We start from the raw sequence: 69463 nt of genomic DNA, 5'->3' as shown, positions 1-69463 counted from the left end.
CGGCAATGCCGTGAGCTGTGGTGTAGGTCACAGACTCAGCTTGGATCCCAAGTTGCTATGGCTATGGCTGTGGCATAGGCCAGCAGCTATAGCTCCAATTCAACCCCTAGCCTGGGAATTTCCACATGCTGTGGATGCGGCCCTAAAAAGACAAAACACACACACACAAAGATATAAAGATCCCTAAAGGAATGAGAGAGAAGAAGAGGAGGCAATTTTTTTTTTTTTTTTTAAGTTTGTAGTTCCCTGGTGGCTCAGCAGGTTAAATATCCTGTATGGTCATTGCTATTTGGTGCAGGTTTGATCTCTAGCCCAGGAACTTCCGCATGCCATGGGCATGGCCAAAAAAGAAGTTTAAAATGTCGTCTTTCCAGCAAAGAATTTCCTAGGCACACTATTGTACTAAACCTTCATCAGTTCTCCCAATAATTCCTACAAAGAAGCCATTGTTTCCCCAATTTTACAGATGTGAAAGTGGAGGCATAACAAGATTGTGTGCCCATCCCCAGATCACAGAATCAGCAAGCACACATTCCACTGGCAGCCCTCAGAAGATGCAGACATGGTAACAAGGGGTCAGCGTAGTGCTGGGGTGTTTCTCAACATTATGCCTTGAGACTTGAGGAAACAGCTGGGCCATAGCTGTTGAACCCCAGGATGTTGGTTCTTGGGGTATTACCTTCCTCTTTGCTTTGATATGTTCTGGAAAATGGGCTGGAGGCTGGGGATTGAGCAGAGTAGCTTCTGGAAGGAGGTTCCCAACATCTATGAGATGCTAAGAAGAAAGAAATGCCAAGCAGGACCAGGACGAGTAGGAAAAATAATAGAATTCAAGCCAATTTCCCATCTTCTTCCCTTGGGGTGGAACAGCAGGGTGGATTCCAGCTGTTTCTGGAATCTCTCATTCCCCAGGTTCTTAAGACCTCCTCTCCACCCCTCTTTCCAGAGCTTATTGGAAGTCTATCCCTGGCGTGCACCCTCCTTCACTGGAACAAGAAGCGTGAGATGAGACAGGATAGGTTGGGATACACAAGGTCCAGTTGAGAATGTGTCCTAGCCCAGTCCCCTCATTGAGCCCAAATCCTCATGTCCCCCTGGTAGTGGGGCTCAGCGCAGACAGGGGAAGGACTGCAGGGCTGCTCGGACCCATCAGATTGGAACCCACCCTGGTGATGATCTCCCAGGCAGATACCCTCTTCCGAACCCGGGATGTAGGGCTTTGAAACTAGAAAATGCCAGGTCTGAGAGAGAGGAGAGAACAAGCCCAGCAACACACAGAGCTCTGTGTATTCAGAGGGAACTTGGCAGGGTTGTGTTCGGGCAGAGAAACTCCGAGTGGTACAAAGGGACGTGCCCAGAGTGGAGAAATCATGCTAATTGTCTGCACCAGAGCTGGAGAACGCCACCCAAAATGAAGAGAGAAAGGGAAGCCCTGTCCAGAGCCTTCAGTGCCCTGCGCCTCGCTCCCTTTGTCTACCTGCTTCTGATCCGGACAGGTAGGAGACCAGAGGGTAAGACAGGGTCTGCAGAAGCGACCCGGGACTTTCAAAGGAGAGGGAGGGGAGAGCTGAGGGCCAGAATGCCTTTGGGGCGGGAGGAGGGGAGAATGCTCAGCCACCGTGGGAAGCATCTCAGTGAATTCAGGCATTAGTGTTGAATGTATTTCTTCATTCTGTGTGCCTCCTGCCTGGCCCCTGCCCCCCTCCCCCAAAAGGCTGCATGACTTTGGAGCTCCCACGGCATTCAGTACATTAGATGGGAGGCAATGAGCCATTTCTTATGGGATGTCTTGTTGGCGTGGGCCAGTCCAGCATTCTTTCCAAGGGATTATGGTGGGGCTTGGAGGGGTGGGGAAATCATGGTGTTGTACCTCCCCAACATCCCCCCCTGCCCCCGGCTTCTCTGATGATAAAACAGCAAGCGGGGTGAAAGAAGCTTTGGAGATAATGAGCCTCATGGTTTGGGATATTAACACCAACTTATCCATAACTCACCCCGCGCGACAAACACACCTACCTCCTACACCGCTCCCATCAGTTCCTTAGAAAAATGATCTTTTTTTTTTTTTTTTTTTTGGTCTTTTTTTGCTATTTCTTGGGCCGCTCCCACGGCATATGGAGGTTCCCAGGCTAGGGGTCCAATCGGAGCTGTAGCTGCTGGCCTACACCAGAGCCACAGCAACGCGGGATTCGAGCCACGTCTGCGACCTACACCACAGCTCACGGCCATGCTGGGTCCTTAATCCACTGAGCAAGGGCAGGGACTGAACCCGCAACCTCATGGTTCCTAGTCGGATTCATTAACCACTGCGCCACAACGGGAACTCCAGAAAAATGATCCTATATTAAATATATGTGCTTACACAAACTCACGCGCACACATGCACTATTCCAAAAAGCCTAGGAATTCACAATTTAATTGGGCAAATAGAGGCAGTGATCATTTTAATGAAATGCAGAAATGACTAGAGTCAGATATACAGAGGGTGACCAGGCTCAGAGAGAGGTCTCCTATCCATCAGGAAGCTGGTGCTGATTGTGAAGGGTGGGGTGAGGGGTGGGGAGAAATATCAGGGGATATTCTGGGCAATGTCTGCACTAAATTTTAAAGGATGAGAAAAATAGGTAGGTGCGGAAGTGAGCATTATAGTTGGGAAAATGGGCCAACAGCTTGAAATGGTGTCATGTGTTTAGGAGCAGCCCATTCAGTCACCTGCTGCCAGAGAGGAAAGTGTAAATTGAGTTAGATGAGACTTGTAAACCATGCTAAGGAAACTGGAATATAATTTGCAAGTGGTGGGGTTGGAAAAGGCATTGTGTTTTTGTGTTTGTTTGTTTGTTTGTTTTTGTCTTTTTAGGGTCACACCCATGGCATATGGAAGTTCCCAGGCTAGGGTTCTAATAGGAGCTGTAGCTGCTGGCCTACGCCATAGTCACAGCAACTTGGGATCCGAGCCGAATCTGCGACCTACACCACGACTCACGGAAACACGCCGGATCCCTAACCCACTGAGTGAAGCCAGGGATTGAACCCATGTCCTCATGGATACCTGTCGGGTTCATTAACCACTGAGCCAGGACAGGAATTCCCATTGAATGGTTTTTAACCTGGAAACAGGCAGGGCTAGATCGCGCATTCTGAAGTGAGACATTGGAGGCAGGTGACACTGGGGGCAAACAAGATAGGAAAGGAAGCCTGTATCCATTTGCCAGGGCTGCTGGAACAGAGAGCCACAAACAGGGTGGTTTCACCCAGAGAAATACATTGTCTCACAGCTCTGGAGGCCAAAAATCACAGATCAAGGTGTCAGCAAGTCTGCACTTCCTCTGAAGGCTCTGGAGAAGGATCTGTTCCAGGCCACTCTGTGAGCTTCTGGTAGTTCCTGGGCTGGGACAGCATCAACTTTAAACTTCCCCTGATGTTCTCCTTGTGCTTGTGTCTAAATACAAATTTCTCCTTTGGATAAGGACACCAGTCATCTTGGATTAGGGGCCCACCCCCCTCTAGTATGACCTCATCTTAACTTATTACCCCTGCAATGACCCCACTGCTGGGACTGGGGGTTAGGATTTCAAGATATGAATTTTAGGGGACACAGTTCAACCCATCACAGGGCTATTGCAAGAGTTAAGGAGAGAAATGACATGTGCTGGAATTAGAATGAAGAGAGAGGTAATGAAGGATGTTGAGATACTATTTGGAAGGATAATCAGGATGTAGTAATTGATAGGAAGTGAGAGGATCTAGAGAAGGAGGAAGGGTTTCTGTGCAAAACCTTAAAAAAAAAAATGGGGGAGTTCCCGTCGTGGCGCAGTGGTTAACGAATCCGACTAGGAACCATGAGGTTGCGGGTTCGGTCCCTGCCCTTGCTCAGTGGGTTAACGATCCGGCGTTGCCGTGAGCTGTGGTGTAGGTTGCAGACGCGGCTCGGATCCCGAGTTGCTGTGGCTCTGGCGTAGGCCGGTGGCTACAGCTCCGATTGGACCCCTAGCCTGGGAACCTCCATATGCCGCGGGAGTGGCCCAAGAAATAGCAACAACAACAACAACAACAACAATGCCGCGGGAGCGGCCCAAGAAATAGCAACAACAACAAAAGACAAAAAAAAAAAAAAAAAAAGAAAACACAGACTGAACGACATAAATTTGAAAAAAAAAAAAAATGGGGCTGGGTTGGGGAATAGGATCATTAGTGTTGAAATGCCCATGAGAGATCTGTGAAGAGATGCTGAATATCCTGAAGCTGGGCGACAGAGAGGTCAGGGTTGGAGAGAGGTATTTGGAAGTTGTCAGCTCATAGAAGAGATTTGAAACAATGAAAATAAATAAATTTTCACCTTGGAGGAGAAGATGACCTGAAAATGGAACATGAAGGAACTCTAAGACAGGAAGAAGACAGAGAGCAAAAGCCCACTGAGGAGACCTACACCACAGCTCTTGGCAATGCCAGATCCTCAACCCACTGAGCAAGGCCAGGGATTGAACCCACGTCCTCATGGTTATTAGTCAGGTTTGCTACCACTGAGCCACAATGGGAACTCCCCTAAACTCTTTCAAGTCATCAAATGGTATGGAAAAAATTATGGAAAGATCTTGTCCATCAGTGTGACTAGGCAAAAGCAAAAGGTGACGACAGATCTTCTGTGTGGGAAAATGGGCTTAATTAGTATAAAAAAATTCTAAATATAAACTGTGCTAATAAAATATTAGTTATGACCTGTGACAGGTAAGAAGTGAGTACAGGGTCAGGCCATTGTACTGCTGTGGACTCCAGAGCAATAAAGAGCTGAGATACTGTAAGGAATTCCTGCCTTCCTCAATCTACTAGGAAAACGTCAGCTTCTATGACAAATAAATTCCAAAATACAAGTTCCTGGTGTTAACCACGGAGTAGTCAGTGCCATTTTAGACTAGGTCTGGGATGAGGACGGACTCTATTCAGTGAGATTTTTCAGGGGCCAAGCTGATGGAGCTCTGTCAACTTCTACCTGAGTTTTCCAGTGGTCACTCTGAGATTTATCTCCATTTCTTTTAGGTAGAGGACTAAAAAAAGAGAGAGTGAAGTTTTATTAAATCAGCCTATAAGTGGTACCCACCATGTTTAACAGTTTAATGGGCTAGAACTTAGTGACATGGCCATGCCTAACTGCAAGGGAAGCTGGGAAATGTAGTTTTAAGACTGGCACTATGGGAGTTCCCATCGTGGCTCAGTGGTTAATGAATCTGACTAACATCCATGAGGATACAGGTTCCATCCCTGGTCTTGCTCAGTGGTTAAGGATCCAGCGTTGCGGTGAGCTGTGGTGTAGGTCTAAGACTCAGCTCAGATTCTGCATTGCTGTGGCTGTGGTGTAAGCCAGCAGCTATAGCTCCAGTTTGACCCCTTAGCCGGGGAACCTCCATGTGCCGCAGTGCAGCCTGAAAAAAAATAAATAAATAAAAGCAAAGACTGGTACTAAAGGCCAGCTGGATCATGTGGCCCTGGCTCCTAGAGATTTACCTGAAATCTGTGTCTGCCCTCAAGTCATGGAGATATTTGCCTATGTTTTCTTTTTAAAACACTATTGTTTTACCTTTCACATTTAAGAGCTACAATCCACCTAGAATTGCTATTTGTGTGAGATATGTGGTAAGGGTCAAGATTCTTTTTTTTTTTTTTTTCCCCTACGTGGCCTAGGACTATTTATTGGAAAAAAAATTCTTTCTCCACTTCACTGCAATGTCTCCTTTGTCATAAGTCAAGCGAGCATATGTCTGTTTTTGGACTCTGTTCTGTTCTGTTGATCATCTACTTGTCTCTATTTGTGCCAATACCACAGTGTAAAACTCCTGGCATTTTGATTGGTATTGTATTAAATTTATAAGTCATTTTGGGAGAATTGACAGCCTAACAATAATGATTGTTCCAATCCAAAACACAATAAATCTCTGTGTGTCTTTTTTTTTTTTTTTTTTTTGTCTTTTTGCCATTTTCTTGGGCTGCTCCTGAGGCATATGGACGTTCCCAGGCTAGGGGTCGAATCAGAGCTGTAGCCACCGGCCTACGCCAGAGCCACAGCAACGTGGGATCCTAGCCGCATCTGAGACTTACACCACAGCTCATGGCAATGCCAGATCCTTAACCCACTAAGCAACACCAGGGATTGAACCTGCAACCTCATGGTTCCTAGTAGGATTCGTTAACCACTGAGCCACGACAGGAACTCCTCTGTGTGTCATCTTAATACCTAATAATTTAGTACATATTACTGAACATCTGTACTCTTTAGAGTGTAAACAAAAAGCTACTCCTCTCTTCCTGGATCCCAAGAGCCTTCTTCATAATTTCTGCTTCCTGGTCTTCTTTTATATTCCTGAGTGATTGACAATTAAAGTGATTTCACCTGTTGTAGGCCTCAAGATAACAGCAATATAAGAATACAATAACCCCAACAGTGAAGCCCCTATGCAATAGGGACAGAAGAGGGGGATTGTTTTCTCAGAACATTTAATATATTTTATTATTATCTCATTAAGAAGAATATTAAAAACCAAAAAGCAGAAAGCAATATTTTTTCCTTTTCAAAAACCATGCTGTGTGCTGCCCTTGGGGTATGCAGTTCTGGTCTCCACGACCTCCAAAAAGAAAGAATAGACTTGGAGAAAGCCCAGATAAGGGTATCTGTGGCAGCCAAAGGGAAGGAGAGACTTCCTTGTGGAGACACAGCCAAACAAAACAAAAAGCCCTCCAGACAGGAGTTCCCATCATGGCTCAGTGGGTAATGGACCCAGCTAGTATCCATGAGGATGTGGGTTCCATCCCTCGCCCCACTCAGTGGGTTAAGGATCTGGCATTGCTGTGAGCATAGTGTAGGTTGCAGACATGGCTCAGATCTGGCGTTGCTGTGGCTGTGGCGTAGGCCAAAACTGCAGCACTGATTCAACACCTAAAAAGACAAAAGGATAAAAACAAAAACAAAACCCTCCATGATTTATAGCATATGGATTGAGTGTATACATGTTTGGCAGATCTCGTTAATAATTTTTTTTTTTTTTTTTGCTTTTTTTTAGGGCCGCACCTGCAGCATATGGAGGTTTCCAGGCTAGGGGTCCAATTGGAGCTACAGCTGCCAGCCTACACCAGAGCCACAGCAACGCTAGATCCAAGCTGTGTTTGTGACCTACACCACAGCTTACGGCAATGCTGGATCCTTAACCCACTGAGCTAGGCCAGGGATGGAACCCGAAACCTCATGGTTCTTAGATTCGTAAACTGCTGCGCCACAACGGGAACTCCTCATTGATACTTTTTAAAGGTAAATTTAAGGCAAATACTGGTAAAAGAAAAGCTTTACCAAGCAAAAGCAACACATAAAATGTGCAGTTGGTTTCTTTAAAGGAAGAGGCTATTAAGAGACCCCAAGGCTATTGGCAGGTAACATTCTTATACTTTAAAGTTTGACATTGCTTAGTGTCACAGCAGGTCAAAATCCTACTTCACAACCGCCACCTACCTGATCCAGTAGGCAGTTTAAGTTGACAGGTACATCCTGCTGCGAGGTCAATTTCCTTTGTTCAGCCTCCAGGGGGAACAGAGCCTTTCGATATAATGATGCCTCAGAGACGTGAGGACATGATTAAGTTAATCGTTTCTCAAGGTTGAATAGTCCTAGTCCCTTTTATTTCCACTGTGGATGGAGTCGTCAGCCATTTCCTTACTTCTGCGTCCTGCTTTGGCACCTGTCCCAGATCTCTGTGTCCCTTGAAAGTTGTGGAACCCTGAACTTAAAACCAGCTCCAATTTTGGCTAGAGTTTTGGGAAACAGCTCAGCAAAATACTCTCTTTGTCAGCTTCTGAGAAAGACTGCTCCCTCTGCTTCTGAACACGCATCCATACATCCCTAGGACTCAGGCAGGGCAGACCCTGTTCACGGGCAAGAGGAAGGCATCTACCAAGAGGAAGGTGAGAGGAAGGTGAGGCCCAGGGCAGACCAGATGCTTCTCCCGGGTTTTTATCCAGAAGAATCAAATTTAAATTAGTAGAAAGAGGGAGTTCCCACTGTGGCTCAGAGGAAACGAATCTGACTAGTATCCATGAGGATGAGGGTTCGAATCCCTGGCTTCGCTCGGTGGGTCAGGAATCCAGGGTTGCCGTAGGCTATGGTGAAGGTCGCAGACGTGACTCAGAAACCGTGTTGCTCTGGCTGTGGTATAGGCCGGCAGCTGTATCTCTGATTCGACCCCTAGCCTGGGAACCTCCATATGCCTCGGGTGCAACCCTAAAAAGAAAAAAAGAAAAAGAAAAAAAGAAAGAAAGAAATTGGTAGAAAGAGCAGAGTGGAGGAGGAAGAGACATCCCAGGAGCACTACAAGGCTCTGTATGGGATGGGAGAGAGTAGATCCAAAGGAAACTCAAGGGAGGGCCAGAGAAAATGGTGGGCGTCCCCTTCCACTTTTCCTGGGGACTGGGACCATCACTATCCACCCTCCTGGAAGGAGGAAATGAGAACCTTGGTGTTTAAACTTGCTATACCTCAGAGTGGCTCTGCCCTCACGTAGCCCAAACCCCTATATGTCATCCTCATGTGCCGGCCCCAACGCTTCAGACAAAGTTGCAAAGAATGGGGGGGAGAGTAGATGTTCCCACTCTGGGCTTTAACAAACTCCATGATTTGTTTCAGAGCCACCTCAGGTCACACATGCCAAACCCTATTTGCCTATTCAGGGAAATTTGAAAGCTTATGTTTCTAAATCAAACCAAGCCTGGGACCTAACAGATGCAAGGCAGGAACTCCCATCTAAATAATGACAGAAAAATGCAGAAATCTTAAAGATCATGTAGTCAAACGAATTTCAGTCTGATACACAGAGAATTTCTAGTGGGACTCCAAGATATATGGAAGGACAGGACTCTGGTCCTCATTTCCTCTTCTACCAAATCAGGGGAGCCTTCTAGCTCTAAACTTCCCTTCTTTTTGATTTACATAAGGTTTCATGGGAACAAAAATACCTATAAAAAAAATTTGAAAATAGTTGATTTTGTCCCTTCTACCTCCCCCCAAATGAGACTCTTCTCAATAATGAATATGTAATATTCATACATATAAGTAGCTTTAATCATTAGAGGAATCTCTTTCACACTTAAGGTTTTATGATTTTAACATATGTGGCAGGAAGTGGATCATAGACTGTCAGGGTTGGGAAGGTCCTCAGAGATCATCTGGTTCCCACCACCTCATTAAACAGAGGAGGAAATGGAAGCACAGAGAGGTGAAAAACAGTCAGTTGGCCTTTCCTTGAACACTTCCAAAGATGATGAGCTCACTTTTTCTTTTGCTTTTTTTTAGGGTTGCACCCACAACATATGGAAGTTCCCAGGCTAGGATAGAATTGGAGATACAGCTGCTGGCCATAGCCACAGCCACAGCAACACAGGATCTGAGCCGCATCTGCCACCTACGTCACAGCTCACGGCAATGAAGGATCCTTAACCTACTGAGTGAGGCCAAGGATCAAACCCGCATCCTCATGGATACTAGTTGGATTTGTTTCTGCTGCGCCACAATAGGAACTCCAATGAGCTCACTATTTAGCAAAGCACTTGTTCTAAAAATGGATTGAATATGTTTATTAAATTAAATTTGCTTCAATCCTTGTAGCTAACCTTTTAATTTTTTTATTTTTTGTCTTTTTGCCTTTTCTAGGGCTGCTCCCATGGCATATGGAAGTTCCCAGGCTAGAGGTCTAATCAGAGCTATAGCTGCTGGCCTATACCACAGCCACAGCAACGCAGGATCTGAGCTGCGTCTACAACCTACACCACTGCTCATGGCAACGCCAGATCCTTAACCCACTGAGCAAGGCCAGGGATTGAACCCGCAACCTCACAGTTCCAAGTCGGATTCGTTAACCTCTGAGCCACGACAGGAACTCCCATAGCTAACCTTTTAGATTCATTGCCTCCTGGTTTGGTCTGGGTCCTCTAGGCACAAGGAGAGGAATAGGGATTGGAAAGATACAGCTTAGCTTCCCCAAATCTACACTGCAGCAATAGCGGAGTGGGAAATAGAGATGAGAAAGGAAGAAGGAACTTCAGAGACAATGACAGTCAAAGGAAGCAGCTGAGGATGCAGAGAGACCTGATGTGTCTATGTCTACTCAGCTAAACTCAATCCTGTTCCCAGCTGACATCTTCTCCAAAAAACCCTTCCCTCTTGCTCTACGAGGCTAGGTAACGCCAGTGAATAGCATCTGTTCAGGTTGCAAAGCTCCTAAGAGATCTCTGAAGTGTGAGACATGTCTCTGGATGGACCTGCCATTGGATGAGATGGTAAAATCTCAGAACTATAGGGCTGAAACAAACCATAAGACCATCTAGTTTAACTCGTTGAACATGTGGGAAATCTGAGCCCCAAGCAGATAAGCAGCTTCTCCTTGGTCCTAGGTCAACCATGGGGCCCTCGGAGTTCCTGTTGTGGCACAGCAGAAACATATCCGACTAGGAACCATGAGGTCGTGGGTTCGATCCCTGGCCTTGCTCAGTGGGTTAAAGATCCAGCATTGCTGTGAGCTGTGGTGTAGTTTAAAGACACAGCTTGGATCTGGCTGTGTCTGGCAGCAGCTACAACTCCGATTAGACCCCTAGCCTGGGAACCTCCAGATGCCTCGGGTATAGCCCTAAAAAGACAAAACAAAAAACAAACAAACAAAAAACAATGGGGCCCAAATCTCTGATGCTCAATCCTGCGTTCTCTCCGCTACACCACAACAGCTGACAAACATATTGTGCTTTTGCATTGTGAGCTTGATAAGGGAGTTGCTCTTGTTATTGTTATCATCCTCATTTTCTAAAAGAGAAGAGGGAGGCCTTGAAAGATGACTTGCCCAAACCCACACAGCCAGTAAGTGGTGGAGCCCAGTCTTAGAAGACCTTCTGATTCCAACATCTTGGTTTGACCTGTTCCAAATGCCTCTTCTAGAGGAAATTCAAACTGGGCTGGAGTTTAGTGAATTTCCAGGACTATTCTGTGGTGGGGGCAGGCCTAGTAAGATGCTATGTGCAGCTGAGGCAAGGATAAGGGAGGCTCTTGGTATGGCTGGAAACTGATCCAGTTGTTTTTTGGCCCCCTAACTTCCCCTTTATTGGCCCTGCCTTGTGACACACTCCTTTCTTTGTGAATCTATGTTTCCATGCTTTCTCCATTCCCCACTCTCCCAAAGCCCAATCAAGGAGAAAATGTGACATTCACTCTGAGGTCTAATGACATATAGGCTTCAGGGATGGGGGTATTTGTCAGTTTTGCTCATTGATATATTCTAGGGACAGAGAACAGTGTCTGGCACATGGGAAGTCTCAATAAATATTTCCAGGGGTTCCCATCACAGCGCCGCGGAAATGAATCTGACTAGGAACCATGAGGTTGCAGGTTCAATCCCTGGGCTCAGTGGGTTAAGGATCTGACATTGCCCTGAGCTTTGGTGTAGGTCACAGACATGGCTTGGATCCTGCACTGCTGTGGCTGTGGTGTAGGCTGGCAGCTACAGCTCTGATTGGACACCTAGCCTGGGAACCTCTATATGCCTCGGGTGTGGCCCTAAAAAGCAAAAAAATAAATAAAAAATGAATAAATAAATATTTCCATAAATGGACCACAAAGGATGTAGTTTAGTGGAAACTTCTTCAAGAGGAAGGCAATGGGGGAAACTGCTAGAGGCAGAGGTCCAGATAGAGGGAGGATGGAGGACAAGGGGATGGATGTGAGGGATGATGGAGGAGCAGAGGGGCTAGAGCTACAGTGAGTGAGATGGCACCAACAGGTAAGAAGGAAGGCCTGATGGGGAGTGGAAGGCACAGAAGGGTGGGGGAGCCCTGGAGAAACCAGAGGTCTCAAAGATGGGAGGAGGGCAAGGATCCAGGGCCTGATGCTGCCTTCTCCCCGCGGGCCTCTGTTCACAGAGCCTCTGGAGGGGGTGAACATCACCAGCCCCGTGCGCTTGATCCACGGCACAGTGGGGAAGGCAGCGCTGCTTTCCGTGCAGTACAGCAGCACCAGCAGTGACAAGCCCGTGGTAAAGTGGCAGCTGAAGCGGGACAAGCCAGTGACCGTGGTTCAGTCCATTGGCACAGAGGTCATTGGCACCCTGCGGCCTGACTATCGGGACCGCATCCGCCTCTTTGAAAATGGCTCCCTGCTGCTCAGCGACCTGCAGCTGGCTGATGAGGGCACCTATGAGGTTGAGATCTCCATCACCGATGACACCTTCACTGGGGAGAAGACCATCAACCTCACTGTGGATGGTAAAGTGCTCTGGCAGGGAAAGAGTTGGGACTGGTGACTGGGACTGGGGCCACGTCCCCCTAGTTCACTAGCTAGACCCCAGCAAAACCCACACAAAAGCCACATAATGGCTGAGAGCAAGCCAGCTGGATGTGAAAGGTTGGCAGGTGGGCCCAGCTAACACGTAGAGAGTGCTTACTATGTGTCAGAAATTATTGTCAGTGCTTTGCCTATATTGACTAATTTAAAGCTCATAAGACTCTAGGGATAGTTAATATCATGGACCCCATTTTGCAAATGAGGAAACTGAGGCACAAGGAGGGCGAATAACGTACCCAAGATCATGCAGTAGTAAGTGATAGAGCTAGTATTTGGATCCAGTTGGATCTAAGCTTAGCCCAACTGAAGTATCTTCCAGCCTGGGTCGGTTTAAGACACCTTGGAAAGGTACTTGGGAAGAAGGGAAGGGGAGGTCCATGAGGGCATGGACCATAGCTGTCTTGTTCAGCATGGTACCCCCGATGCTCAGTAGGTGCTCAATAACTAGTGGGTAAATGAGTGGATGGATGGATGGATGGATGGATGGATGGATGGATGGATGGTTGGGTAATGGTAAAGAACTAGACGGATGACCTCTGAAGACCACAGATTGACCTAGAAGGTAGGCACTTATGAGTTCCCTTGTGGGTTAAGCATCTAGCATTGTCACTGCTGTGGCAGCTGATTCAGTGTGGGGGTGGCTCAAAAAGGGGCAGGGAAATGCTTTTGGGCCCCTGGCTCACAGGCTCCCCTATCCCTGGGCTCAGTGCCCATTTCGAGGCCGCAGGTATTAGTGGCTTCGACCACAGTGCTGGAGCTCAGTGAGGCCTTCACCCTGAACTGTTCACACGAGAATGGCACCAAGCCCAGCTACACCTGGCTGAAGGATGGCAAGCCTCTCCTCAATGACTCGAGAATGCTCCTGTCCCCCGACCAAAAGGTGCTCACCATCACCCGTGTGCTCATGGAGGATGATGACCTGTACAGCTGTGTGGTGGAGAACCCCATCAGCCAGGGCCGCAGCCCGCCCATCAAGATCACAGTGTACAGTGAGTCTCCCTGCTGCCCTCCCTTGGGATGCAAAACCCTGGGAGGCAGGTACCTGTGAGGGGCTAAGGACATCCCATACAGAGATGGGGGTGGGGGGGAAGTGGGGGAATGAGGCAGAGATGGGGCAGCTCTCCATGGAAGACAGCAGCAGGTGGGACTCTGGGCAAGGTCCACCACACCTGCCATGCTGCCTGGGGCTCCTTTTCTCTTCCTTCAGCTGCAGGAAGCCCTCCTCACCCACTGCCCCTTTTGAAGTCTCTCCCTCCTCTGTCTCTCTCTCCCTAGGAAGAAGCTCCCTCTACATCATCTTGTCCACAGGAGGCATCTTCCTCCTCGTGACCTTGGTGACAGTTTGTGCCTGCTGGAAACCCTCCAAGAAGTCTGGGTAACCCTGCAAGTTCCACTCTCTGAGCACCCTAATCCTCTCTTCTATCCCAGCCCCAAGCTCTATTCTTCCCCCAGTCTCTTTAAATGCCTTTCCTCCCAGGAAATCCTTAGCCCACTGGGCCACAGGAGAACTCCGCTCCAGCACTATTAATAATGGTTTCACTTGCATGGCACCTTTTGTAAGCCAGGCACCATTTGTGATTAGCAGGCTACCTTTAAGTGTGATTATCTGTATTTTACAGGTAATGACCTGAGATTCAGATTAGTTAAATGACTTGCCCACTCTCACAATGCCAAGGTCAGACTTTGTTTGCAAACCCATACGTGAGGCGCATATCCCAAAGTTCTGGACTACTCCCACCACACCCAGCCCGTTCTTCCTGTTTCAAGGCCTCATTAACGGCCATCAGATCCCCCTGTGTCCCCACCCCCAGAATTTCTGCTCACACACAACAGCTCTGTTCACAGGGTGCCGGGTTGATTTGCAGGAAGAAGAGGAAGCTGGAGAAGCAAAACTCCCTGGAATATATGGATCAGAATGATGACCGCCCGAAAGCAGAAGGTGAGCTCCCAGCCACCCACTCACCCATCCCATCTTCACTCAGATCAGTGGGCTGCTGGGAAAAGGCAGAACTGGGCGACAAGGAAGCCAGCTCTGCAGGGCCCCTTCCTCCACCAACTGCACGAAGACTGCAGAGCAGGGAGAGGAGCGCCCAAGGTAGGACCCCAGGTATTCCCAATCCTTCGGTGGAGGTTGTGGCGGGACCTTAATTGGCCACTGGGGAGTAAAGAGTGTAGGTGCTGGCTGGTGGAAAGGGTCCTGTACCTAGGCCAGACACTCCCTTCTTTGCCCCCTGCAGCAGACACCCTCCCACGAAGTGCAGAGCAGGAGCGGAAGAACCCCATGGCACTCTACATTCTGAAGGACAAGGTGAGCTGCTGCAGGTTGGGTGCCCCACAAACGCTCCATCAGCCCCCACCTATCCTGGTGCTAGGCGGCCATGCCATATTGATATCCCTTTATAGTACACAGAATAACCCTGAGAAATATTTGAGTCATCCCCTCTTTAGAGATGAGAAAAATAAGGCTGACAGGGGTGAAATGACTTGCCCAGCATCAAACAGGTAAATCAGTGGCAGATTTAGGCTTAATCTCAGGAATTTGGTTTCCACCAACTCTGCCCCCACGCTGTCCAAGGCATGTGGAAAGCAGAGAATATGTGGATAAAGCATTCACGTTAATACATTTCAACATTTAATGAGCACCTATTATCTACCAGGCACCATGTGTCCTGTGTTGCAAGAAAAACCAGACCTATCTATGTGTGCAGACTTCCAGGAGAGGTCCCTCCACCTCGATACTCCCAGCGCCCTGGAATGCCAGGCACGCTCCCAGAGCAGGCGGGCTGTCAGCTGACCCAAGCGGCACTTGTGCTTGCAGGACTCCCCAGAGTCCGAGGAGAACCCCGCCCAGGAGCCTCGGAGCGCGACAGAGCCTGGCCCGCCCGGCTACTCCGTGTCGCCCGCCGTGCCGGGCCGCTCGCCTGGGCTGCCCATCCGCTCCGCCCGCCGCTACCCGCGCTCCCCAGCGTGCTCTCCCGCCACCAGCCGGACGCACACGTCGCCGCCTCGGGCTCCGGGCTCACCCGGCCGCTCGCGCAGCGCCTCGCGCACACTGCGGACTGCGGGCGTGCACCTGATCCGCGAGCAGGAGGAGGCCGGCCCTGTGGAGATCAGCGCCTGAGCCTCCGGGGCACCCCCATGAGGCGCCTGCACACGCCGCTCTCCCGGGGAGGGACAGGGATGAGGGGAGGTCCCCGCCCGGAGTGAGGGTCGGGCTAGTGGACCAATGTGAGCATGCGCAGTTGGGGGACTCGGCAGGGCAGTGGAGACTGGATCTGATTAGCTGAGTTGCATTTGCTCCCAGTTCTCTGACTGTGTTCTCAGTGGGTGTGGGTTGTGCCCTCCTAGGACCGTATAGATTATTAAATTTCTGGCCCAATCCCCCAAGGGTCTTATGGAAACTAACATCAGTAACCTAACCTCTTTGACTACCCTGTTCCGTTCCTAGGGCGCTCTCTTGATTCCCACCTGTCTCCCTTAGCTGGGAACTGACTCCTGGCTCCTGGGGCGCTTTTTTTGGGCAAGCCCAGATCAGTGAGGCCACTTGCCCCAGTTGCACAACTGTCCCAAATAGAAGTCAAATACCCTTTACTGGGTGTACAGGGGGCTGTTCTGAGCATCTGGGAATCACTGTGAAGACACTGCCTTGGAGCACCCTTTTCAGGCATCTGGTAACTGAGTATCTACCAGTTGGTGAGGGAGGAGCTCAAATACATTACTTTGCCGCTCACCGCCTCCCCATCCCGGTTCTAGCAAGGGCAAAGGATTCAGGCCTCCCACGCTTGACCTCTTCCCATAGCCTCTCTCAGTCGCCTGCCCAGCATTCTTTCCTTCTCTAGGGAATAGAGAAGGGGCTTCTCACTCATTCCCCAGGCTCAGAAAGCTACAGCAAAAGAACTGTCTTTTAACCCCTCATACCTATGTCTTCTCCCTGGCTTTGTAGAAAGCCTTTCAAACAATCATACTGGGAAAGGTGGCTGGGCTTCCTTCAGCTGTAAGAAAATAAAGTTCAACTCTCCCCAGAAATGGTAGTGGGAGGAGAAGACTTATCCAGACCCAGGGTGTCTTAGAGACATGATCCAACCCTTGGTCTCTGGCCTCTCACCTGCCCTGCTCTCAGATGCTCAGAGCCAGGGAGACTGGACAAGTGCAGACTCCCTATTCACACAAACATCAAAATGCCAAATGGTTGGTCCACTGTGTGGCTAGGCCATGCCCATGCCACCGCCTCTTGAACAGTTTGTAGGAAAGACAATAATCTACTGTGTGAGGAGAGAGGGCAGTTAAAAAACTGAAAGTAAAGGAGTCCCTCTGTGTGTTCTGACTTCTCTTCCCTGATGCCTCTAGGGCATCCTTGGCCCCTCCCCAGCTTCCTAAGCTCCAGCTCTGACTCTGTACCATCCCACAGAGCACTGTGCTGTTCCCCACTATTCCACACTGGGTCAAGTTTTGTCCCAGCCCCAAAGGCAACAACGTTTCTGATTGGCCCCCCTCCACCCTTAATTGGATGTCGTGCCCTTCCCAGCTCCCCATCCCTGTGCACATCTCCAGGCTCATCCGAGCAAGTGTGCTTTTGCAGCTCCCCTTCCTTAGCCAGAACTGCTCCCCTCACTTTCCCCGGTCCCTTCTCCAGGTGATAATGCACTCAGGGGAAAGTTGCTCTGGCAGGTGGGAGATGCAGGACTTAAGAGTACATGCTGTCAGCCTTGAGAGGCAAGGGTAAAGATTGAAGTGAAATGAGGGCAAGTTGTACTCCCAGCCCTGGTGCTGCATCCCTGAGGGGCCAGCTTCCCGGTCTCAAGCCAAATCTGCCTTAAATCAGAGGTAGGGGGGTTGGGGGGTATAAGCAATGAAGTGGTTTTGTTTTTGTTTTGTTTGATCTTCATCTTTGTATTACAGGCATCTAGCAGAGTGCCTAGCACATACAGGATGCTCAATAAAATTTTGATGAAATCAAATGACAATCTTATTCCCCTTAATCAAGCAGAACAAACTAATAGCCTAAAAATACTGGTAATTTCCCTTTTCTCTTTTCTTCTCATTTTCCTCCATCATCCTTCATCATCTTTTGGAAATCCTAAATAGTCTATTCCAAAATCATCATTCCTTCATTCATTCAGGTGTTCTTATATTCAACAAATTTGTGTTAACCTACCATGGACCATGCCCTGTGCTAGACACTGGGGAGCCAATGTGACCATGACGTGACCCATACCAAGGAGATGGCCTCAAGGAGGAAAACAAAGAAGTAAGCGGGTTATTACAACACGGTGTGGAAAATGCAATGACAGAGTTAATACAGGGTGCTCTAGGAGCATGTAAGAGGGGCATCTAACCCAGATTAGGAATGGTCAGCAAAGTATCTTGGAGGAGCACGGGCCTGAACTTAGTCTTAGATTAGTTAATAGGATACAAGGACACATGTTCCAGGCAAAGGAGTAGCATGTACAAAAGCTTGGAAGTGTAAAGTGAGTTCTGACTTCATAGCATTCATAAAATATGGATCACCCAGGGGCAAATGTTGCATTAGCACTGAAATGGAAGACCAGACTTGTGTCAGTGGCAGGGTAGAAGAGCTGAACCTGAGACTTCTAAACTAAACTGGTATCCTAAAGGGGGCTTCCACCCTAGCATCCTAGGTTCCTAAAATAAAAATATGAATCCTCTCTGGAGAAAAACATCTTCAAAAATTTTCAGAGATTAAGACAAACCAAAAATGAGTTGACAAGGAAAGTTCATTAAACACAGAAGGAAACAAATCACCATGAATGCAAGTCAACAAATATAAGAAGCAATAGATGTAGACACCCAAGGCTTTCGGATATTGAAATTATTAGATATAGAATGTAAAATAATTATGAAATTCTTGAAAGAAATAAAAAACAATATTACAAAAGTGAGCAGGCAACAAGAGACTATCAAAAGTGATCATATTTAGGCGTTCCTGCTGTGGAGCAGTGGGTTAAGAATCTGACTGCAGTAGCTCAGGTCACTGTGGCGCTATAGGTTTGATCCTCTGCCTGGCCTAGTGGGTTAAAGGGTCTAGTGTTGCCAGAGCTTTAGTGTAGTTGCAACTGCAGCTCAAATTCAATCCCTGGCCCAGGAACCTCCACATGCCACACCTGTGACAATTAAAAAAAAAAAAAGTACCAAATTTGAAAAGGAACAAATGAAACTCGTATAAATAAAAACATAATCTATTGAAATAAAAATTTAAATGATACCTGGTTGATCCTGCCAGTAGCAAATGCTTGTCTCAAAGATTAAGCCATGCATGTCTAAGTACGCACAGCCGGTACAGTGAAACTGCGAATGGCTCATTAAATCAGTTATGGTTCCTTTGGTCACTCGCTCCTCTCCAGTAGGAGACTTTAATACCCCACTCACATCAATGGACAGATCCTCTAGACAGAAAACCAATAAAGCAACAGAGATCCTAAAGGAAACAATAGAAAAGTTAGACTTAATTGATATCTTCAGGACACTACATCCAAAAAAATCAGAATACACATTCTTCTCAAATGCACATGGAACATTCTCAAGAATCGACCACATATTGGGACACAAAGCTAACCTCAACAAATTTAGGAGCATAGAAATTATCTCAAGTATCTTCTCTGACCACAACGCCATGAAATTAGAAACCAACCGTGGGAAAAGAAATGAGAAAAAACCTACTACATGGAGACTAAACAACATGCTACTAAAAAACCAATGGGAAATCAAGAAGGAAATTAAAAAATACCTTGAAACAAATGATAATGAAGACACAACCTCTCAAAATCCATGGGATGCTGCAAAAGCAGTGCTCAGAGGGAAATTTATAATGATACAGGCCTTTCTCAAAAAAGAAGAAAGATCCCAAATTGACAACTTAACCCTCCACCTAAACGAATTAGAAAAAGAAGAACAAAAAAGACCTAAAGTCAGCAGAATGAAGTAAATTATAAAGATCAAAGAATAAATCAATAAAATAGAGATTCAAAAAACAATAGAGAAAATTAATAAAACTAAGAGCTGGTTCTTTGGAAAGGTAAATAAAATTGACAAACCCCTGGCCAGGGGGAAAGAACTCAAATAAACAAAAAGAGGAGGGAAAGAACTCAAATAAACAAAAATATAAACTAAAAAGGACAAATCACAACAGATACTACAGAAATACAAAAAACCATAAGGGAATACTATGAACAACTATATGCCAACAAATTTGACAGTCTGAAAGAAATGGACAATTTTCTAGAATCTTACAGCCTGCCAAAACTGAATCAAGAAGAAACAGATCAACTGAGCAGACCAATCACTAGAAATGAAATTGAAAAAGTGATAAAAACACTCCCTACAAATAAAAGTCCAGGACCAGATGGCTTCACAGGCGAATTCTATCAAACATATAAAGAGGATCTGGTGCCCATCCTCCTTAAACTCTTTCAAAAGGTTGAAGAAGAAGAAATACTCCCAAAGACATTCTATGATGCCACCATCACCCTAATTCCAAAACCAGACAAAGATAATACCAAAAAAGAAAACTATCGGCCAATATCTTTCATAAATATAGATGCAAAAATTCTCAGCAAAATCTTAGTCAACCAAATCCAACAACATATCAAAAAAATTATACACCATGACCAGGTAGGGTTCATCCCAGGTTCACAAGGATGGTTCAACATACACAAATCAATCAACGTCATACACCACATTAACAAAAGAAAAGTCAAAAATCATATGATCATCTCAATAGACGCAGAAAAAGCATTTGACAAAGTCCAACATCCATTCATGATCAAGACCCTCGCCAAAGTGGGTATAGAGGGAACATTCCTGAACATAATCAAAGCCATTTATGATAAACCCACAGCAAATATAATACTCAATGGAGAAAAACTGAAAGCCTTCTCACTCAAATCTGGAACAAGACAGGGATTCCCACTCTCACCACTGCTATTCAACATAGTTTTGGAAGTCCTAGCCACAGCAATTAGACAAACAAAAGAAATCAAAGGCATCCATATAGGAAGAGAAGAGATAAAACTGTCACTGTACGCAGACAACATGATACTATACATAGAAAACCCTAAGGACTCAACCCAAAAACTACTTGAACTGATTAATAAATTCAGCAAAGTAGCAGGATATAAGATTAACATTCAGAAGTCAGTCGCATTTCTGTATGCCAGCAATGAAATATTAGAAAAGGAATACAAAAATACGATACCTTTTAAAACTGCACCTCACAAAATCAAATGCCTCAGAATACACCTGACCAAGGAGGTAAAGGACTTATATGCCGAGAACTATAAAACTTTAATCAAAGAAATCAAAGAAGATGTAAAGAAATGGAAAGATATTCCATGTTCATGGATTGGAAAAATCAATATTGTGAAAATGGCCATACCACCCAAAGCAATCTACAGATTCAATGCAATCCCTATCAAATGACCCATGACATTTTTCACAGAACTAGAACAAACAATCCAAAAATTTATATGGAACAACAAAAAACCTAGAATCGCCAAAGCAATCCTGAGAAACAAAAACGAAGCAGGAGGCATAACTTTCCCAGACTTCAAGAAATATTACAAAGCCACAGTCATTAAAACAGTGTGGTACTGGTATCAAAACAGACAGACAGACCAATGGAACAGAATAGAGAACCCAGAAATAAACCCTGACACCTATGGTCAATTAAACTTTGACAAGGGAGGCAAGAACATAAAAGGGGAAAAAGAAAGTCTCTTCAGCAAGCATTGCTGGGAAACCTGGACAGCTGCATGCAAAGCAATGAAATTAGAACACACCCTCACACCATGCACAAAAATAAACTCAAAATGGCTGAAAGACTTCAATAGGGAGTTCCCGTCGTGGCGCAGTGGTTAACAAATCCGACTAGGAACCATGACGTTGCGGGTTCGGTCCCTGCCCTTGCTCAGTGGGTTAACGATCCGGCGTTGCCGTGAACTGTGGTGTAGGTTGCAGACGTGGCTCAGATCCCGCGTTGCTGTGGCTCTGGTGTGGGCCGGTGGCTACAGCTCCGATTCGACCCCTAGCCTGGGAACCTCCATATGCCGCAGGAGCGCCCCAAAGAAATAGCAAAAAGACAAAAAAAAAAAAAAAAAAAAAAGACTTAAATATAAGACAGGACACCATCAAACTCCTAGAAGAGAACATAGGCAAAACACTCTGACATCAACCTCATGAATATTTTCTCGGGTTAGTCTCCCAAAGCAATAGAAATAAGAGCAAAATTAAACCAATGGGACCTCATCAAACTGAAAAGCTTTTGCACAGCAAAGGAAACCAAACAGAAAACAAAAAGACAACTTTCAGAATGGGAGAAAATAGTTTCAAATGATGCAATGGACAAAGGCTTAATCTTTAGAATATATAAGCAACTTATACAACTCAACAGCAAAAAAGCCAATCAATCAATCAATGGAAAAATGGGCAAAAGACCTGAATAGGCATTTCTCCAAAGAAGATATACAGATGGCCAGCAAACACATGAAAAAATGCTCAACATCGCTGATTATAAGAGAAATGCAGGAGTTCCCATCGTAGCGCAGTGGTTAAGAAATCTGACTCGGAACCATGAGGTTGCGGGTTCAGTCCCTGCCCTTGCTCAGTGGGTTAAGGATCCGGCATTGCTGTGAGCTGTGGTGTAGGTTGCAGACGCGGCTCGGATCCCGAGTTGCTGTGGCTCTGACGTAGGCCGGTGGCTACAACTCCGATTGGACCCCTAGCCTGGGAACCTCCATATGCCGTGGGAGCGGCCCAAGAAATAGCAAAAAAGACAAAATAATAATAATAATAAAAAAAGAGAAATGCAAATCAAAACCACCATGGGATACCACCTCACACCAGTCAGAATGGCCATCATTAATAAGTCCACAAATAACAAGTGCTGGAGGGGCTATGGAGAAAAGGGAACCCTCCTGCACTGTTGGTGGGAATGTAAACTGGTACAGCCACTATGGAGAATAGTTTGGAGATACCTTAGAAATCTATACATAGAACTTCCATATGATGCCACAATCCCACTCTTGGGCATATATCCGGACAAAACTCTACTTAAAAGAGACACATGCACCCTCATGTTCATTGCAGCACTATTCACAATAGCCAAGACATGGAAACAACCCAAATGTCCATCGACAGAAGACTGGATTAGGAAGATGTGGTATGTATACACAATGGAATACTACTCAGCCATAAAAAAGAATGACATAATGCCATTTGCAGCAACATGGATGGAACTAGAGACTCTCATCCTGAGTGAAATGAGTCAGAAAGACAAAGACAAATACCATATGGTATCACTTATAACTGGAATCTAATATCCAGCACAAGTGAACATCTCCTCAGAAAAAAAAATCATGGAGTTCCCGCCGTGGCGCAGTGGTTAACGAATCCGACTAGGAACCATGAGGTCACGGGTTCGATCCCTGCCCTTGCTCAGTGGGTTAACGATCCGGCGTTGCAGACGCGGCTCGGATCTCACGTTGCTGTGGCTCTGGCGTAGGCCGGTGGCTAAGCTCCGATTCGACCCCTAGCCTGGGAACCTCTATATGCCGCCGGAGCGGCCCAAAGAAATAGCAAAAAAGACCAAAAAAAAAAAAAAAAAAAGAAAAGAAAATCATGGACTTGGAAAATAGACTTGTGGCTGCCTGATGGGAGAGGGAGGGAGTGGGAGGGATCGGGAGCTTGGGGTTATCAGACACAACTTAGAATAGATTTACAAGGAGATCCTGCTGAGTAGCATTGAGAACTATGTCTAGATACTCATATTGCAACCGAACAAAAGGTGGGGGGAAAATGTATACATGTAAGGATAACTTGATTCCCATGCTGTACAGTGGGAAAAAATAAATAATAAAAAAATTTAAAACAAACAAACAAACAAAATTTAAATGAAAGAGTTTTAACAGAACATTAAAAACAGCTGAAGAGGATTTCCTATTGTGGCTCAGCAGCAATGAACCCAACTAGTATCCATGAGGATGTGGGTTCAATCCCTGGCCTTGTTGAGTAGGTTAAGGATCAGCATTGCTGTGAGCTGTGGTGTAGGTCATAGACATGGCTCGGATCTGGTGTTGCAGTGGCTGTGGCGTAGGCCTGCAGCTGCAGCTCAGATCTGACCCCTACCCTGGGAACCTCCTCTTTATGCCACAGGTGTAGCCCGAAAAAAAAGTAAATAAAAAATAAATCAATCTATACTAAACAAATAAAAATCTGAAAAGAGTTAATTGAAAAATGTATCTAAAGAAATTATCCATAATAAAGCACTAAGAGATGAAATATATGAAAAAGAGATTAATGGAATATGCATGTAGAATGAAAAGTTCTAACATATTTCATCAAAAGCTCAAAGGGGAGATTAGAGAGATGGAGGAGAAGTGATATTTTAGAGAAATGGCTGAAATTTTTGTAGAACTCATGGCAAACATGAATATACAGATTCAGGAAACCTAACACACAAGATATTTTAAAAGATTTCCACACTTACATATAATGTAGGAAGACTAGAGTATACCAAAAACAAAGAAGTTCTTAAAGGCAGTCAGAGGGAAAAAGACAGATCTTATACATTTAGACAACAATAATAAAAATCATTAGAAACTGAATAATACCTTCAAAGTGATGACCAAAATAAGTATTAACACAGAATATTATGCCTAGCAACACAATTTTCCAAATATCAGATAAACAAAAACGACAATTTACCATCAACACTAAAAGAACTCCTAAAAGACATGTTTTAGGAAAAAGGAACATTATTCCAAAAGAAAGGTTTGAGACATAGGAAGAATAATGAGCAAAGAAGTAAGTAAAAAGGTAGGCGAATCTAAACAGTGCCTTATAAAATGAAAAAAATATCTAATTGTAGTTTGCAAAACCCAACAAATAAGATACAGGAAAATAATAGCTTGTAAATCAGGAGGCGGGTTATCAGAATTAAGGTATGTCAAAGTCCTTGAATTCTTTCAGGAGAGGAAGATGGTTAAGATGTTAATTTTAGATTTTACTGAGTATTCAGGAGAACACTACCAGGGTGACTGCTGAAAGAAGAAAATGAGAGAATTGGTATAAGGTCCAAACCAATAAAGGGGAAAATAGAATAAGGAAACAAATACAAACTCAGTCAAAAATTTTTAAAGCTAAGAGAATAGAAAAAAATAAAGCATAGAAAAAGCAGGATAATAAAGAGTAAAAAAAACAGTAAGATGGTAAAAACAAGGCTAAATTATGGATTATAAATAAATTATAACTGATTTAATTCATTAGTTAAACTACAACTTGATGGATAGTAATTTTTTTTTAATCTGGCTGTACACTGTTTAAGTGAAATACACCCAAAACAAAGATTTGAAAAAGCCAAACGTAAAGGAATGCAAAAAGATATTCCAGACAGGTAGTAAGCAAAAGGAAGCTGCAGTAGCTATTAATATAAGACAAATGGACTTTAGGACAAAAAGCCTCATTATAGGACATCCTAACATCCTGTTTGCCCGAGATAGTTCTGTTATCCTAGCATTATTGTTACTAGCATGCCCTTTGACTCCTCAAAAGTATCTCTATTAAATAGATGGCCTCTTTTGTTAGGAATAAATGAGTTACCCCGAGTCTGAGTGCAAATACTTTATTTCAGGAAACACCAGTAGAATAGTAAGGAAGTAGATCAGGAAAAAGATCAAAACCAATAAGAGATACGTTATCAAACCAGTAAATACTGTGGGAAACTGAAGCTCAATCCTGGGGGAATCCCTTGGAGCAGCGTTAAACAGTTTTGAGGATAATCCCCACTGCCAAGCAAGGAAACTGGAGTATTGATCCATCAAATTCCCATCCATTACTAGTTTATGGCTTCTTCTCTGACCTTAAAGCCCAGTACTTCCAGCCTGCCCTGCATGTATCCAAATCTCTTCCCCAGAGTTGCAGGTATTCGTAGAAAATAGCCTTCAGTGTAGAGGGAAATTCTGGAGAGTTTTAAATGGAGCCTCAAAAGTGTCTGCTGCAGAAGGTAGCTACATAATACTAAATATTTATTTCACCAAAAAAAATACTAAAATCAGAGTTCCAATGTGGTGCAGTGGAAACGAATCCAACTAGCATCCATGAGGTTGTTGGTTCAATCCCTGGGCTTGCTCAGTGGGTTGGGATCCAGTGCTGCCATGAGCTGTAGTATTGTAAAAAGATAGACTCAGAGAAAGAGTGAGCAGAGTGGTACTACTCACTCTACTGGTTGAGAGGTAGGGGAATGAGAGATATTGGTCAAAGGGTGTAAACTTCCAGTTGTAAGGTCAACAAGTTTGTGGGGGGGCATCCAATGTACAACACAGGGATTATAGCTAATGATACTGTATCATATATCTGAATGTTGCCAAAAGGGTAGGTCTGAAATGTCCTCATCACAATAAAGAACTAGAGGTAGTCACAATTACTATGGTGATAATCATTCCGCAATTTATAAAAGTATCAAATCAACACATTGCACACCTTAAACGTAACTTGCACTATGTTATGTGTCAATTATATCTCGATAGGGCTGGAAAAAATAATAAAATTAAATGGTGGTACATCCAGATAATGGAATATTAGTGCTAAAAAGAAATGAACCATCAAGCCATGACAAGACAGAGGGGAAACTTACATGCATATACTAAGTGAAAGTCCCCAATCTGGAAAGGTTATATACTGTGTGATTCCAATATCTCACATTTTGGAAAATGCAGAACTATGGAGTTTATTTTAAAAATAATCAGTGGTTGCAAGAGGATAGGGGAAGAGGAAAGATGAATAAGCAGAGCTCAGAGGATTTGAGGGGCAGAGTAAATACTCTGTATAATGCTGTAGAAGTGGACATATGTCATTACACATTTTTCTAAACTCATAGACTGTGCAACACTAAGATCAAATCCTAGTGTAAACTATGGACTTCAGTGATTACGATGTGTCAATGTAGGTTCATGAATTGTAAGAAATATTCCACTCTGCTGGGGGATGTTGATAATGGAGGAGGGAGGCTGTGCATGTCGAAGTGTCTGTACCTTCCTTTAAATTTGACTGTGAAAATAAAATTGCTCTAAAAATTATTTAAATGTAAACCATAGTAAAATGCTGTTCAAAACCTATAAGACACAGCAAAACTGTCACTAAAAGGGAAGTTTATGGCTTTAAATGTGTTTATTAAAAAAGAATGAAGGAGGAGTTCCCGTCATTGCTCAGTGGTTAATGAATCCGACTAGGAACCATGAGGTTCTGGGTTCGATCCCAGGCCTTGCTCATTGGGTTAAGGATCTGGCGTTGCCGTGAGCTGTGGTGTAGGTTGCAGACACAACTCGGATCCTGCGTTGCTGTGGCTCTGGTGTAGGCCAGCAGCTGTAGATCCATTTGGACCCCTCGCCTGGGAACCTCCATATGCCATGGATGTGGCCCTAAAAAGACAAAAGCCCCCCCCCCCGCAAAAAAAAGAAAAAGAAGCTTTCAGATTAAAGAAGAAAGTATCCAACTTAAAGTGTTAGAAAAGGAACAACCATGCAAAGCCAAAGAAAGTAGAATTTATGAAATAACAGAGATATCAGTAAAAAATAGTGAAATGGAGAAAGAAAAATATAGTACAGAGGATCAACTAAACAAAAAGTTACTTCTCTGAAAAGACTACTTAAAAACTAAATCTCAGGAGTTCTCTTATGACTCAGCAGGATAAGGATCCAGCTGTTGTCACTGCAGCAACTCAGGTCACTGCTGTGATGCCAGTTCAATCCCTGGCCAGGTAACTTTCATATGCCGCAGGCACAGTCAAAAAAAAAAAAAGAGAGAGGGAGAGAGAGAGTAAATCTTTAGTAAAATTGATCAAGGAAAAAGAGAAAAGACATAAATGACATTATGAATTAAAAAAGAGAAGATAACTACTGATTCAGTACAGATGGAAAAGATAATAAAGGGACAATATGAGCAAAATTAACTTGAAAACTTAGGCAAAATGGGAAATTTTATCTTATCAAAATTTATTAGAAAAGAATTTGAAAGCCTAAAAATACATTTAAAGAAAATGAATCAGAAAAAGAAATTAAAATTACAAAGAAATCTTCAATTCAAATGCTCTTATAAGCGAGTCCTACCAAAGGTTCAAGGAAAAGATAATTTTTATGTTATACATCTCTTTCAGAAAATAAATACAGAGTGAATACTCTTGAACTCTCATATAAGACCAGTGAAGCCCTGATAACAAAATAAGACAAGGAGAGTATGAGGGAAAAAATTATGAGCCAATCTCATGAACACAGATGCAATGTGTCCTAAACAAAATATAAGCAAATGATTCCAGGAATGTGTAGAAGGGATATATATCATGACCAAATGGTATTTATGCCAGGAAGGAAAGAAATACTTAAAATTAGAAAATTCACAAATGTTATTCACCACATTAACAGATTAAAAGAGGCAAAGTGGAGTTCCCATCGTGGCTCAGTTGTTAACGAATCCATCTAGGAACCATGAGGTTGCAGGTTTGATCCCTGGCCTTGCTCAGTGGGTTAAGGATCCGGCGTTGCTGTGAGCTGTGGTATAGGTCGCAGACTCGGCTCAGATCCTGCGTTGCTGGCTCTCAAGTAGGCTGGCAGCTACAGCTCCAATTCGACCTCTAGCCTGAGAACTTCCATATGCCATGGGAGCGGCCCAAGAAATGGCAAAAAGACAAAAAATAAATAAATAAATAAATAAAAATAAAAGAGGCAAAGCATCTCAATAGATGCTGAAAAAAAACTGTAAAATTTAATAGTTATGACAAAATCTTAAACTAGAAATAGAAGTTTAAAAGCTGATAAATATCCATAAAAACCAACAGCTAACCTCATTCTTAATTGTGAAATATCAGAAGTATTCCTCTTAGGAGTTCCTGTGGTGGCTCAGCAGAAAGGAATCCGACTAGTATCCATGAGGATGCAGGTTGGATCCCTGGCCTTGCTCAGTGGGTTAAGGATCCCGAGTTGCCCGTGAGCTGTGGTGTAGGTTGAAGACATGGCTCGGATCTGGCATTGCTATGGCTGTGGCCTAGGATGACGGCTACAGCTCCAACTGGACTCCTAGCCTGGGAACCTCCATATGCCATGGATTCAGCCCTAAAAAAAGACCAAAAAAAAAAAAAAAAAAAGAAATATTCATTTTAAAATGAAGTAAACAAAGACAACCACAATCATTCCTTGTATCCAAGATTGTACTGATAATGCAAGAAAAGGAACAAAATGAATAAAAATGGGAAATTCAAAAAGACAAAAATTCATTTATATTTAGGTTATATAATATTCTATCTAGAAAACTCAAAAGAATCTACAAACAATGAGACATAACATCAGGATGTTTCACTTCTTTATTGCTCTGTAGCAAGCCACCCCCAAATTGAACGACTTCAAAGAATTACCATTTTATTCTATCACAATTCTTTGTGTCTGCAGTTTGGGCTGGACTCAGCCAGACAATTCATTTGCTGGTGCTGCATGAGGTCATTTATGTGACTATATCATCTGGCATCTTGAATGACAGCTGAATGCCTAAGATGACCTCACTCACATGTCAGGTGATTGATACTTACTGTTAACTAGTAGGTTTAGGAATCAGCTAGAATAGCTTATTTCCACTCTGTGTGGGAAAACCGAGCTTCTTCACATGGTAATCTGAGAGCAATTTTCAGAAGTCAAGAGCAAAACTGCAAGACCTCTTGAGGCTTAGACTTGAAAGTTCCCCATGTCCCTTCCACTGTATTCTGTGGCTCAAAGCAATTCTTAAGGTCAGCCTAGGTCCAAAGTGTTGGGAAAAAGATTCCACTTCCTTATGGGAGGGGCAACTAGCACTGCATAGGGAATGATAGGGATTATTGCAACTATCTATGCTAATAATCTCAACAATTTACCTAAGAATCCTTTGAACAAAATATGTGTAATTATAAAACTTTATTGAAAGACATTCAAGAGGAGCTAAACAAAAGAAGAGGTAGGTAAGTTCGTGAATAGGAAGACAATGTTATAGAATGTCAGGTTTGTTTGTTTTTTGCTTTTTGCTTTTTAGGGCTGCACCCATGGCATACGGAAGTTCCCAGGCTAGGGGTAGAACTGGAGCAACAGCTGCCAGCCTACACCACAGCCACAGCAACATGGGATCCGAGCTCCATCTGATGGCTCATGGCAATGCCGGATCTTTAACCCACTGAGCCAGGCCAGGAATCGAACCTGCATCGTCATGGATACTAGTTGGATTCATTTCCACTGTGCCACAATGGAAACTCCATGTCAGTTCTATATATATATATTCAATCAATGCCACAAAATTTTCAAGGAACTTGACAAGCTGAAGGTACAAGGACAGCCAAGACACTTCTGTGAAGTAAGGGTGAAAGAATCAGCGTGCTAGATATCAAAACATTATACAGCTCCAATAACTGAGATAGTGTGGTGTTCATGAAGGATCAGACAAACAGGCCAATGAAACAAGCTATGTGAATATTTAACAAGCTATATGAACAAATATATGAATATTTAATGAGTTATCAATGCAGGCCACTAAGACCAAGCAATAAGTAGTGCTGGGATAACTGGGGGGAAAAAATGTATCCCTTACCTCTAGCCATATAAAATAATGAATTAGTGATAGATAAAAGACTGAAATGTGAAATTGGTATACTTTTACTTATATATTTATTTTGGCTGCACCCACAGAATGTAGAAGTTCCCAGGCCAGAGATCAAACCCACGGCATGGCAGCAACCCGAGCCACATCAGTGACAGCACCAGAAAGGAAAACGAGCCACAAGGAAACTCCATGAAACTTTTATACTTTTAGAAGAAAATATGGGAAAATATTTTCTTTCTTTAGCATAGAGGAGATTTTCTTCAAAAATAGGAAAAATGGAGTTCCCATCATGGCACAGCAGAAACAAATCTGACTAGGAACCCAGAGGTTGAGGGTTCGATCCCTGGCCTTGCTCAGTGGGTTAAAGATCCGGTGTTGCAGTGAGCTGTGGTGTAGGTCTCAGATGTGGCTCAGATCTGGCATTGCTGTGGCTGTGGTGTAGGCCAGCAGCTGTAGCTCTGATTGGACCCCTAGCTTGGGAACCTCCATATGCTGCAGGTGTGGCCCTTAAAAAAAAAAAATAGGATAAATGCACTAAAAATAAAAATAAATATTAACAAATATATATATAGCAAAATTAAGAACTTCTACTACATCATAAAGAAAGAGAAAATATCAGGCCATACTTGTTCTTGCAATATCTCTATTTCAGAGAATTATTATCCAAAATATATAAAACTCCTGAAAGTTTTTGAGAAAAAATACAAAAAAGCAATAGAAAAATGAGCAATATATAGAAATAAATACTTCCCACAGGAGAACATGTAAATGGTGAATAAGTACTTGAAAAGATGCTCAGCTTCATTATTTAATCAGGCAAATGTAAATTAAGACAACAATAAAATATTTTGCATACTAGATTGTCAAAAATTAAGAAATCCACCAACTGTTCTGATTTGTGTCTTAAGGACACTGGGCAACAAACTGATTTGTAAAACAATTTGTCTTTAGCATCTGCAGTTGAATATTTGTATGCCCTAAGACACAGAAATTCTACTCCTAGGTTTATTTTCCCTAGAGAAACTCTTAGTTATACTGGGAGACATATAAAATAAAGGTTCTGGGTAGTACTGTTCATAACAGAAGAAGAAAATGAACCACTTGATATACTACGTAGCAAGGACATTATCAAAAGCAATTGATAATTTCTTCTGCAAAGAATCATGGAATTGTCTCTGATTCCTCACAGCCCCCAATTTACAACAAAGCTCCACTTCCTAGGCCCTCCCCAGTATCACCCAATCAAAGCCCAAATCTTACAATAGGTTCTTTCTAAAACCTTCTTATTGAGACACCCCACATTTCCCCATGATGTGCCCTCCCCTTAGCTACAAAGACTAGTAAACCCAACATATTCAACAACCCCTGTGTTCTTGGTAGTCTTTGGCTGGAGGGCATAGATAGGCTGAATGCAAAGTACAGTATCTGATCTCTTTTTCTCATTGGACATTTGAGCAGACAGTTAAATATTGATGCCAACAGCCTTTGGAATCTCCAATGTTTGGTCTATATGTGATCCATAGACATTGGTTTTGAGGAAGTCAAGAAACTCTGGGACCCTGAAATGGACCAGAAATGAGGGAACAGAAGCAGAGCCAGTGACGCGGCCTCAGGGCAAATTTTGCCGTCAACTAAAAGGGGATCATTGAGTCTCTTGACTCAATTTCCCTTCAGCTATTAGCATCTTGGAACAAAGAGGAGAATTTGGAGGTTGGACCAAAGAGACTCAAGCAAAGAGGGAAATACAACAAAACAAAAACAAGAAGACATATAAGGCAGGATCTCAAGGCCAAAAACAGTGCCCTGGGTGATGGGGGCTGTGACTGTGTTAGTCAGGGAGGGGGTGTGTCCTTCCCAGAACACTCAAGGGCTAATTCATGCATACCTAGTGTTTTCAGAGCACTTCCATATCCACTATCCACAAACCTCATACAGACTTTTATTTATCTATCTATCTATTTATTTATTTATTTATTTTAGGGCTGCACCAGTGGCATATGGAAGTTCCCAGGCTAGGGGTCAAATCAGAGCCATAGCTGCTGGCCTACCACAGCCACAGCAAATGGGGATCCAAGCCATTCTGCAACCTACACCACAGCTCACAGCAACACCGGATCCCCAACCCACTGAGTAAGGCCAGGGATCGAAACCACATCCTCATGGATACTAGTTCAATTCCACTGAGCCATGACAAGAACTCCCAGACATTTTATAAATGAAGAAAGTGGGACTTAGAGAAGTTATGTGACTTATTCAAGGTCCCCTGCCAGTAAGAAGTAGAACCAGGACTATAACCTAAGAATAACTAACATCAAATTCCACTGGAATTAGTACTGTTTACCCTACCAGCTTGGCCAGCAGGAGTCCCCAGCTACATTTTTAGAGAACACAGAATAAAATTCCAGAGAAGCCAGGAGCCAGAGGTAGGAAAAAATGTCTGCTGGAGAGTCCTTAAGAAGGACACCTTATCTCTCTCCTCTCTCTTCCCTTTTACAAGCCATGGAACAGTCATTCACAAAAAACACAAAACTCTAAAACCAGGAGGTAAAGGAAGATACTCATCTAAAATGGTCACTGGCCCAGTACATCACCAGGGTCCCAGAGTAAAGCTTCCTTGAAATAACTGGAGGCAGCTCCCATCAACTCACGTCATCCCCATGACTCACGCAGTTGGCTCTTCCTTAACGTGTGGAAATGAGACAATCAGGATGCTGATGGGCCAGGTTTCTGGAAATGAGCCCTGTGGTCTCTGAGAGCCATCCAAACCTCCCTCACTGTTGGGAAGTCCCCTTGGCCATCCATCCATGGAGCCCTGAGTACCCTGGATGCTTGGACTGAGGGAGGAGAGAGGTCATGTCCTCAGAGTGATGGGTGCTTCCAATCTCCATCAGTTCCTTAGCGCCAGAGTGTGAGAATGTGGAGAGGCTATGCAGACATCGATATCCAGGGATGAGGCATGTGACAGTGTGGCCCCTCTGGGGCTCTGTTCCAACAGGACAGCACTGGCATCTCTCCTCACTGAGTCACCCATCCATTCCCACTCAGCTAAGGACAAGGCTAGTCATGGATCCTTTGAGACTTGTCCTCTTTTCCCTGAGGGAAATTGATACCCTCTTTCTGGATTGTAGAGATTTGAGTCAAATCAAGCTACCATTAAATCATTAGCAGAGAACTTGGTTAGTCTCCCCAAGTCCAATGTATAAGCAGATGAGAGTAAAGAAGGATTGCTAATAGCAACATTCTTGGAGAGCAGGCTGTCAGGGGGCCAAAGTCTTGCAGGCTCTGGACCTGGGAGATCTCAAATAGCTCCTGCATCGATCAGGTTCTACAGGTCCTTGACCCCCAGAATTCTACTCTGCTCAGCCTGGCACACATACCCCCAGGCACATGCCATGGAGTCTGTCACTGCCCTTAGCTCCTCATCTTTTGAAACCAAACTCTATTCTCTGACCCCAGTTTCGATTCTTTCAGCTCTGTCACTCTGGTACCTTCACCCTGTCTATTCTTTAACCCCTTGGAAATGCCCAGTTTTGGGGCACCACAGTGTACCCCTGCTCTAATTGTCTTAATCAGTCTTGGTCTGCATTTGAGAGGAAGGAGGACGAGAGCGAAGGCTGTGGCTGGCACCAAGGCCAGGCTGAGAAGGGGGAGGAAGGGAGGGAGTCAGCTGGATTCGGAGCCCCACAAAGGAGCTGACCAGGAACAATGAGGAACAAAGGCTGGACATTCTTCCGCTGAGCCCCCAGAGCCTGGCCTTGGCCTTCCGGGAACAGCTCCAGGAAATGTCTGAGATTCCAGATTTGGAAGGAAGAGACCTGTAAACAGGAGCTGGGCTCCAAGAGACGAGAGAAGCATCTCTCTAGTAAGGGGGCAAGGGGCAGCCGGGTGAGCACCAACATTACAGGCTCAGAAGCTACAGGCCTCTCTGCTGTAGACACAAGATTTCAGGGCTGGAAAGACTCCTTCTTTTTTTTTTTTTTTTTTTTTTTTTTTTTTGCAATTTAGGGTCATATCCGTGGCATATGGAGGTTCCCAGGCTAGGAGTCAAATCTGAGCTACAGCTGCCAGCCTATACCACAGCCACAGCAACTCAGGATCCAAGCCACATCTGCGACCTACACCACAGCTCACAGCAACACCAGATCCCTAACCCACTGAGCAAGGCCAGGGATCAAACCTACATCCTCATGGATCCTAGTTGTGCTCATTAACTGCTGAGCCACAAAGGGAACTCCAGGGCTGAAAGACTCTTAAAGGTCATTTAGTCCAGCCACCATTCCAGGGCCTGAAAAATCTCCCTGCCAACGATGCTTGAATGTGCATAAAAATAAATAAATCACAATACTGGCTAAGCTTTATAGATTGCTTACAATGCATTAGGCACTGAACAAGGTAATTTTATGCTTTATCTTCTCTCACTCTTACTCCAGCTCAAGGTAGTAACTATTATTATTATTATTATTATTATTGTTCCCACTTTAAAAATATTTTTGGGAATGAAGTCACTTGCCCAAGGACTCCCAGAAGTTTATCTTACCTGTCTCTGAGCTGACTTAGGAACACACTGTGGGCATCTCCCAGATGCCAGGGCTTCTGATCTATCTTCTGTCCTACCACTGCCACCTGTGCCTGGGAAATGGTTCAACCAGGACAAAAAGCTCCTGCTCCCTGCACCTGGCTTCCATGGCCGCTTTCCTCCACCCTCAGCGGTTCCAGCTCGGGGTCTCTGTTCCCCTCTAGCATGGGGTTGCCTAGAAGCACAGGGATTGGGACTAGCATTCAAGGGTTCAATGGAGGCTTAAGGTAAAGACCAAATTTGTGTTTGGAGTTCTGGTTCTAGTGTGAGGATTACCTCTACGAAACGGAGACCAGATCACAAGGTAAACCCCAGGGCTGGAGCTGGAGTCAGAGGTTACCTCTAAGGGTCAAGGTCAGAGAGTTTTTCTCCTCTGGTCTCCTCCCGGTTCTCCAAGGCACTGAGAGCCAGGCAGGAAGCATCGGTTTCCTCAAAGCCGCTTCCCTCCTGGGGCAGAGTCTCCGTCACAAACAACCACCGCCACCCGCCCCGCCCCTCCTTCCCTCCGCTGTGAGCTCAGAACAGTAGGACAAAGTGCTTCGGACAAGGACGGAGGCCTGAGAGCAGCCATGGGCTCTGGAGGAACCGGCCTGCTTGCGGCCCATTGGCCTCTGCCTCTCCTGCTTCTGCTCCTGACGGGTGAGTGCGGCCCTCCCCAGTCCTAGCCCAGGCTCCCTTCATCCAAGGTCTGGCCAAGGTGGGGAGGAGGCTCCTGGCTCCTTTGCTTCCCCGTTCCAGTAGGGGTACCAGAGATGATGATGAAGGCGGTGGTGAGACCAAGTGCAGACAGAGAGCCCCCTGGCCCTCCCCTGGATGCTGGCGCGTGTTGGCCCTCTCTCCTCCCAGCTAGCATGCTATCTGGGAGCAGGTCTTCAGACAAGAGAGGGCATACGAGGAGTGCAGAGATCTGGAGGCCTTATCGGGCTCTACCTCCTTTTCTCTCCCAGGAGGCCTGGCTCAGGACTCCCCACCCCAGATCCTAGTCCACCCTGAGGACCAGCTGCTCCAGGGCCCAGGCCCAGCCAGGATGAGCTGCCGGGCCTCAGGCCAGCCACCACCCACCATCCGCTGGCTGCTGAATGGGCAGCCCCTGAGCATGGTTCCCCCCGACATTCACTACCTCTTACCTGATGGAACCCTCCTGCTGCTGCGGCCCCCTCCCCGGGGACGTGCCCACGATGACCAGGCCCTATCCACAGACCTGGGCATCTACGCGTGTGAGGCCAGCAACCGGCTGGGCACAGCAGTCAGCCGGGGCGCTCGGCTGTCTGTGGCTGGTGAGGCCTGGGCTGGAAGACTTGGGAGGGGAAGCCTGGGTGGGGGTGGCCCTACATGGGAGACCTGGGAGGTGGGCCTCTGAAGAGTGAGCATAAGGCAGCGAAAAGGTAGGTAACGCAGAACAGTTGGAGACGCCGAGAAAAGACCTGGGTGGGAAGACGGGGTACAGTTCCCTGCCGACCCTCCGCCCTCCCTGCAGTCCTCCGGGAGGATTTCCTGATTCAGCCTCGGGATACGGTGGCCACGGCGGGTGAGCAGGTGATTCTGGAGTGTGGGCCTCCTTGGGGCCACCCAGAGCCCACAGTCTCATGGTGGAAAGATGGGAAACCCCTGGTCCTGCAGCCAGGGCGGCACTCAGTAAGTATAGCCCCATGTCGTCACATACTTCATCCTGTCCTGGCCACAGAAATGCACACCGGGGGGCTGCCCCTCCCTGCCACCCCATGTCCCCTACAGAACTGGAGGAAGGAGACCTCCCTCCCACATGGGAGACTTCACAATACACTTAGGCCTCCCTCCCACATGGGAGACTTCACAATACACTTAGGCCTCCCTCCCACATGGGAGGCTTCACAATACACTTGACCTTGACAGGTGTCCAGAGGGTCCCTGCTGATGGCAAGAGCAGAGAAGAGCGATGCAGGGACCTACATGTGTGTGGCCACCAACAGCGCAGGAAAACGGGAAAGCCGGGCAGCCAGGGTGTCTGTCCAGGGTAAGGGGAGGGTGGTCAGCTAAAGTCAGGGCCAAGGTGGGGGGGGCCTCAGTTAGGGTGGTGTGGTCCAGTTTGGGCTGTTAGGGTATGTGGGATCAGGGTATGTGGGGACCCCATGTAGGGAAGTTTCCCCCGTCCTAGAGTAGAAATTGGGCAATTGCCCTAGACCTGGGCAATCTGGAGTTTGGAGTCCCCCGTGGCTGAGGGATGTTCCATTCCTTGGATCTGGCCTGTGGGCCCCACCCCAGCCCTGTGCTCTCCACAGAGCCCCAGGACTACAAGGAGCCCCTGGAGCTTCTGGCCGTGCGCATTCAGCTGGAAAACGTGACCCTGCTGAACCCGGACCCTGCAAAGGACACCAAGCCTGGGCCTACTGTATGGCTCAGCTGGAAGGTGAGGCCCAGGACCCTGGGGTGGGGCCAGTCACTGCTCAAGAGAGGGCCAGTTGGGAGTTCCCGTTGTGGCTCAGCAAGTTATGAACCCAACTAGTATCCATGAGGGTTCAATCTCTGACCTCACTTAGTGGGTTAAGGATCTGGCATTGCTGCAAGCTGCAGTGTAGGTCAAAGATGTGGCTTGGATCTGGTGTTGTTATGGCTGGTGTAAGCTGGCAGCTGCAACTCCAATTCTACCCGTAGCCTGGGAACTTCCATATGAGGCAAGTGTGGCTGTAAAAAGCCAAGCAAAAACAAACAAACAAAAAATTGTGAGATCCCTGAGCCCTCCTCCCCTTTCCCAGGTGAGCGGCCCTGCTGCACCTGCTCAGTCCTACACAGCTCTGTTCAGGGCCCAGGCTGCTCCTGGAAGCCAGGGAGCTCCATGGACAGAGGCCCTGCTGGCTGGCTGGCAGAGTGCAGAGCTCGGGGGCCTCCACTGGGGCCAAGACTATGAGTTCAAAGTGAGACCATCCTCCGGCCGGGCTCAAGGTCCCGACAGCAACGTGCTGCTCCTGAGGCTACCTGAACAAGGTCAGGGAAGATGTCCCCCGAACCCCAACAAGATACCTCTGGCTCCTTCTTATCTGGAGGTCCCTGGTCTGTCCCACTCTAGTTAGGGAGGATGGTGGTGAAGTCCAACCCCTGGACCCCCTCCTGCCCTGAAAAGCTCTTATTCTCATCATGTTCCTATTCCAGCTCTTTTCCCTAGAGTCCTCTCCCTCAGCATCCCTTAAAGCCTCTCCCCACCCCTCCCCCCACAGTGCCCAGCGCCCCTCCCCAGGAGGTGACTCTAAGACCTGGCAATGGCAGTGTCCTTGTGAGCTGGGTGCCACCACCTGCCGAAAACCACAATGGCATCATCCGTGGCTACCAGGTAACTGCCCCCAAGATGGCACACCCTTCCCAGTGATGCCAGGACATCCCTATTCCCTGGCATCCTGTAGGCCCTTGTTCTGGGCACTAAGAAACAGTACCTGTGCAGAGAAGCAAGGGAAACTTGCTGTTATTGAGCAAGGACCACACTGTCTGCCAGACACTGCCAAGCACTTACCTACAGGATCTCATTTCATCTCCTAGTCCAATCTGGGTTATTATCCCCAATTTATAGACATGGAAAGTGAGGCTAAGGTCACGGGTGTAGGAAAGAACACAGGAATCAAACCAGACTGTGTCTGACCCTCAGCTTCTAAGGCTGTGGTGTCAGAGGGTGGTTTCAGGACCAGCAATATCAGCATCACCTGAGAATTTGTTAGAATGTGAATTCTGGGGTTCCTGCTGTGGCACAGTGAGTTAATGATCCGGTTTGTCTCTGTGGAGGTGCTGGTTCCATCTCCGGCCTGGCACAATGCGTTAAGCATCCAGCGCTGCTGCAGCTATAGTATAGGTCACAGCTGGGGCTCGGATTCGATCCCTGGCCTGAGAACCTCTATATGATGCCAAGGCTGTGGCCAAAAAAGCGGGAAAAGCAGGTCAATTTCCTAGGTCCTTTCCCGGGCTTCATGAATCAGAAAGTCAGTCATGGACCTGGCAATTTGGATTTTAACAAATTCACCAAATGATCTGGAAACACACTGGAGTGTTTGAGAACCACTGGTCTAATGTCTGTTCCATCTGACTACCTTTGTCCCTCATCTATCCATCTAGAAAGAAGTCTCTCCCACTTTGTAGGGGAGAAGGGGATAGGAAGTGTGGGTGCATGGGGGAGGGTGTCCCCAGATGAATGGCAGGGCACGGTGACCACATGCCTAGAGTCCAGTCTGCAGATGATGGGCTCAACTGCTGGGATGGTGGTCTGCAGATGATGGGCTCAACTGCTGGGATGGTGCTGGGCATGGGAACTCACCTCTGTTTGTGCCTCAGGTCTGGAGCCTGGGCAACACTTCACTGCCCCCAGCCAACTGGACCGTGGTGGGTGAGCAGACCCAGCTGGAGATCGCCACCCACATGCCAGGTTCCTACTGCGTACAAGTGGCTGCAGTCACTGGGGCTGGGGCTGGGCAGCCCAGCAGCCCTGTCTGCCTCCTGTTAGGTGAGGACAGTGGCCATTGGCCCCTCCCATATCCTCTCAGTCCCAGTTCCCACCTTTCTCCCCGCTCACACTTTAAGCTCCTCTCCCTTGTCTGCCCCGGTTACCTCACCCGCCCCCCTCTTCCTGAGCTCAAATTCCCATACAGAGCAGGCCATGGAGCAAGCTGCCCAAGAACCCAGTAGGCATGGTCCATGGACCCTGGAGCAGCTGAGGGCAGCTTTGAAGCAGCCAGAGGTCATTGCCAGTGGGGGTGTTGTGCTCTGGCTGCTGCTGATGGGCATCGCCGTGTGCATCCACCGCCGGCGCCGGGCTGGCGTGCACCTGGGCCCAGGTGAGAAGGTGAAATGGACTCACAGGTTGGTCAGGCCTTCCCTGGGTCCAGCCAGAACGTTACAAGGGCTTAGACCTCTAGCCTGGTGCTGAGACTCTGGATTAAGCTTTCCTCCTGTCCTCTTCCAGGTCTGTACAGATATACCAGTGAGGATGCCATCCTAAAACACAGGTGAGAGATGAAAGGGCCTGAACTGAGGGAGGGCAGAGTGGCCAAGGTACAGTGGAGCAGGGACAGAGAATTGCCAGGCTCCCCTACTACCAGGCAGTTTGGCATCCTAGTACCTGAATCTTCCCTGAACTTCAAGTAATAATTTATTCATTCATGTTCCTATTACACTTTTGACAGGCGAGTAAACTAAGATGCATAACTCGAGTGACTGCTCAAAGCTACATAGCTAGTAGCTGCCTTCTGAACTCCTAATCCAGGTGCTCTCATCACTGACCTGTCATCAATACTTACTGCACTCACCTGCTGACACATTCTACCAGGTGAAGAATAACTAGCACAAGAGGGCCAGTCTGGTTTTTAACTTTCTCTGTACAACCAGCATCTACCTACTGGTGACTTTGCAGCCAGGAAATCACCTACCCCATTAAGGCATCTTTCCTTCACACAAATTCACCCACATTTCCAGCAGAGGGCAGTCTGTCCCACATGATAGATTCCCACTCCTCAGTAACTAGAACCTCCTGCAGGTGTATCTGCTCCAATTGCGTTTTGGCTGCCTGAGCAAGTCTCCGGTTATGAGACAAGACACTCAGAAAGAAAGCATCTTTTTTCTCCTATTGGCTGAATACTAATGAAATACTAAATAACCATTTCATCTGCTCTTTATCTGTAGATTTCCTCTGGGAGATTTCACATTCCAGGTCTGCATCTTTCAACAGTTTATCAAGCACCTACTAGGTGCCAGAGGAGTCCAGCTCTTGAACTACCTCTTTTTTATTTTTTTTAAGGCCGCACACGTGACATATGGAGGTTCCCAGACTAGGAGTGAAACTGGAGTTGTAGCCACTGGCCTACACCACAGCCACAGCAACGCCAGATCCAAGCCTCGTCTGTGACCTATACCACAGCTCACAGTAGCACCAGATTCTTAGCCCACTGAGAGAAGCCAGGAATCGAACCTGCATTCTCGTGGATACTAGTTAGATTCGTTTCTGCTGAGCCACAATGGGAACTCCCTTGAGCTACCATTTTTACGTCAGTTTCTCAGCCCAGAGCAAGGTTCAAAGTCTGCTGGTGCTGTGTTTCTGCATTGTTCTGTGCTCACTGAACTTTCTCTTCCACTTACCTCCTGGGCTTAGTCTGCCCTGCTCTGAGCTTTCTCTGACTCCCCTGGAACTTCATTCCTTGTCCTTGAGGGAGATTCCATTCTGATCACTTTGTTCATTCACTCCTGTAAAACTGCCTCTGTCTGCCAGAAACTCTCGGTCTGGCAGAGACAACCACACTAGCATATATGTAATGAAGTGCTGGATGTGCAGAAATGTGTATGAGTACATGTGGGGGTTGGCTAGGGAACGACAGGAGGAAGAGTTCACATGCACCCTGACAGTAAGAAGGGGAAGGGCAGAGGGAGCAGCAAGAAATGCCTGCTGTATTCATAGAGAAAAACAAGCCTTTTGGTCTGGCTGGGTTTTAGGGTATGAGATGGGTCAGAGCAAAGGATAAGGCTGAAGAGCTGCAAGCCAGACCAGTGAGGGTCCTGCTAGCCATGCTAGGCAGCTGGACTCTGTCTTGGTAAGTGGGGAGCCATTGAAGGTTATAGGCAGACAAACATGCTTTGATCCCATCCCTGTTCTTGAAAAATCACTTAAGCAGCCAGCATGGTGCCCTGTTCAAAGGGAACCAGACTTCTATATAACGCAACATCCGTATAGCAAACTACAGCTCTGCCAGCTGAGTGAACTCCCATTTCCTCAACTCATAGCATCAGGTTTGTATGGAAGGGCTGACTGTTGCCATTTTACAGATGGAGAAACTGGAGCTTAAAGAGGCTAAATAGACTGAGTTACCCAGGGTTACTCCGCTAAGATATGGCTGATGGAGATCTTCAAACCAGATTTGTCCGGCTCACTCCTTTGTTCTTGTTGTCTCAGAACATAGTCTCTCATAAATACCTCCTAGCTCTGGGCAACTTGGACTTGCCCTGGCCCCCAAAATAAGAAAGGGGTGCTGAGTTTGGGACACCAGATCAGAGATCTTAAGAAGTCTGTGAAGGGCTGAAAAGTAGTGAGAATAAGGCTGATACCACCAACTAGCCCACCCCTCCTGCTACCCAGGTCTTGGCCAATCATGTTCTCCCTCTGCCCTCTCCTCTGCCCACCCCGCCCTCCACCACCCAGAACGGATCACAGTGACTCCCCATGGCTGGCAGACACTTGGCGCTCCACCTCCGGCTCCCGGGACATCAGTAGTAGCAGCAGCCTCAGCAGCCGGCTGGGAGTGGACCCCCGGGACCCACTAGACAGTCGTCGCTCCTGTAAGCATGTGGGGGGTGGGGGTGGCAGCAGTGGAACAGGGGTCTGGGGGCTGGAGAAGGGGGACATGGGCCTGGTGCATTCACCATAACTCCTCCTGGCATTTTTACCATCGCAGTGATCTCCTGGGATCCCCGAAGCCCCGGTGTGCCCCTGCTCCCCGACACCAGCACCTTTTATGGCTCCCTCATCGCTGAGCTGCCCTCCAGCCCCCCAGCCCGGCCAAGCCCCCAGGCCCCAGCTGTCAGGCGGCTCACCCCCCAGCTGACCCGGCTCTCCAGCCCCTGGCCCAGTTCAGACAGCCTCTGCGGCCGCAGGGGCCTCTCTTCTCCACGCTTGTCTCTGGCCCCTGCAGAGGCTTGGAAGGCCAAAAAGAAGCAGGGTAAGGCCAGGAGGATGGACACCCCCTGAAGTGGGTGGTGGGAGTGCCAGGAGTGGGCATGTGGTGACCTGGATGCTGGGCGTGGGCTGCATCCCACCCACTCTCCTGTCCTGATGGGGGCCTGGCACCAAGCACCCAGCCAGGAGTGTGCTGGCCTCTGCTTTCCTTTACATCATGCTAGCAGTGAGCCCTGTTGCTGCAGCCGGCTCAATTCAGCAAACATTTAATAAGCGCCACTGTATGCCAGACAGGGGAACACAGACACCAGACATGGTCCTTACTCTCTACAAGCTCAACATCTAAGGAAAGTGACCGGCACACAGTGATTCTAGAACCTGAAGGAATGTGACCAGTGCTGGCATGAGGCCTCAGGCACTCGTGAACTCTGTGTTGTATACATACACTGTGTACATGTCTGCCCGGATACTGACCCCCAACTCGCTTCCCAGAGGAGAATAAGTATTTCCTCTCTGACCAGATTTCTCTCCCGAGTTCCACCTGCCTGGTTTGACTTTCCAGAGGGAAATCATGACAGTCTGTCTCTGTTTCTTTGACAACTATTATATGTTAGGTGCTTTGCTTATATTTATTTCATTTAATCCTCAAAACATGTTGGCTCAGTGTTATTTCTCTAAGTTTCCAAATAGGTAAAGAGGGTCAGAATTAGGTAACTTGTTCAAAACCCCACGTCAGTAACAGCAGATGTCAGATCTGAAGCCAGATGGTCTGCTTCCAAGGGCTACTCTGTTCTCTCTGGAAGCACCCTTGGGAAATCGTTGACTCTTTTCTACTGTTTTTGAACGTTGCCTGTGCTCTCTCTGCCGTCTCCATGAGCTTTCTGTACTGAGTAGTAAGATTTACAAATGTTCAGCAGCCAATTTTTTTTAAGTGGATATAATCCAACTTTTCATAAGACCAAGATAGATTCAGAGTAATTAAGAGCTTGTCCAATATCCAGAATCTTATGGTTCTGGACATTATCAAAGCTCGCAGTCTTTCAGGTTTGCCTTGAAGCTATTGCGGTAGAAATCCTCCCTGGTAATGAAATACCAGCTAAAAAGAAGCTGCGTAAGTCTCATTTAAAAACTAGCTTTTTGGGAGTTCCCATTGTGGCGCAGTGGTTAACAAATCCGACTAGGAACCATGAGGTTGCGGGTTCAATCCCTGGCACCACTCAGTGGGTTAAGGATCAGGCATTGCCATGAGCTGTGATGCAGGTTGGAGACGCGGCTCGGATCCTGCGTTGCTGTGGCTGTGGCATAGGCTGGTGGCTACAGCTCCAATTAGACCCCTAGCCTGGGAACCTCCACATGCCACCAATGCAGCCCTAGAAAAAGGCAAAAAATAAATAAATAAAAACTAGCTTTTTGGAGTTCCCTGGTGGCCTAGCAGTTAATGTTCCAGAATCGTCACTGCTGCAGTTTGGGTCACTGCTGTGGCACAGGTTTGATTTCTGGTCCAGGAACTTCCACATGCTGTGGGTGTGGCCAAAAAAATAATAATAATAAATTTATCTTTTCTTATGGAGAACTATGGTGACTATATAAGGTATACTCTGTCTGAGAAAATTAATACTACTGGAAAAAAAGTAATTTTCTCTCTTTCTTTTTTTTTTTTTCTTTTTTTTTTTTTTTTTTTTTGGCTTTTTAGGGCCACACTCCTGGTATATGGAAGTTCCCAGGCTAGGGGTCAAATTGGAGCTGCAGCTGCTGGCCTACCACAGCTCATGGCAATGCCAGATCCTTAACTCACTGAGCAAGGGCAGGGATCAAACCTGCATCCTCATAGATATTAGCTGAGTTTGTTACGGTAGAGCCACAACGGGGTCTCCCAAGTGAACAATTTTCTAGTCAGTTAAGTTCTTTCAAATAATATTGAAACTAAATCCAAGAAATTCCAAGCAAGGTATAAGGAGGATTTTTGTTGTCCTTTAGAGAAAATGAAATGAGCTGGGAGAAATGTAGCTCCTTTTCCAGGACTGGTCTTTCCCCTTCCTGTTCCCCACAAGCCAACATAACCAGCCTCTGCTCCCATTTCTGAGCTTAATCAAGAAACCAGGCACAAGACAAAAAAAAGGAGATGACAGCAGGGTTGGAGCACCTAAAGTCGGCTTCCAGGACTCCCTGGGTCATACGACAATTAAAGGAAATGAGTAAAACCCAAAGTACAAAAGTAAACTTTGATGGAGGAAGTCTAGCCATTGTGTGAGTTTTCATCCCAGGGGTTCAGAAGGTCTGGCTACTGTACAGGGATTCCTAGGCCCAGATCAATTCTCTCCCCACCCTTTTTTCGTTGTGCCATGCCTGTGGCACGTGGAACTTCCCAGGCTAGGGATCGAACCTGCACCATAGCAGTGACCTGAGTCGCAGCAATGACTACACTGGATCCTTAATCCACTGAGCCACAAGGGAACGCCACAAGATCGATTCTTGATGAACACCTTGTCCCTGCCCTGAAACTGCCCATCGTGGCCCCTAGATCTTTGAGATCAGACTGACTAGACAGTTCATTTTCCAGGGTCCTGACTGGTCTCTGATCCTCTTTCCTAACTGGGCTTCTAATCATGTGATATTAATCTAAAGGTTGTTTCTTTTCTCCTTTGCTTTATGTTCTCCTGTTCCTGGTCTTGGGAAAGATCTCTTCCCTCTATCACTCTGTTCCTCTCTGGTTTAAACTTAGATCCATTTTGGTTTTGGCCTGACTGCCTCATAGCACACAGCTGGGTCTTCTGTATTGTCACAGTTCACTCAGAGTCCTGTCTCTTAAGCGGCCATGTGGACCAGATGACATCTGCCATCTTGTGCATGATCCTTCTGACCTTGTGTTTACACCAGCATCTCTGAAATCATCCATCCATTCGCTCATTCATTCAATACATATCGAATATCCACAGACAGGGCATTTCCTCCCCGGGTGAGACCAACACATCTTCCTATTCTGAAGTTCCTCTTCCTAAGTCCCACCAGATGGACTCTTCCACCACACCTGGCATGTTTTGGGGCTCCCTGGTTTTAACTCATCCATTCAGCTCAACATGACCGTCCTGCCCACCTCCCCAAGTGAGAGACCCTCAGGTTTATCAGGGCAGGACCAACCAATTTGAGACATTGGCAAATTAACAAATTCTCTCCAAGAAAAGAAGAAATGGAAATTAAGAGATTCTCGCCAAGAACAGAAGGAACATTTTCCTTCACAGAGAAGAGCCAAAATTCGAGAGAGTAGGTAGCAAGGTGAAGGTATAGAGATCAGGAATTGGAATGTATACACTAAAGAGAAAGAATGCTGTTTTTAAAAGTATCTATTAAGTGCCAGGAACTTTCCAATCTGTTTTTAATTAATTGGCAAAACCATCCTTTGACGTGGTTGTTTACAAATGAAACTGGCTCAGAAAGGTTAATGGATTTACCTGAGGTCACACAGCTCAAAGGTGGCTGAGCCGGGCTACGAGTGCAGGCCTTGTGACTCCAAGCCCAGTGCTCCATCCACTCTGTCACAGGTGCCTGGATGGAGGCTGGGAGTGGAGAGGTTGGAGGGAGGCTCTTCCCTCTTTTCTCTTGGTTCAGGAACTGCAAAGCTTAATTGGATGACAGTGCTCACAGGTCTGAAAGGCCCGCCCACGCTTGTCCCCCAACCACCTACCCTTTCCTTTGCAGAGCTGCACCAGGCCAACAGCTCCCCGCTGCTCCAGGCCAGCCACCCTTCGGAGCTCTGGGCCTGCGAATTGGGCAACAGAGGCTCCAAGAACCTTTCCCAAAGCTCAGGTAAGAGGAGGGCCCTGGGAGGCAAGTGGGGGTGGTTAGTCAGAGCGTGAGGCCCACCCACTCCTACCTCTGGCTTCGTGTTTCTGAGGAGGCTGCAGGTGGGTTGGGTGTGGGGCAGGAAGCTTCCAGGCAAGTGGCCTGGGGCTGATGGGAGTTCTACTATCTCCTGCTCAGGCTATGGCTCCCCAGGAGCTTCGCCTCGGGCTCTGGTTGCCTGGCGGGCCCTGGGACCACAGCTCCTCCGCTCCTCCAATGAGCTGGTGACTCGCCCTCTCCCCCCAGCACCCCTCTCCCCTCGTGGACCCCCCACTCAGAGACAACAGACCCAGTAAGAAAGCATGGGGTCAGGAAGCCAGGCTGGGCATGGGGTCTGGGGGCGGGGGAAATGCTTGCTGAGTGTGGATGGGGTCGGAGGAGGGGTGGCAGCTACCAGAAGAACAGCACTAACCATCCTGCCGCTGCTGTCTTACCCCAATCAGGCACTCGGTGGAACCCCCAGCTCCCTCCTGCCCTGTCCTGCCAGCAGCCCCGGTCCCAGTCCTTAGCCCCTCTGGTCCCCCCAGCCCCTCCAGCCCCCAGGCCTCCTCCCTCTCCGGTCCCAGCCCAGCCTCCAGTCGCCTGTCCAGCTCGTCACTGTCATCGCTGGGGGAGGATCAGGACAGTGTGCTGACCCCTGAGGAGGTGGCCCTGTGCCTGGAGCTCAGTGAGGGTGAGGAGACCCCCAGGTGAGTAGCCTGAGGGGGAACCAAAGGACGATGGATGCTTACCTCCACCCGCTGCCACCACCCACTGTTGCTGCCACTCCACGCCCTGCCCCGCCTCAACCTCGTCTTGTCTCCCCTCTGGCCTCTTCCCAGGAACAGTGTTTCTCCTATGCCAAGAGCGCCCTCACCCCCCATCACCTACGGCTACATCAGCGTCCCCACAGCCTCGGAACTGGCGGACATGGGCAGGGCTGGGGGAGGGGTGGGGTCCGAGGTGAGGGGCTTGTTGTGCCCACCTCGGCCCTGCCCCACGCCCACCCCCAGCGAGGGTTCCTTGGCCAATGGCTGGGGCTCAGCTTCTGAGGACAACGCCCCCAGCGCCAGAGCCAGCCTGGTCAGCTCCTCTGACGGCTCCTTCCTTGCCGACGCCCACTTCGCCCAGGCCCTGGCCATGGCTGTGGACAGCTTTGGCTTTGGTCTGGAGCCCAGGGAGGCCGACTGTGTCTTCACAGGTATGTGGGGTCGCTGTCTTGCTCCTCACCCCCAACCCTTGGAGTGGACACAGCTCCCCCTAACCAAGAGGGAAAGCATCCTAACTACCGTCTTTGTGGTCCTTGTCCTTAAAACAGCTAGTTTTTTATTGAGGGATTACGACCTCCCAGGCACTATGAGAAGTGCTTTACATACATCCAGCATTAACAGCAACTCTGTGAGGAATATTCCTTATCATTTTTTTTTCAAATGAAGAAACTGTGAGTCCAACAGATTTATTAACTTGTCCAAGGTCACCCACCAGAACAAGGACAAATTGTTCAAATCCAAAGCCCAGAGGCAGCCAATTATATGGTCCATTCCGCTACCTCCAGGACCCCCATCTTACCAGCCGTGGGTCCCCAGGAGGGGCTGCTCCTCCACCAAGCAATCCAGATCCGTCCTCACTGTGAGAGGTTCTGTTTTCTCTCTTACGTCCTCTGTGCCTTCAAGGCCTTCCTCTTGCCCAGTGTGTGGCCAGGTGAGGAGTGACAGGGCTCCCTGTGTTCCTTTGGGGTTCCTTCCTCAAACATTCTATCAGATCCCTTAGCCCCATCTTAGGAACCCTAACTCTACCTTTTGCCACCTCTAAAGTGATCAGGCTTGTGGCAAATTCAAGAACAAGGATTACCTGGGGCCGAAGGCCAGGGCTGGGCTGAGAGGAAAGAGTTGAAGCTGTTCTCTGTGAAGAGGCCCCCGGGATGTGGCTGCTGGGACTGCTGGATTGAGGGGGCTAGGTTATGTCTAGGGTTGTGTGTCTGCCTTAAGCAGGCCCAAGTTTGCTGCCATAAACTGGTCCCTGGGGGTGAAGGCCAACCCTCCACAAATACCTCTACCCTCCCGGACAGATGCTTCGTCACCTCCCTCCCCCCGGGATGACCTCTTCCTGACCTCCACCTTCTCCCTGCCCTCGTGGGAGTGGAGGTCAGACTGGTTGGAGGATGTGGAGAAAAACCATGCCCAGCTGTTTGGCAGGGGGCTGCCTTCCCGGCCCTCCGACTCTCGGATCTCTTCCCAGAGAAGTCAGCTCAGCTGTCCTGCACCCAAGGCTGGAGGTAAGTGGCTGGCTGGCTGGCTGATGCTGTCTCTGGTCTAGATGGGTTCTGGAGGGGAGCCAAGAGGGAGCCTGGGGTCTGGCAGGAGAGCTAAGAGACCAGGGGCAGAACTCCACCCTCCTTCAACTTCTCCTACAGACTCCTCCTGATGAGCCCCAAGACTGCCAAGAAGGGACTCCAAACCCCCCTCCCGTCGGCCACCAGCCTGGGCTGTGGTCTTGGCCTGTGCTTCTCTGCATTTGGGGTCCATCTTGCCCAGGCTGCAGGAGCGTTCTCCCTGCTGATGGTGAGAAGAAACGAAAGCAAAACGAAATTAAGAACAAAGCCAACCTGAAGCCCTCAGGAGCAAAAAGGCATCTTCGCCTGACTCCTAGCGCTCGCTCTTCCTTCTGTTCCATCCACTCCCACGACCGAGTCTCTTTGGCCAGGGGGAAGCAGCCCTGTCTCCTGAACTCCCCATCTGCTTGGATCACAGAAGTAGGGGAGACAGAGGTCTTTCTGGAGGACAACAGCAGCTCATGGGAGAGGGCTGTGGAGGAAGGAGCGCCTCAGGGCCTCCTCTCTCAGCTATTTCTGGACCATTCCTCTAGAAGCAAGCTCAACTCTCTCCCCAACCACACCATGAAGGGAAACAAAGAGGGACTCCACTGAGGCAGGCCCTACCTCAGTACCAAGGCAAAGGGTTCAAGATGAGTCTAAGGAGGAAGCATGAAAATGTGGGACAAATGACCAACCCTCTTCATACTGTTGTCACTATAAGCTTAAGGAATTGGAACCATAAAGCTACAGTGACTTGAGTTCTGTGGATCATGCCATTTTGGGGAGGGCTTCTGGGTCAGACAGGGATTAAGCATTCCTTGACGCTTGAGAGTGTTCCTCCTTTCAGTTCTGTTATGAAGGGAGGAATTAACTGCATCACTCAGATTTTAAGCAGAATCCAGAAAAGGGAGGAGGGGGGTTTTCAAGGTCTGCTGGTTTTGGCAGTTTGTCCTATGAAGACACCTACTTTCTGTGGTCCCTGCCCCTCTCCAAAAGACCAGTCCCAGATGGTTTCTTAAAAGAGTCAAAGTAGCCAAGTTCCACAAGAGGTAGAACCACTTACATGACTGGCTAGTGAGCACACTTCAGACAGAAAACAGGACTAAGAAATTGAGGAGCAGAACTTCCAGAGCCTGAACCAAAGAAAATCACTGGAGGACATGCAGGGCTGCATCCATCTGACTTGGAGGGATGTTCAGGGCAGAGCCCATACGTGGGGGGGGATGCTCCTGAGCCTGGCCAGGGCCGAGGGAAGATACCCTCGGGGAGGGCCGATTGGGAAGCAAGCCCTGAAAGAGGGTGAGAATCCTCCAAACCCCAGCAGCTGAGGGAGGCAGGCTGGGTGGGGGTCCTGCTGCCTCACCAGGCCTGGCTGGCTGGACGGTGTGACCTCAGGATGGGAAATCGGAGCCCAGATACACATTCGTTCCTCTCCATTTGCTTTTCCTTTTATGGATTTTGTTTTTCTTTTAACTTCCTGGTAAAATTCCTTTTGAAAACATGCCAATCCCATTTGCCAGACTGAATGAGCAAACGGGATTTGTACACACGTAGGTCAAAGTGGCAGGAGCGGCCAGAGCCTGGGACCGGGGGTCAGTGGCCATTTCCTGAGAGCCTGAGGCAGTTGCTGAGCAAGTGAGAAGGAAATAGACCTCAGATGTCCAGTGAGTGGCATGGACACCGGTGATGGGGACTATGACATTCATGGCCAAATTTTAAAAATATTTCTGCCAGCCTAACCAATTACATCTGAGCCTAACCTGCCCAAGAGGTGCCCATCTACATACGCTGTCTGTGAGGGGCCAGGGATCTGACAAAGACCACTTTTCCTTAATGGCCAGCCCCTTCCTCCCATCCATCCTTTCTTTTCTTTTCTTTCTTTCTTTCTTTTCTTTTCCTTCCTTCCTTCTTTTTCTTTTTCTTCCTTTCTTTCTTTCTTCCTTCCTTCCTTCCTTTCTTTCTTTCTTTCTTTCTTTCTTTCTTTCTTTAATCTTTCTTTCTTTGTTTTTTTTTCCTTCTTTTTAGGACATATGGAAGTTCCCGGGCTAGGTGTTGAATCTTGAATTGGAGCTGCAGCTGCTGGCCTACACCACAGCCAGAGCAACACTGGATCATTTAACTCACTGAGCAAGACCAGGGATCAAACCTGAATCCTCATGGATAGTAGTTGGGTTTTTAACCCGCTGAGCCATGATAGGAACTACAGCTCTTCCTTTCTTTGAGTTTTTTAAAATCATTGCGGTGAAGGGGTGTGCTTGCTTAGAGAGGAGTGGGAGGGCACCCAGGGATGGTCTGGCTCTGCTCAGAAGGAAGAACAAGGTCCTTGCTCTTGGTTATTGGCAAAGTCCCCCTGGTTGTGGGGAGACAGTGGCTTCAGCTTCTTCTAGAGGTGGGACAGGTGGCTTTTCTTAGCCCTGCCCTCGCCTACTGCTTGGTACAGTTGATTTACAATGTTGGGATCATTTCTGCTATACAACAAAGTGATTCAGTTATCTATGTACACATATCCATTCTCTCTTGCATTCTTTTCCCACATAGATTATCACAAAATATTGGGTAGAATTCTCTGTGCTGTACAGCAGGTCCCCATTGGCCAATCATTCCATATACCTCCATGTGCACGTGCCAATCCCAAACACCCAGCCCATCCCTCCCCACCCCACCCCAACCTCCACCCCACCCCCATCCCCTTCGGTAACTGTAAGTTTTTCAAAACCTGTGAGTCTTGTTTCTGTTCTGCAAATAAGTTCATTTGTATCCCCCCCTTTTTTTTTTAGATTTCTCACCTACTGCTTTTGACAGAAGAAATTCAAATGATATACACACATTCACAGCCCCCTTTCTCCCCACCGACCTGCCCAGAACCAGACAAACAGGGCCCAGGATTCTGATCAGACTCTTTTTAATTGTCTTTCTTTATGAATGGGTCTCAGATAGCAAGGGAAGAGCTGGCTCTCTGGCTTCTAAGTCAGTTCCTCAGGGAGCCCCACGCATCATTGCCGAGAGGGAAGAGACTACTCCCTGCTCCTCTCTGCTCACCCCCTCTTTCACCAGGGGGATAGGTTCCCGTCCAGGCTCCTGGCCCAGGGACAAGCCCTTCCCCATGGAACTTCTGGTATTTCATCAAAGGTCATCTCGGTTCCTAGAGAGAGAGAGAGGGCGAGAGGCTGGTTTGCAAGGCCTTGGCCGGGGCAGACAGGCCGCAGTGGGGATCTTCCTCTTTTCTCAGCAGCCTCTCTCCTGATCCAGCTCTCCTATAGAGCTCAGGCCCCTCCGTCATGTCATTGCGTCTTCACCCTTTGTCACTTGTTCTCCAGGAGTCCTCCCTTCTTACTCACTGGGTCTCCTGCATCTGACATTTCCTCCACAAGCCCCCTCTACCTCCCTGTTTTTAATCATCCCTTGGCCCACCCTCCCCAGCCCCCACCTCTCCACGTTTCTGTCCTCCTGGCCTTTGGCTCTGGCTTCGGCTCCGACTCCTACTCCGTCCAGGGCCCCGGGAGCCCCGAGAGCTGCCAGAGCCCCTGGAAGAGTTGCTGCCAGCTGTGGAACAGGTGCTGGTGCCCTGGCCCCGGGATAAGAAGCTGGGTCGGCTGTAGGGGAGCCAGGCCTCCTCTGCAGCACAAGAGAGAAGGGCAGTCGGGACCAGGCAGGGAACAAACTTCACTGCTTGGCTCCTGTGCCACCCCAAACACCAGTCCCACCTGGAAGAAGAGCTAAAGGCAGACCATCCTGACAAGAAGCAGAGTGCCAGCCCATGGCCTTGACCTAGCACATGCTCAGAAACCCATGAGGAACTCCCATGCAGAGAGGGCCTTGGGAAAACTGGGCAGAGAGCCCAGCTCTGATTCTTTTCTCATCTGGGCTTCACTCCTGGGAAAGGATACAGTGTGGGAACTTGGGGTTTTGCTCAGAGGGAGCTACAGAGACAAGTATCTTTGATGAGGATCTAAGGCATGAACACAGCTAGAGGTCTGGCGTGAGCTGAATTGAAAATTACTGCATCAGTGGCACCATCTGTATTGTACTACTAGGCTCCAGTCCCAAAGCCCAGCTTCTTTGTGTAGCAATGCCCCTCCTTACCATCCAGGTGGGGGCCCCTCTGGGCCCCCAGGGGCCCAGCCTGCACCATCCTCCTTTCTCCACTCTGCTCCCGCTCCCGTTCCAAGGAGGACATGCTGCCTGCTGCTCGAAGCCCCACAGCCCAGCTTGCCTCTTCCTCTGGTGGTGGCAAGGGTGGTGGTGGCAAGTCTGGGGAGAGACCTGTTTTCAGCAGAGTCTCCTGCTTTCTCCCAGTCCCTCTCCCTGGCACCAAGAGGCTGCCAACAAAGTGCCCAAGATTTGGGTTCACTTGCTCCCTCCTCCAGCCTGCTGAGCTCACCCTTGCCTGTCCCCCTTACTGTCACCATTTCCCAGGCTCATGGGCCCCTCACCACCCGGGCTGTGCTCCCGTCTGTAGGGAATAGCCTTGGGTTTCTTCCGGATCCGGGCACGAGGTCCGTGAAGTGGAGGAGTCATCTCCCCAGGCACCTGCAGGGCTCTCCCTGAGGAGAGGAGTAAGAAAAAAAGAGGGTCCAGAAAAAGGTTTGGGGATGAAGGGGAAACAAGCTTTGGGGGGACGAGGGGTAAATTGAGGTCTCCACAGACTCACCTGGAGCACTGCTGGCTATACCAGGGACAGGGCTGGGGATGAGGTGATGGGGCGCTGTGTGGCCAGCACCTGGGCCAGCAGGCCTCCCCTCATGGCTACCCAGAGTGGGCTGGGATACACTGAGAGGGGAACTTGGCCCAAGGGGCACCCTCCTGCAATGACATGAGGCCTCGTTTGTTCACTCAACAAACATTAAGTGCCTACTGTGTGCTAGGCACTGTGCAAGACAATCGACCTAATATTAGATGAATAAAATACATCCAACCCCTCACAAGGCTCCCAGGCTAGTGGAACACAAGGAAAGTCATCTCTGAAATGCCCCAGGAAGCATGCAGAGTCACTCAAATGGAGAAACAGTCTGAAGGGAGCAAGAGGCCGTCAGCCTCACATTTCTCCCCAAATCACACTTCTCCCCAGTACAGCCGAGATCTCCATACCCCAGATTCATCCATTCATCCATTCATCTGCCCATATATTCATCCACTGAATAGATAGGTACAGAAGGCCTGGAACATGCAAGGTACTGTATACCTCCCTACCTGGGCATCTGGTGGAGATGGGGAATGTCAGTGGGGGGCCGGGGAGGGTCGGGAGGTGAGGGGGTGAGAGTGGCTGTGGACTGCTGTCCATAGGAAGGTGTGGGAGAGGGGGTTTCCGCTCGGGACAAAGGGACTAAGCAGCCCCCGCTGGAGCTGGGTTCTGCCACGTGGCTCCTCTCAGGCACTGGTGGGCACCACTCCTCTGGCCCTGAGCTGGAGGCAAAGAGGCAGCAGGGTAGTGATGACTGAGTAGCTTCACACATCCCTTTGGCCTTCCGTTGCCTTCCTCCCTTCTTCTCCCGACATCTCCACCTTGCCCCTGACCCTGGACCCCTAGGCTGGTCCCACATATACAGGGCATCTGCAGGCAGGGTGCATCCTTACCCGCCCTCCAGCTCCTCCTCGGGCCCCTCTAGGCAGCCCAGCTCACAGGAAGGGGGTGGAGGTGGCAGGGCTTCTGGCCAGCTGAGGGAGGGCATCTGTACAGGTTTTCCCAGAAGCTTTACTTTGCCTCCCCTGGCTCCTGAGGAGAGCAGGGTGGGGACACATCAAGAGGTAGGCAGAAAACAGACAGAGGTGAGACATGTCAGAAGGAAGTGCTGGGCTAGGTCCCCGAGGGGCAGGGTGGAGGATACTCTTTGGGGAGACACTGCTCAGGGCCAAAATAGAAGTTAGGAACTGCAGTCATACCGCTGTCCCCCTCGCTCCATTCTGGAGGAGCATACTGGCTCCAGGTGCCTGGCTCCCCTGAGGGATGTGGGGGGAAGCCCCCGTGGAAGGTCTGCAGCTCCTCTCCCGCTGGGTCAATGGTGCTGTAGACAGGACCCTCCACAGGGGCGGCCGTGCCCCGGGCCGTCTGAGCCAGGTAAAGGGAGATCCCTGCTTCTGAGGGGGAGAAAGAAGAGGCCCAGGGGAGGAGACGGGCAGAGACAGAAAAATAGAGGACAACAGGAGAATGGAAGGCAAAGGAGATGTCTCTTCTTCCCAAGTCCCAACCCAGGAAAAAGGTTAGGCATGAGAGAGGCTCCATCAGCTCACAGCCTCCCAAGGACCCGCCAGCCTCAGGAAGGCTCGGCCTGCTTCAGTTTGCCCCAGTAGGTCCAGAGGAGAAGGTGTGGGGCCTCCAGGAATGCCCCTGAGGGAATCAGAACTCCTCACCATTGTAATATCTGTCGTCAGGATCAGGATTGCTGGGAAAACAGCTTCCCCTGGGTTCCTGCGCTGAGGGGCTCCGAGATGGGTGGGGCCACGAGTCTGCCAGCCATGGATAAGGAGCAGGGCCAAGGCCGATTGGTGGCCTGAAGAACAGCAGGTGGACGTTGGGAGAGAGCCTGAAGAGGCCAGCGAAGTAGGGAGGCTGGGGTAATGGAAGCTGTGGGACAGTGATGGCGAGTGTGGGGGTGGGAGGAGGGAGAGCCAGCACCAGGAGGCAGTGAGGCCTAGGGGGTAAGGGAGTGGTCTCTCCAGGGAGGGGATTATCCTTGGGAGATGAGTTAAGAGAATTACCTGGAACTGGCTGCTGACAGGCCCTCTGAGTGTGGGAAGGACACTGGGGGGGGGGGGGGAGACTGTGAGAAGCGCCCCTACTGGGGGTCTGAACACCCCCTCCCAGGGGTGGGGGGGCAGAGATGGCTCACCTGCAGGTGTGTAGGCAAAGGAGGCTTCCGAAAAGAAACCCGTGGGAGAAAGAAGGGAAATGGGGGGAAAAGTCAGAATATCCATATTCTTGTCCACTCCTTGGCCCTGGTCCCAATTCCACCACTCAGGCTGTACCCTGGACCAATACCATCAAAATTCCTAGGTGTGTGGCTCAGGCATCCATATTTTTCTAAAGCCCCCAAGTGATTTCTGTGCAAAATGAAGATTGGGAACCACTGATCTAGGAGACCTTAGATCCCTCCAGACACGCCCTTCCCAAGGAGAAGCGGAACTCCATCACCTCCTTTCCATCCAGACGCCACCTCACAATTTAACGCTAGGGATCTTCGCCCTATCCCTCCGGCCAGCCCCTAGTCTCCAGGCCCAGGAAGGGAAGGCTGGCAGCAAAGCCTGCTACTGCCCAGCACATTTTAAGGGCCATTATCACCTCCTCTTCGCCAACTCAGGTCCCGCCCAGCCCCCTTCGGGCCCGCCCCTCCCCCGTCCCCCCTCCCGCCCTAGACAGCTCCAGATTCCCCCGTGGGCAGCTCCACCCCGTCCTGGGGGTTGAGCTCCTGTGCGGACCCTCCTCCTGACTCCACTCCTACTCCCTGAGATGTCGAGCCCCATCCCCTCCCTCTTTCTCTCCTTCCAGTCTCCCCCTCCCTGGGGGGCGGGATCTCCAGGCTCCACCCACTCCGAGGCCCTCCTTTAGGTCCCCAGAAGTCCCCGGTCCCGGCTCTCACCGGTATAGTGACTGAGCTCCTTGCGCTGCCTCCGGCGCCGGTAGAGGGCGGCGCAGAGCCCGAGTAGCAGCGCCCCGCAGGCGGCGCCGCTGCCCGCGAGGAAGGCTGGCTCCCGAAGCACCCGCGCCAGCCGCTCCGCCAGCCCCGGGCCCACTTCGAGCCCAGGCTCCAGTTCCGGCGGGGACGCTGTGGGGGTCAGATAGGTGAGGGGAGTAGAGGCACCGCTACCCCCAGGATCCCCCTTAAATCCCGGCCCCGCCCTCCCGGACTCACGCAACAGCACCGACACCGGGGCACTGGCTACGCCCACGCCCGCGCTAGTGGCAGCGGCGACCTGGGTCCGGTAGAGGAGACCGGGCAGCAGCCCCCGGAGCACCGCCGAGCGCGCCCAGCCTGCCGCGGACCGGTTGAGGTGGAAGCGGCTCTCATTGCCCAGGCACCAGATCTGGAGAGGCCGAGAGCCGGGTTTAGAGGGTCAGAAACGGATTCTGGCCTCACGAGTAAACTTGGAGCTCTGCATGGTAGCAGGGGCTTAGCCAGGCGTAATTCAGCCTGGAGGGAACACTCCGAAACTTCTCTCCTCTCTTTCCCCCAAGTTCGTGCCCAGTCCCAAAGCCAGAGTCCCAAAGCTCTCTCTTCCTTAATCCTAGCCCCTCCGTCCCCCTCTCCCTCCACTCCCCAGCCAGCCCACCCGGTCCCTTCTCAACCCCTGCACCTGGTATTCCTTGATGACCCCATTTTGCTGGGAGGGGAGCGGAGGTTGCCAGGACACAGTGATACTGCTGTTGCCTTCACCCCCCAAGGCCACTGCCACTCCCTGGGGGGGACCACTGGGGACTGGGCCAGGGTGGAGCATGGTGAGAAGGACACAGACAGTCATTGCAAGCTGCCCCTCATGCCCCAGCCTTTCCCCTCCAGTTCTAACATCTTGGCAAACTGAAAAGCATACCTCCTTCCCACCCCCTCCTTGCTTTCTGGGTGAGGCTTCCTCCTCCCCGACTCCCTCCTCCCTCTTGTTCCTCCAGCAGCTCTGGGCCCCACCCCCTTACCCTCCTCAGGAATGCTCCTGGTCACAAAGGGGCTTTCAGCCCCCAGCCCCTCTTGGCCTTGAGCTTGCACCTTGATCTGAATTTGGGTCCCTGGGGGGAGTCCTCTTAGCACAGTACTTTGCTGGCTTGGGGACTGTAGGTCCAGCAATGTCCAGCTTCCCCCATCAGGACCTGCTACCCTCCAAGAGACTCGGAAACCTTGCACCAGCTGGACTGGGCCATCTACCTGCAGGAGACAGGACCAAGCATACTAGAGCCAGAGGGTGGAGCCACACAAGTCCTCCAGTCCAGCCCCTCCTCCCCTCAGCCCATTTTCTCCAGCCACTCATCCCCCCCACTCTCCCATAGCCATTCATGGAGCCTTCTATGTCTCCATCATCATCTCCACCCCTAACCTCATCCCTACACTACACTCACAGTCCAGGACACCTTCAGGGTCCGGGGCCCAAGGACTATGGGCTCCTGCATCCGCACAGCCACTTCAGCTAGGCCCCGCTGGCCTCTCCATGGGTCCTCCACTGGCCTGGATGGGTTGCTGTCTATTGATCAAAAAGCCCACTCAGCAGGTGCCACCAGGGACAGGGAGGCAGGACTGAAAGTGAGCATATGTCCCACCTCTGTCCTGCCCCACAAACCACTTAGTACTCCAGAGCACATCCCAAGGTCAGGAGCAGGCTGGCCAGGAGAAGAGCTTCCAGAGGTGAGGCAGGGTGTCCAGCTAACAAGAGTATTCTGTGTAACTACATATGCACCATTTAAAGGGCTTACCCCCATCTCTTATATGGTGGTCCTTCAAGGTTCCTTCTAGTCCTTATAATCTGTATTAACTCTGGATAAAAGGCTCAGAAGTGAGGAGCTATCAAGATGACTGAATCGATCTCCCTCTCTTTCTCTCTCTTGTTTCCTCAATGAGAGGGAAGCATAGCCTCCTGTTTCAGGCCAGGCCACCACGGCAGACCCAGAACCAGACAGGTGCCATGGTTTGGGGGGAAGGGGCAACCTGCAGTGTTGCACACCCACAAGCCAGGGACCCTGACCTTACTCACCTAGGGTGCGGACGGGCTCAGAGACGGGGCTGGGCTCGCTGAGGCCCCAAGCTCCCACAGCCCGCACCAGGAACAGGTAGATGGTATTGGGCTGCAGACCGCTGACGGTGTGGGTCTCCAGCTGCACGCCATCTGCCACTGTCCGCCAGGTGTTGCCAGCAGCTTGGCTACCGCAAGAATGGGGTGACAGCTGTCTGAGCCATTACATCCATTCTCTGTCACTCCCTATGACCTCCTCACCCTTGGAGATGGAACAAGAAGACCTCTCCCACAATAGCAACGACTATTTAAGAACATAGGAGCCCTCTCTTGTAACTTTCCAGGTTTACATGCCAAACTTTCTCTATACCTGAAGGCCTCTATCACATAAGAGGTGACTGCGGCCCCAGCTTGTGGGTTGGGCTTCCAGGCCAGAGTGATGCTGTTCTTGGAGATCTCCGTGACCACCGGCTGAGAGGGAGGCCCCGGAGGGCTACTGGGTTCTGTAGGGGGGTCTGGTGATCCTCCCCAGTCTTCTGCAGTGAGGAGATAATCTTTAAGTAGAAGGATGAGAAAAAGATGGCCCCAGTGTAGCCTGCCTCCTTCCCAGAGGAGCTATGGAGCTGTGACAGTGGTGAGGGAGAAGAGGGGATGTAGGAGCTAACCCCTGCTCCTGTCTGCCTCCCAAGAGCAACACTTCTGTCCTCCTCCTCCCTGCCACCATGATCATGGCATTTGGAAGCTAAAATCAGTCCTGGGTTTGAGGAGGTACTGACTACCTTTGAAGCAGGTTTGGAAAAGGCTGCTGGCCAAACAAGGGAACAAAGGAAGAACTCACCCTGCCTCCTAAGCCAGCCACTCCAGGTGGCCTCTCCCGTGGGACTCTTGGCCACACAGCTGTAGAATCCCATGTGCGTTTCCTATAGGAGAGGGTAGCAGACTGGCAGACCGGGAATGGAGCAAGGGAGGACGAGGGGGTGGTCATGGGTACACAGGAGGATGGAGAGGGTGCTGTCATTCTAGGTGGCCTGAGAGCAGAAGGGCAGAGATGGAGTTCAAGTCACAGCAGGTACTAGAGCTGGACATGTGGACCACGTGGCCATTCTCAGTTATTGGGCCCCAGGTGCAAGACTCACCTGAACATTGGTGATGTACAGGGTACCATTGGCCATTAGGTTGAGCTGGACATCATCCCCCTGCAGCCACTGCCCATCCTTCAGCCATTGGACACTAGGTTGAGGGTTTCCAGTCACTCTGCATGGCAGCCACACAGAGGAGCCAAGAGCCAGTGTCTGATTGGCTGGTCCCTGGAGGATGATGGGAGGCAGCCCATCCAGGGAGGCTGAGAGAGGAAGAACTTGGGCATCTCAGGGGAGGATCCTGGGTTCAGGCAACCAGCCCCTTGTCCTCGCCTTCACGTCCCCTCACCCAGATATCAGAGGGGTTTCCATAACCATCTGTTGACTCTGCCTGGGAACAGCCATCTGTTAGTGGCTTCTGTGCCTGATTTCCAAATTTCAAGGATGTGTCTCAGGAACACATCTCTCCCAACGCAGACGTAATAACATAGACTCCAAGAAAAACAGCTCTCTTTAAACCATTATTTCCTTCCAGGCCTGGAAGGCCATTTCCTTCCAGAGCCTTCCAGACCTATTCCCCAGGCACGTACCTCCTTTTACCTCCAGCAGAGCCTTGGCCAGGATGCTGCCGGCCACACTGACAGCCTGGCACACATAGTAGCCAGCATCCCCACTCTGCACTTCAGTGATATTGAGCTGGCCTCTGGGAGAGACTGAGAAGCGCCCCGTGGGCTGAAGTGACTGACTGGGGAATAGCAGGGCCTGGGGACAGAGCAAGGAATGGAAGTGGGAATGAAAAAATGGGCTGGCATCTGGCAGGGAGAACTCCCATTCTCATCAACCCCAGAATCCAGAGATTCCTAGGGTTCTAGTTCATACTCGGTCTCCAGCTAGTTCTGTGACCTTGGGAAAACTAGTTAAACCTATTCACAAGAATAAGGGGATTTTATTAGATGATTTTAAGGTACACAACCCAGCTCTACTAGTTGGAAAACTGTGAACAAGCTATTTAACGTTCCTGAGCCCCAATTTCCCCAAACTTGACTTTTTTTTTTTTTTTTTTTTTTTTGCCTTTTTGCTTTTCTAGGGCCGCTCCTGAGGCATATGGAGGTTCCCAGGCTAGGGTTCTAATCAGAGCTGTAGCCACCGGCCGACACCAGAGCCACAGCAACGCGGGATCTGAGCCGTGTCTGCAACCTACACCACAACTCATGGCAATGCTGTGTCCTTAACCCACTGAGCAAGGCCAGGGATCGAACCTGCAACCTCATGGTTCCTGGTCGGATTCATTAACCACTGAGCCACGACGGGAACTCCAACCCAAACTTGACTGTTAGAGTATAGTTTTTGAGAATTAAGTCAAGTAATTAGCTGAAACTCTTTCAGTACATTGAATGATAAATGTTAAGTACCACCCCCTTTAATGTTTTACATCAGATACAGGGAACCTAGGGAAGCAGGTTTGGGTTTCAGGATAATAGTTCCAGGATAAATGGCAACATGCTGAGCCCCTGACTGAAACTTACTCTCACACTCTACTACCATCAGCATTTCGTGCATTTAATAATCTAATTAAAATGCAGCAGTCATCAGTGCTAGAAAAGATGTTGGAAAATTGTGCCTATGGATTTGGAATCATGTAGTGGGTGGTGAGTTGCTTGGTTTCCCAGAGGGATGGGGTTAATCAGACTTTCCCACCCTTCCCTTCCAGGGCATTACTTATGTTGTAACATCAGTTCATGGTTATTCCAGTAGTATATTTTGTGCTAAGGTTGAAGGGGTGACTGTGAGCTCCCTCTGGTGGAAGTCCTTTGTAAGTAGAAGAGCAAGTGATTATTCTACCCTGAAGAGCTTTGGTACAGAACCGGCTTTCCAGAGCAGAATGTTTTGTGGGTGGTGGTGGTTTTTTGTTTTTTTCATTTTTTAAAGGCTGAACCCACGGCACATAGAAGTTCCCAGGCTAGGGATCTAATTGGAGCTACAGCTGCCGGCCCGCACCACAGTCACAGCAACACCAGATCCAAGTGGAGTCTGCGAACTATACCTCAGCTCGCAGCAATGCTGGATCATTAAACCACTGAGAGGGGCCAGGGATCAAACCTGTGTCCTCATGGATACTAGTCAGGCTCATTACTGCTGAGCCACAGTGGGAACTCCCACAGCAGAATGTTGAAGCCCAGGTCCCAGGTGTCTGAAGGAGGGATCTAATTGGATCTGCTACATCCTCAGGACAGCCTTGCCCAACACAGAGAGATTCTCCAGGTCATTACCATAGGAGACTGTTCCCTGCCTCCTAAACATATTATTACCGTATGTTCCAGACCTTTTATATTCATTATCCTGTTTAATTTTTCCAAATAACCTGCCAGGGTTTCTGGGAGGACCAAAGGTAAGACAGAGTTCCAGAGCGAGGTCTGCAGAATGTGGGGAGAGGGAGGCTAAGACCCAGAGGAGAAGCAGGTGGGAAGGCCCTGGAGTTGGCCACCTACCTGGCTTCCCTCCTTCTGCCAGAAGATAGCAGGTGGGGGGTTTCCTTTGGTCTCGCACTGGAAAGCCACACTCTCTCCAGGAGCCACCATCTGGTCCTGGGGCTGGGTCACCAGCTGGGGCGGGACTGGGAAGGGGAGGGGAGATAAAGGAACAGAGAGTCAGAAGTACTAAGCAGCGAGGGGGAGGGAACCATAGAGGGAAGCTCAAGCTTGGCTTTCTCCTCCTTCATTTCTTTCCAGAAGTCTCGGGTGACCCACCCATCCCTCCCACTCCATCCTTTTGCTTCACTCTCCACTTCAGCACATCCTCCAGCTTCCCTATCTCATCCTTGCTGCAGGTGGTCCCATGTCCCTGGTGACCCACCCGTATCTTCCACTCCATCCTTTTTCTGCATTCTCCACTTCGCCCCAACCTCCATCTTCCTTTATCTCACTGTGGGGCCCTCACCGTGAACACTGAGGGAGCTGGAAGCTTCCGCACGGCCCACGCTGTTCTCCGCCACACAGGTGTACGTCCCCTCATCTTCAGCACTTACACGGCTGATCCAAAGGCTGTGGTCGCTCCGGATCTCATACCTGCTCCACTCCCCACCCCCAGGCTGGGTTGGCCACAGCTACAGACCCCTTCTTGCTCCCCCAGGACAAACAACAGGATCAGGGTACATAAAAGACCTTGGCAGAGACAGATACTGGTACCCGTGGACCCATGAATGGAGGTGGGTACTGCTGAGGGCAGGGGCCACTGGCTGTGGGGAACAGAGTTCTCTGTGTCAAGTGAGAGATGCCCCCCCTCCCCAGTTTTCTAGGGGTTGGTATGTTCTTAAGTTGGTTGGGTGTCCTTATAGGCAGTAGGAGGGGGCTTCTCACCTGCCTGTGGGCAGTTCCCCATCCTCCTTGCGCCAGCTTAGTCGAGGTGGGGGATCTCCCTGCACCTCACATGGGAAATCCACAGGGGCATCAGCCAAGACCACCTGATTCACTGGTCTACGCAGGAATGAGGGACGCTCTGTGGAGAGGGAGTGAGTGGATAGTCAGGGGGTCTGCACACCTACTGACTCCCCAGGCTACCAGAAATCCAAAACTCCGTGTGCCTACCCAGGACCACAAGTTTGGCTGCTCCACTCTCCCGTTCTCCTGCCATATTGGAGGCCACACACACGTACATCCCTGCATCGCTCTTGAGCGTGAGTGACATCATCAGCTTCCCTCCACGGATCTGCAGGAAACTTTGCTCCTTTATAGCCATCAAAGCATATCTGTTTATTGGATCCTCATACCCAGCCAATGAAGAAGACCCACTTATGAGATCAGAAATCCTTGAGGGATTTGCCCAAGGTGGGGGCTCAGGTGCATTTCTTCTCCCACAGCCCAAACCATCTCCACCCTGTTCCCACAGCATCATGTTCCCCACCTTCCTGTACCAACTCCATCCTACCCCTGCTGATTTATCCCCATTCACTAGCCGACTCTCAGCCTCTGGTCAGCTAATGCCCCAGTTTTAAGTCTCCTGTCTTATCACTTCCAGGACATTTTCCCTTGCCCTTCTAAGACCTTTAGATTCAGGTCTTCCTCCTTGAGGCATGTCCCAGACCCATAGCCTAGGTCCCTGGCCTTGACCCTGGCTCCCAGGTCTATCCCCAGCCATGGCCCCACCCCTCACCGTGATCCTTCCCTCCTCCTCTTTGAGTCTAGCACCGTCCTTCTTCCAGGACACGGAAGGTTCCGGGTGGCCGCGGGGGGGTACGCATTCCATTACTGCTGGCTCCCCCACTGCCACCACCAGGTTCCCTGGAGACTGCCGGAAGTCGTCACGGAGGACTGGAGAAAGAGAGAAAAAGAGAGGGAGAAAGAAGAGGAATACAGAGTGTGGGTCGATATAACTGGGTGAGGACACAGGAGCATGTCTTGGGGAGAAGTGGATCATCGCAGACCGGAACTCCTCTCCAGCTGCAGCAATACCAGGCCCACGTTCTCCTCTGGCCAGCGCGTGGGCATTAGAGACCAAAGATCTTGGTCCCAAAGGAAGCTGCTGAAAAGGTTGAGATTGCAACTGGCTCTGGAGAGGATTACCCGGTGCCCTCCCGCCTCCCTCAGGCCCGGCAAGCAACCAGGAGACTCCTACCTGCCACTTCTAGAGAGGCGTTTCTACTAGCCGCTGCCCCCAAGTAGTTGCGCGCCACGCATGTGTAGACACCCTCGTCCGGCCGCGCGCGGCGCCCGTGCACGATGCGCGGGAAGAAGAGGGCGCCGCTGGGCAGCAACAGGCGGTGCGCGCGCGGGTCCTCGCGCGCAGTGGCTACGCGCGCCCCGTTCTTGTACCACTCGATGTTGGGCCGCGGCCGGCCCTCGGCGCGGCAGGGCAGCGTGGCCGGCTCTCCTCGCGAGACCAGCAGATCTGGCGGCTGCTCCACGATGCGCGGCATCGCGTCCTCCGGCCCGACCCTTGACCCTAAAGGTAAGCGGGAGGCGCAGAGCACTCAGTCCCGGAAATTGGGGAAGATATCGAAGTTCCAGAGAGAAAAAGAACCCCGCCTGCCCACCCTCTCTCTGTGTAAGATCGTGTATCTCCTAGGCAGAGCCCCGGACGTTCTCAGGCTGGAAAGGAGATGCCTAGGGACAGGCAGATCAGTTGAGGATCTGGGACACAAACTCCTGGGCCCGCTAAAGACATAGCCTCCTCTCCTGCCAAGTTGGAGTGCAGAGTGACTGGGACACGGCTTGGCAAGTAGTTGGAGCCTCTAGACGACTGGTTTTCCGTTTCTCTACGCACTGGTTCACAGTCACAGATCGTCTTTGATCTGTGAACAGTCGTAAGTGGTGCACCAGAGCCACACCTGGGTCTATGCCTCTGCAAGGCCTCTGCCCGGGACCAGCAAAATGAAGACTGTGCCCCAGCCTGGGGCGGGGGTGTGGGTGGGGTGGGGGTGGAATTCCCTTAGGACAGAGAAGTGAATGGTCTGGGACCTGGGACTAAAAGGGGTTCTTAACCTGGAATCCATGAATGCGCACAGTGCCCTTCTTACTGACACCCCAGATACTCAGGTTTCAGGGTTCTGTGAAGTAACAGGACTTGAACGCAAATGGGGGTGGAAAAGTGAGTAATCTTACTTTTCTGGGTGGACATAATTTTCAACATTATTTACAGGTTGATGTAGCCAAGAAAAGCTAAGAATCATTGAGAGGGGAATTCCTCTCCTTTCCTTGGTCACGCAGACCCGTTCACCCGCCATGTCTACTCCTGCCCATCACTTGGCCTACAGACTTCTGCTTGCTTCATCTGCAGTCAGTTTGGGATCCAAGATACTGGAGCTGTTTGTGCCTGCTCACACCCACCGGCTTCCTCAAAGGTGGATTTGTAACCCGCAATGACCAGTAGGTGTCGCTGTCGCCTCGTGTAACCTGGTGTCCTTAACCAGGGACCATCCCGCGCTACCTCCCTTCCCCCGCCCCTCCCACCCTGTTCCAAAATGCTTTGGGACCTCTCACTTCCAGCCTCTGTGGGGAATTGCGTTTCATCTCCCAGTCTCGAGTGTTAGAAGTTCTAATGGAGCCAAAGCTGCACTGTTTGCCCAGTGCTGGTGCTGTTCTGGGGAGAGCTTATTTAATTGGTTGGGGACATGAAAATAGGCCTTCCCACTTAGGGAAGGAAGGAATTTTTCTCGATTTCCTCCCTTCCAGATGGAAATCTCTGCCTCTCACGCATCTCTTCTCCATCCCATCCCAGTCTTTGTTTAGGCAGATCAGACCCCACTTGAGCAACCCTGAGGTGGTTAAGAGCTCAAGGGAGGTTGTGGAACCACCCAGGCTGCAATCTCAGACACTGACACTTCCTTAGCTGTAAGAATTAGGGCAAATTATTGAATTTCTCTGAGTTGAAGTTTCTTTGTCTGTAATGTGGGGGCAGTGATAGAGGTGTCATAAGAGGGTAATATATGTAACGCTCTTGAGAGAAGGCTCCATGAATTTGGCTATTCTACCATTAGTTAAGAGCTCTTCCTCCTCAGCCCACCTTACTTTATTGTGGCCTCTACAGTCGCCACCTGAATCAGATTCTTCCAGGCCCCAATGTTCCCCCTCCCTCCTCCACATAACCTTTGGGTATAATGGAAATCGGTTTGTTATTGCCAAACTTTACTTTGCTTTTGTGACCACAGGGATACTATTATCCTGAGTTTGTTTCCTCGGTGGCAAAATGTGACCATCAAGGCCTTCCGTACACATCTCTTTAAGTTTTCGAGTTTAAGTGAGACAGTATATGGTGAAAACAGTCTGTAATAACGCTGAGGGAGCAGAGGCATGTCTGAGGTGCCTGTGCTTAACTGCCAGTGAATCTAGGAGGGTCAGGAGATTGGAAAATCCCAACTCATCACGAGAATTCTTATCTTCTTCCTCCTTGCTCTCTCCATACATGCCACATCCTTCTCGACGGCTCTTCCCCACTAATTCCTGTAGACACAGCTGCAGGCTCTCTTTCCCTGGAATTTCTTCCCTGTCATCCCGGGTCTCAGGAGATGCTTCGACAGCAGCTAATGAATAGCTAATGGCCATGCTAATAGGGCTCTGGGGCGCCTCCCCCAGCACCTGGAGTACCTCACTCACAAACACACACACATAGCCCTGGTCTCCTTTTTTGCCACCAAGGAGTCTCCAGCACTAGGCTGATAGATCCGAGTGGGTGGAGACGGAGGGAGGGAGGCTGTGGCCCAACGGAGAATCAAAGGCAAAAGCCTTTGGGGAAAGGAGGTCCCGACACGGCCGGCAGGGGGCGCACTCGTGCCTCTCCCCAGGCTTGAGACAACAGCTCTCGCCGCCTTCCCGCTGCGTTAGAGGAAAGCGCGCTGTCTCAGTCATTTATTAATCACCGTAATTAGCGGTAATGACCTCGCCGCCCGCGCTGTCCGCCAGCCTCAGCTCTGAGGGGCAAACTTCTAAGTTTCTCTGAATTGGTCGCTGTTCCTGTCGCCCTCTGTAGCAAACACATTTAATATTTTGGCTTCATCACCCTTGTCCTGAGAGAGTTCTTGGAAAACTTAGGATCCTGAAGGAAAACCTGTTACCTTGTTGGGTCACTGAGTAGCCCAGCTTGGCCCAGGCCCTCTGGCGACGGCGGCCCCTCCTCTACCCTCCCAGCAAGTCCGGGCCTCTCCTCTCTTACTCGGTTTCTTCTCACCCAGGGTGGCCGTGGGCGTTGGTTGGGGAGGTGAGGGGTGTTGGACTCAGCAACCATCTCCTCCCAAGCCGTCGACCTCCCACAGGATATCCCCACTCAGGTGCTCCAATCCGCGAACTTTCCATTGGTCCCCACCGTCCGGGAGGCACTGGGGCGGGGGCGGGGGGGGACGCTTGGTCCCGGACTTTGGGGTAGGAGCGCTTTGGACTACTCGTCCACGCCGCCCTCCAACCTTACCGCTATCCCTGGATCCCGTGGGGCAGGGTCTTACCATTGACGGAAGGATCGCCCGGGGGCAGCAGGCTTTGGTTGAGCGCCGTCGCCGAGGAGTTGAAGCCGAAGAACAGGTCGCTGGAGTTGGAGATGTCCCCGGCCAGGGAGTCCGCGAACAGGTTCATCTGCAGCAGCGTTTTGAGCAGGTAGCGCAGCATGGCGCGACCCGACTGATAGCGGGGCGGGGGGCTCGGAACCCAGCCCCTGGGTCTGAGACCCGCGGGCCGGGAGCCGTAAGCCCCTCCACAGCCTCTGCGCGCTGCCCCAGCCACGGTGCCGCTCTCCTCCCGGCGCGCCTGGGTACCGCGCGTGCCTCCGCGTGCCCTCCTCCTTCCCTCGTCCTTCTCTCTCCACCCCCCCAGTGCCGGGGTCCCCCGGGAGCTGGGCAGGCGGAAAGCAGGTGCCACGCCGATCACCGCGTAATTAAGGGATTAATCCGCCTCCCTCCACCCTCCCACCCCGACCCGGAAGGCTACTAGGAGGGCCAGAGACTAAAGTCGCCTAGCGAGCGAGTTGGAGTCCCCGCCCCGTGCCCCGAGTCGCGCGTCGCTTGTGGACACCGCAGGAGAGTTTCTCTTCTTTCCCAAAGCACCCAAGATAGGGATGAGGCTTTGTTGGACTTTGCCTTTCTGCCCGACTTCAAGCGAGGAATCCCTCCTTCCTTTTCCTGGCCCTTAGGAAACAGAGGCAAAGCGCCAGATTGCTCCTCTCCAAGTCCAGGCTTCCAACTTGCTCCCAGGTCCACGGGCTCAGTGGCGGGAATGCAAGCTGCTGCGGCTGTTTGGCGCGGAAATTGGGGGTGGGGGAGAATAATTAACCGGCTCGTCCAACACTTGGGCCGCAGTGGCCTGGTTTCCACCGACAGACGGGGGAATTAGATGGCGCGTCTTTACCTAGGGCCCCAGATGCCCTAATGTAGTAGTTCTTGCGGGGTACTCCACAGGGATAAAACTGGAGGGGGACCCAGGCATCTTGCATCTATTTGCATGCTTTTGCATTACTCTGCTCTGACATATTTTACTGAATTGTTTCACCTTTTGGAGGAGACTGAAAGGGAACCAGAGAATCTGGGACTAAGACAAAGAGAATAATAGTGTTTCTGAAAAGGCAAGAAAAGAGGTGGGGTTGATGTGAAACTCCTGCAAGTCTGTTCAAACTTGGTAACCAAAGTCCTTTGGATGGAGGGACATCTCTCTCTCTCTCTCTCTCTCTCTCTCTCACACACACACACACACACACACACACACACACACACACATACACACAATCTCTCTCTCTCACTCACTTACTCACACACTCCTACCCAGTCCCAGCCTGCTTCTGAGTTCTTTATACCTGAAGATCTCCCCATCCAACACACACACACAAACACATACTTTCCTGGGCTGGGTATAGTGTTGGGGCGTCAGGGGTAAGAGAGACTCAGGCCTTCATATCTGAGGTAGGGCCCTGCTGATGGGTGAGTGTTGGGATTCTTGTTTGGCCAGAGGGCTCAGTGTGATAAGACCTGCCTCAGAGGTGGCTACTTCTGAACTGGAAGGAGGCAAGTGAACAGTCAAGATACAGAGGAGTGGAAGCTACAGAGACGCAGACCCCAAAGTAAGCTAAGTCAAGAGTTGAATATTTTAGGCAGGCAGCGTCCAAGTGAACTAGGAAATTTAATCAAGCTGGGGGCTTGCTCCAAATCTCCTGGCTCAATCCTCAGGGCAGCCCTTGAAGGCCTCAAATTTGATGAGTTTAGATGTCTTCCTAGCCCCTTACCTCAGCACTGTGTGTGACTTCCCAAAGCCAGAGCATAAAGTATGGGGGAGCTGGGGCACCAGGACCACTCCAAAAGAGGCTGCGCCCTGGAGCTGTTCTTTCAGCACCTCCTCTGTCCTTGTTGGGTGAGGGCTATGGGGCCCTGGAGACAACTTGAATTGGGGTGACCTTGAGTTGGGGGAGGTGGGAGAGAAGCTAGCAGATATTATTTCCAAAGCACTGGATACTAAGAGACAGGATTTGATGTCTGACCCTTGCTCCAGGGCAAGGTTGCCTTCAGACGGTGGTAAGAGATTTCCCCACCAGAAATCAATCTTTTCAAGAATGGCAAACTCAGAAGTGAGTCCAAATTCTGTTATTTGCCAATGAAATGTCATACCCTGGACCTGTTTGCTGGTCTGTTAAGGAGAAATTGGACTCCTTGTTCTGCTCTGACACTTCAGATTCCCAATTCAGGAGTCCTCTGTTCCTGCTCCTGCTGACCTACCCAGGTCACCTAGGTTCCATCACACCAGAGGCTGAACCAGGACAGAAATTCAGTGTCCTGGCACCAGTCCTGCTCTGGGGCGGGGAGGGCTGCAGCAGACAGGAAACCGCATCCCACCATGTGGCTCCTGCCCCATCCTAATCCCCTGATTTGCTCCCGGTCGGCCTCTCAGCAAACACAGGGCCTGCCAGCGTCTAGGGGCTTGTCACCCTGTTAGCGGATTTGTTCCCGGAGACAGCGCAGTTAATTGGCCCTTTA

The 69463-nt window shown here is 49.4% G+C and overlaps 4 protein-coding genes across 7 annotated transcripts; 2 read left to right on the top strand and 2 right to left on the bottom strand.

Annotated features, from left to right (window-relative positions):
- HEPACAM (hepatic and glial cell adhesion molecule) lies at positions 1012 to 17319 on the top strand. 3 transcript variants are annotated; one of them, XM_013979535.2, is made up of 7 exons: positions 1012 to 1496; positions 11935 to 12276; positions 13063 to 13344; positions 13631 to 13730; positions 14221 to 14462; positions 14593 to 14663; positions 15174 to 17319. In XM_013979535.2, exons 1-7 carry the CDS (start codon positions 1412 to 1414, stop codon positions 15474 to 15476), a joined length of 1425 nt encoding a protein of 474 aa, XP_013834989.1. In that variant the 5' UTR covers positions 1012 to 1411; the 3' UTR covers positions 15477 to 17319. The 3 variants fall into 3 exon arrangements, with proteins under 3 accessions (XP_013834989.1, XP_020918726.1, XP_005667524.1); XM_021063067.1 differs by having other exon boundaries at positions 1015 to 1496; positions 14221 to 14450; XM_005667467.3 differs by having other exon boundaries at positions 1021 to 1496; positions 14221 to 14294.
- Positions 16529 to 17556, bottom strand: HEPN1 (hepatocellular carcinoma, down-regulated 1). The gene is given in 3 exon segments (XM_021063954.1): positions 16529 to 16705; positions 16707 to 16747; positions 17511 to 17556. Coding segments are annotated over 3 exon segments (264 nt in total).
- ROBO4 (roundabout guidance receptor 4) lies at positions 35029 to 49056 on the top strand. 2 transcript variants are annotated; one of them, XR_002335715.1, is made up of 18 exons: positions 35029 to 35189; positions 35498 to 35827; positions 36028 to 36185; positions 36423 to 36543; positions 36809 to 36936; positions 37283 to 37511; positions 37742 to 37854; positions 38841 to 39009; positions 39155 to 39340; positions 39469 to 39511; positions 41692 to 41828; positions 41945 to 42208; positions 45862 to 45969; positions 46144 to 46297; positions 46449 to 46678; positions 46827 to 47185; positions 48053 to 48259; positions 48398 to 49056. XR_002335715.1 is itself a non-coding variant. In XM_013979531.2 (18 exons), exons 1-18 carry the CDS (start codon positions 35120 to 35122, stop codon positions 48406 to 48408), a joined length of 3033 nt encoding a protein of 1010 aa, XP_013834985.1. In that variant the 5' UTR covers positions 35029 to 35119; the 3' UTR covers positions 48409 to 49056. The 2 variants fall into 2 exon arrangements, 1 of the variants encoding a protein (XP_013834985.1); XM_013979531.2 differs by having other exon boundaries at positions 46449 to 46694.
- Positions 51049 to 67770, bottom strand: ROBO3 (roundabout guidance receptor 3). Its single transcript, XM_005667463.3, has 28 exons — positions 66956 to 67770; positions 63637 to 63963; positions 63175 to 63332; positions 62610 to 62730; positions 62382 to 62520; positions 61963 to 62090; positions 61515 to 61639; positions 59616 to 59787; positions 59083 to 59288; positions 58785 to 58866; positions 58317 to 58482; positions 57968 to 58134; positions 57339 to 57460; positions 56922 to 57147; positions 56588 to 56709; positions 56146 to 56317; positions 55873 to 56058; positions 55126 to 55149; positions 54995 to 55037; positions 54647 to 54786; positions 54179 to 54373; positions 53873 to 54011; positions 53489 to 53701; positions 52950 to 53101; positions 52732 to 52842; positions 52382 to 52549; positions 51726 to 51913; positions 51049 to 51440 (listed from the first exon to the last, which is right to left on the bottom strand). Exons 1-28 carry the CDS (start codon positions 67113 to 67115, stop codon positions 51429 to 51431), a joined length of 4164 nt encoding a protein of 1387 aa, XP_005667520.1. The 5' UTR covers positions 67116 to 67770; the 3' UTR covers positions 51049 to 51428.

The sequence above is a fragment of the Sus scrofa genome, chromosome 9, assembly GCF_000003025.6.
Source record: "Sus scrofa isolate TJ Tabasco breed Duroc chromosome 9, Sscrofa11.1, whole genome shotgun sequence".
Classification (NCBI taxonomy): Eukaryota; Metazoa; Chordata; class Mammalia; order Artiodactyla; family Suidae; genus Sus; species Sus scrofa.
The sequence above is the reverse complement of the archived record's forward strand: the minus strand, read 5'-3'. Positions and strand labels throughout refer to the sequence as shown.

Coding starts and splice junctions, on each gene's coding strand:
- ROBO4 (XM_013979531.2), top strand. CDS start 35,120: ATGGGCTCTGGAGGAACCGGCCTGCTTGCGGCCCATTGGCCTCTGCCT. Junction 36,186..36,422: donor TGCAGCCAGGGCGGCACTCA/GTAAGTATAGCC, acceptor TGACCTTGACAG/GTGTCCAGAGGGTCCCTGCT. Junction 42,209..45,861: donor GAAGGCCAAAAAGAAGCAGG/GTAAGGCCAGGA, acceptor TTTCCTTTGCAG/AGCTGCACCAGGCCAACAGC.
- ROBO3 (XM_005667463.3), bottom strand. CDS start 67,115: ATGCTGCGCTACCTGCTCAAAACGCTGCTGCAGATGAACCTGTTCGCG. Junction 62,521..62,609: donor AGCCAAACTTGTGGTCCTGG/GTAGGCACACGG, acceptor CCCTCTCCACAG/AGCGTCCCTCATTCCTGCGT. Junction 61,640..61,962: donor CAGCTCCCTCAGTGTTCACG/GTGAGGGCCCCA, acceptor TCCCCTTCCCAG/TCCCGCCCCAGCTGGTGACC.
- HEPACAM (XM_013979535.2), top strand. CDS start 1,412: ATGAAGAGAGAAAGGGAAGCCCTGTCCAGAGCCTTCAGTGCCCTGCGC. Junction 13,345..13,630: donor CATCAAGATCACAGTGTACA/GTGAGTCTCCCT, acceptor CTCTCTCCCTAG/GAAGAAGCTCCCTCTACATC. Junction 14,664..15,173: donor TCTACATTCTGAAGGACAAG/GTGAGCTGCTGC, acceptor TTGTGCTTGCAG/GACTCCCCAGAGTCCGAGGA.